Raw genomic sequence first — 62,452 nt, 5'->3', positions numbered from 1 at the left:
GTAGAAAGGAATAAGGTTTACATTTACAATTAGTTTTGTGCAGTTCTATGGGTCAGGTCTTGTAACCATGTAACATACTTACAGAGAAGTTAGGCACTTTGCTCAGTGTAACATTCTTTGTGGTTGTACCAGAATTCTAATCCATTATTACATGCTGACTTTCTGACTAACATTCTACTTACTCTGCTTGTCATTTGGGTCAGAGCTTTCTCTCCACAACTGAGTCAGTCTCTGTCACTCCTTGAAATTACTGAGCCTGAGGCACCCAGTCTCACCCAGTTACTTTTTAAAAGCTCTTCATACATTTTATTTCTTCTGCTCTTATGAGCAACTCCAGTACACTATTAAGAAGTGGAAAAAGCAGGTATCCTTATTTAATTCTTACATTTCCAATTTCCTATAGATTTTCAGTAGACTATATATAAAGTCGGGTTATAGATGTTTCTATTCCTGTCTGTTAAGCTTTATAAAATACAAATGAATTTTAATTTCACTTGTGTTTTCTGAACATCTGTTGAAATAACTACTTTATGTAATAATAAAGCAAACATGTTTCCTATTGTTAAATCACCCTTGCTTTTTGGAGATAAGTTTAGATTATGATGATTTGTTAATAATATCTTTTAAAATCTATTTTTACTACTAAGTTTAATAGATTGCCAATTCTTTTTATTTTCTAGATTGAATTTTAATGGTATATTTTCCCAAGGATTTATTTTATCTAATGCTTAAGTGTATTGACTCAAAGTTGTTCATAATATGTACATTTTAAAGGCTATATGAATAGATGTTTTATTGTTGAGCAACCTATATTTTGGTTCATTTGTTCTTTATTTCTATATCTGTTGTTCATTACCTGTGATGTTTTTCAAATTTATTCCTTGTCCTACTTTGTATTTTTCATGTTGAACATTTTATACATGAGTGCAAAGATTAATATAAATTAATTGCTATGAGCCTATGATACAGAAGTGTAAAAGATAACTTTTATTAATATGACTGGATTATTTGGCCTGAAGTTTAAGAAATATATTTACATGAGAAAGTTGTTAATTGAAAAGTAATAACCTATAGCTTAGCCAATGGAGAATATTGAACCCCATTGCTTCTTGAATAAACTCTTTTGTCAGCTTTAGAATTAGCTTTTTGTGATGTTGTCCTAAGCACCAAGAAACAAAATTAGTTAATTTCAGAAACTTTATTAGTAAATTCTACTAGAGGAACATTTTGTAAGAAAACATACAACTAAAATCAGTTTCTCTGAATGTGTAATTTAACTATAGTGGCAATATTGAGTACTTTTGGCCCTTCAAGTACATTCAGTCAGCCAACTATTCTATACCTTATATGCTGTTAATAATAAACTGTGACTAATTGAGAGGTTTTTATAGTGTAAGTTTCTCTAAATTACTCTTCTTTTTATCACTAAGCTGCCAGGTGAAAATGGCTTGTTTTTACTGCAGTTGGATATATTGTAAAGATATTCTTGTTGGTTTGAGACAGGGTCATACTTACTATGTAGTCCTAGCTGTTCTAGAATTGTAGACTGGCCTCGAATTTAGAGAGATCTACCTGGCTCTAAGGTACTCTTATTCGGAGGAACTAGCTCACTAGTTTTTGCTCATTTTCTTGCTATGGTTGAACCGTTGCAACATCGCCTATAGAGAGCACAGAAAGCAGAGACTAAGAGATCCTCTGTAAACCTTTTGTGACTTGTCTACAGAATTTTATCATCTCATAAATTGAATTTCGATTTAATGTTTGAGCTGAGCAGTTGTCATCAAGTAGCTTGTGAACCATGTTATGAAAAGGTATAAAAATGCCTGCTCACATAAATTTCCTTGTATGGAAGCACCGTAATTTCAATAGCTAGTCTGATTTCTATTTTGTTGTGGTTTTTGGTTTGTTTGTTTTATTTTGTTTTTTGAGACAGGGTTTCTCTGTGTAGCTTTGGAGCCTATCCAGGCACTCCTGGAGACCAGGCTGGCCTCCTGCCTCTGTCTCCCGAGTGCTGGGATTAAAGGCTTGCACCACCAACACCCAGCTTGATTTCTGTTTTGAGAGATTAAAAAGTATTAAGTGTTTGAGGGGCTGGAGAGATGGCTCAGCAATTCAGAGCAATTGCTGCTCTTCCAGACGTCCCAAATTCAATTCCCAGCACCCACATGGCAGCTCACAAAAGTCTCTTAACTGTCATCAAATGCCTTCTTCTAATATAATAAAATTTTAAAAAGAAAAAATCTGTTTGAGGAGTGTGGGAGAGAGAGAAGCAGGGGAGGATAGAGAAAAAGGAAAGGAGGAGTTTCTTTAATACTAGTATAATGTGGACCCTGAATTAAAGACTGTAGACTGGAGAAATCACCAATTGAACAGTGACTTGTTAGCTGTAAGGTAAGTGTAGGGATGGTCATCAGTGAGCAATATATGACTCTCATAAGTTTCTCCTAAAAGCAGAAATTGTAGCAACATAGTACATAGAAAAATGAACTTTTACAGAATAGAATAGTTGGCAAGAATTTTACCATAATTACAAAAATCATTATTGGTGGAAGTTTTTAAGCTTTGGGGGAATGGAGAGGATTTTGGCCACTACTTTGTAATCCAGTAAATTACAAGAGAGTGATCTATTGAAAACTTTAAAAGGTATAACATAAAATAATATATTTCAAATTTATTTATTTTCTATTTGGGGTAACCTGGCAAATTGCAATTGTCACCGGTTGGCAGTGTGACTAAGAAAATATCCTTACTCAGTTTTTCTCTGAGGGCTTTCGGATTACTGCCACATTGTACTGCTGTACTTCCACAGAGAGGTAAGAAGCACATCTAATCTTAACTTGGGGTTGATTCTAGGCCACCAACAAAATGGAAATGAAAGAGAATGATAAGACATGGCAAACAAGCCCAGACAGTGAATCTTCATGGACTACTGATGCAGAAGCCAGTTCTCGGAGGAAATTCACCATTCCAAAGATCAGGAGGACAACTGAAAAAGGTAAAATGTATATACAAGATGAGGATTTTTATAAAACCCTGTTTCTCTGGTTCATTCATGTTCATTCTGACTAGACTAAGTCAAATATTTCGTTCCCTCAGATATGCATATGCCTCTGATTTCATACAAAATGGAGTAGTCACAGCTCCCAGTCTTTACACTTCCAGTAATTACACTAAAAACCTGGATTTTACTTGTAAACCAAATGTAAGATACCTACTAAGAAACCTGAGGCTAGGGAATAGTTAATGACATGTTTTCCAGACTTTGTGCTTGCTTAACCCAGACTGATGCCTACTATCCAAAAATACCACTTGGTACAAGCTTCTCCTATAAAAAAAATAAATAAAAAAAATCATTTTCTTATGCCATGGGACTGAAAGGTGGGGCAGCTTGTCAAGATGGGAGCTATTAAATACTATACTACTACTATGAAACACCAGGAATTTGGGCTAGGGGCATAGCCACTGCACCTTTGTTAATAAACATTAAGTAGAGGAAAGAAACAAGCAGGTACACCTTGCCATCAAATGTGGTACCAGAAGAAGCCCAAGTAGGAAGCCTAGACTACAACAAGGTTAGCATTCTCTTTCCTTTACCATGAGTGACCAAGTGGGGAGCCTGGACTTTCCATCTCTGCCATCAGAGATGGAAATTTACCATCAGTAAATTCCATACTACCAAAACCCTAGCTTTGTGGCAATGAGTTGTCCCTTCTTACTAGGGTAGAGATGCTTAAAGCAAAATACAGAGCTTGGTCTTCTACAACATCCAGGCATTCACCCTAGTAATGCCTAAGTAAGCAGGCCGAATGTACTTTTCCTGCCTGAAGTAGCATCAGGGCATATCCTCCAGAGTATTGGTGTATGCCCTAGAGAAAACAAGGACTTCAATCCTGCCTTGTGGGATTAGCTGTTCACTTAACTACCAGCAGTTTCCCCAAGCAGCATGGTTTTAGTAAAGACTTGCTAAAATACAAGGCTAGATATGATAGTACCCAAATGTCGAAGACATAATAACATCTTTTTATCTTATCACCATTCAAGAATTCCTCAACTTGAGTGAGAAAAGCTACTCCATAAACAATCAGTACCCTGAATACACCACTTGGGATTATTTGAAAATACTTTATTTTTTAAATATCTTCACATAGTATATTTTTATCATATTCTTTCCTTCCCCCAAATACTTTGGGATTTTCCAGCTATCTTCTTTGCTATTTCAAATGTTTAAATTTCATTGTGATATAAGAGCAGGCTTTGTCTGAGGCATATTTTCAGGCACAGGTGTGGTATGTGTGTTGTGTCTCATGCAGGCTTAAGATGAATGTGTACTATGCTATCGTTGGAATAGTGTATAGCTATATATTAAATCAAGATGACTGATGGTGGTGTTGACTTCCATTATAGTCTTTTAAAGCAAGACTTTAAGGCCCCTTGAACTAAATGGAAATGAAAACACAAAATTTGGGGGGGGGCACAGTAAAAGCAGTGCTTAGAGGGGAATGCACAGCATCCGATGCATATATTGGAAGAGAAAGATCAACAGCTTAGAATTGCTAAGAAGAGAAGTATCACTATAGATCTCATGGACATTATCTTCTTAATATATGACTATGTGCCCAGATATTTTATACACTAAATACAATGTACAATTACTCAAATACACAGTAAACCAAGTTTGCACATCCACTCCAGCATAAACGGTTGTTGGCCCTACATACTTTTTAAAATGGCCAAAATTTAGAACACTAATCACAACAAATGCCAGAGAGGGTATGGAGCCTAGGACCACATTTACTCCTGGTGGGCACACAAAATGCTGCTGCTGTTTTGAAACAGTTTAGCAGTTCAACCATATTCTTAACACACACCTTATCTTTACATACCAACCATCTTTAAATACCAAGAAGTACTAACAGAAGCTACCGGGTTTGTGTAATTATTAATTAGCGACATTGTGGAGTCACTGTGATTTAAGTTAAAAATTATTCATCTACATTCTAGGACTATATTATGTCTGTATATGTTAATCGTTGATAACTATAATAGTATGAGGAGAAAATGCTAATGTTTTAACATACATTAAGTATAGGACATCCACATTACTGTGGTACAACCTTAATTGTAAATTGTTGCCTTCATTTGTTAATGAAATTTCCAAATTGTCAGCTATACTATTGTCGTTGTACAGATAAGCAGTGTCTGTTAAAATACATATAACTGTTTCCCTCTTCTTTATCTTAGCTTACTTGTCTTCTTGTTACACCAATACTAGAGAGTATGGCTTCATACATAGCACTCTGAAGCAGTTCAGGCTTGATGTAAACTGTGACCTGCAGTTCACTTGGCAGTTTGGCGATACAAAGCTGGTTCGAAATGAGTATCTTGAAAAACAGTTTTCTGCTAAGAGGTAAGTGTGTGTGGCTGACGCATGTTTGAGATTGTTTTTTAATCATGGAGTCATGTTAATTTATTTCTGTCACTTGAAAGCTAGTAATTATTACTAAGAAAATAAACATAGATTATTTAATAAGAATTACTAAGGAAAGGCTAGAGAGATGGCTAAAGTAAAGGTAAAGTGTCTTGTAACACGATAAATAAAAGACTCAGAGACTGATATTGGAGTTCAAGCTGAAGATCAGAGAAGCAAATCAGTCAAGCCAGTAGATCTTACCTCTACCCAGCTGAAATAGTAATCTTGTCCCCACCAATCCTCAGAGGCAAAAGGCTTTCAGTTCCTATTTTCTCCTCCTCTTATTCCTTTCTTTGCCCAGCCATATCACTCCTGTCTCTACATCCCTAGTGCTGGGATTAAAGGCATGTGATCCCAAATGCTGAGATCACCTTTGTGTGAGTTGTTTCTTTTAGACCTGGATCAATTTCATGTAGTCAGTGTGGCCTTGAAATAACAGACTTCATCTCTACCTCTTAATCCTGAGTCCTGGGATTAAAGGTCTGTGCCTGGCTTCTATGACGGACTAGTATAGTTGTTTTGTTATTTTGATCTCTAGTAGCTTTAGTAAATCATAAGCAATATATCACCACAGTTCCTGCTTTGCAAGCATGAAGACCAGAATTTGAAGACCAGCACCTGGGTCACATTCAGGTACAGCAGAGATTATGTTTGTAACACAGCAGTCTTTACAATGAGCTGTCTTTCTGAGAGAGGAGTTGAAGGAGTTTGGAAAGACAGGTGGTGAGAGAGACTTAGACTCTTAGCCTGCTTTTGCTGGCCTTGAAAACGAAGGAAATGGATTATAAGTCAGGGAATGTATAGGTGATTGCTTGTGGCTGGAAAGGCCTTAAATATAGAGCAAGGAAACAAGGATGTCATTCCTACTAGTACTAGTGAATTCCACCAACAAGCAAGAGGGCGGGATCTTCCTCCAGAATCTCACAAACAGGCCAGATACTTGATTTTACCCTAATAAAACACATGCTGGGCTAAGTAGCTACATAACTGCTACTTTGTGGCAGTTTGTTACAGCAGTAACAGAAAACAAAAGCACTGCTTTATTTCAGAGGAGTTAGCAAGATAGTAGGATGTTAATACTCTACCATCTTTGGAAAGACATACAAGATTCTAATTTGTTTCTACTGGCCATAGTTACTCTATGCAAACTAGCTTCTTAGTGTTGACTTTTTCTAATGTAAGACTTTTATTATGTCTTACTAGTTAATAATATAGTAGTAAAAGGGAGAAAAAGAAGGCCACAGTGACAGGCTCTGCCATATTTGTTCCTCATTAAGATTGCTACATAAAGTCACAAGAAAAGTTTCCAGGAAGTTACTGACTCTAAATATCTTTAAATATTTTTTAATTTTGAGTGTGTTTGTCTGTGTTTTGTCTGCATTCATGTGTAGAAACTCGAGGATAACTTGAGGTATCTTTGTCTCTTGCTCTCCACCTTATTTTTTGAGACAGTCTCTGATTGAACTTTGCTGTTTCAACTAGAAAAGCAGCACAGAAAGTGCACATGTTGCGTGCACCACCTCCCTACCCTACCAGCATGACTTACAGACTTGGGATACCATGTCTGTCATTTATGTGAGTGCTGAGCATCTGGGCCAGGGTCCTCATACTTGCCTAGGAACACTTTACTCACTGAGCGGTCTCCCCAGTCTCTTAATTTTTAATAATCAAGATAAATATGACCTTTAGCATGGGATCTGGTGATAGAGTCCTTGGTGTGTGTTCATTCTTCATATACTTACCTGATTATACATTACTGTATACACAAAAGTCTATTTAGGTTCATCGTTTCTGTCATCTCTGAAGGAGACATACTGAGACTGATAAAGTAAGAGTGGCTATAGTGTGTCCAAAGATATAGCAAAAATTGCTCTGTGCATTTTAGAAATTCCAGACGGGAACAACTTGCCACACAAGTGCTGTATTAAGAACTAAAAACACCAAATGAAACATTCTTCACTGACCTTGAGTGATTGAAGAGAGCAAAGGCCAGAGTGTGTGACTCCTAGGAAACACAGTCATCCACACACAACTGACAATATACACTAGATATGAACAGATTCTAATCAAACAAAACAGGGTCAGTCCCAGCACAGAGAAGGGGAAGTGGACACAAAGTACCATCCCTAACAACAGAGCTGTTTGAAATTGAGTTTTCTCCAATGCAGTGTGATTGGGTGTATTGGCTACCCTCTTATCTTAGATGGAGAGAAAGAGGATGAAGTTGGAGGATTTGGGAGAGGGGAAAGAATATAATAAAAATATGTGAAACTAAATTTTAATTAGAAAAAAAAATTCAGAGTGGCCAGTATATCCCTGGATTTCCCAGCACAGTTGCAAAGTCCAGAGCTCCCCTGACTAGTGTCAGTGCTCAGCACCTGCCAAACATGCCCCTTTCTTGTCTTATTCTAAACACCTTTGGGTCACTTTTGGTGGAATGCTCTTTGTTCTCTAAGTTAACTCTTCTCTCCTGATTTGCATCTAAACTTTGTTTTCTTGGTTTACAACATTCACAGGTGTCTACTGTTTGACATTTTGGCATCCTAGTGTTTGAATAACTTTTGAAAAGCCAAACTCTCACACAGTTTATAGAGCCAGAAATAGTTATATTATTTTTCGTTAGCATTTTTAAAACCTTAAATTGTACTTAGGCCTAAAATGTTTTCAAATGTAATTCTGAAAGCATTTGATAAAAACTGAAACGTACCCCTATTACCACAATTGTGAAACTCCAGAGAAAGCTTTCTAAGGCTTTGATTAGCTATAGTTGTAAGCTTGAGACTTTTATTGTTACATAGTTTTAATCGTTAAAATGCTGTCAAGTATGACATTAGCCTATAATCCTAGTACTTGGGAGGTAGAGGCAGGCATCAGGAGTTCAAGGCCAGCCTGGGCCAAAGAAACTCTGACTCGGGAAAGCTAAACAGCAACAGCAATAATATTGTGATGTTTACAAACAAGATAATTGACTAAAATATTTTGGGTGGTGGTGGCTCACGCCTTTAATCCCACCACTCTGGAGGCAGAGGCAGGCAGATCACTTCGAGTTCGAGGCCAGCCTGGTCTACAGAACTAGCTCCAGGACAGGCTCCAAAGCAATAAAGAGAAACCCTGTCTCAAAAAAACAAAAAAAATAAAAAATAAAAAAAATATTTTGGGCCAACGTTGTCAGTAGTAGCACTGTCAGAAACTCTTTGTATACGGCCTGCATTCTGTCTTTATCACTTAACCATGCTGTAAATGTATGTGCTCTTGTCCAGGCTTCATTACTCATAGAGCAGTGGCAGAGTAAATTCACTGTAATTTTTAAGGACCCTAGGATTTTCAGACAGGTGATAAATGGTACTTGGCCTTAATTTAATGTCACTAGTCACATTAGCCCCTATAGAGAGGTTGTCCTTTGAAATAGATGTTAATCTCTACTAGCTCTGAGAGTTGAAGTTGATACATCTGTAGAAATAATCAGTAGAAAGCTGGTGAGTGTCTGCTATGTGTCCCCCTTCAACAGTCACCTCGGCTGATCTTCTGGATAACTGGCTGCAGCTGCTACAGCAGCACTGGGTGTGTCACTTGGCACTTAATACTATGAAGACTTCTTAAAGCTCATGAAGCAGCCTGTGCCAGCTCCCTCATCTCAGCCCCCACAGTGCTGTAATGTAACAACATGTTCGCAGCTGGGCATTGAGCTAAGCCAGTGTTGTAACTGTTGATATTCTATATAAACTACTAAGATTTCTCATCAGCAAAATGTATTTTACTTACATAGATGAATATTCACAGGATTATTAGTTTTAATGGTCTTTAAGACCAATTATTTTGTTTTCACAACTGACTGGTACAAGAAGCCTTTGTATTCATCTTCTTCCACCTTTCAGCATGTGTTCTTTGCTAAGGTTAGCATTTCAAGATTTTCATCTAAACAGAGGCAAGAGATTCTTCCCTTAAAGGCCATTATAAGGTTATGAGATGGCCTAGTTTAAGTAGTTTTTGTCTGAGGACTAGGAAGGCCTGAGAAAGAGATGGGAGAATGGCAAATCTACAGAATATTCAGAATGTGCACACATACACACACCACATATATATGCATTATACATGATACGTGTGTGTGTGTGTGTGTGTGTGTGTGTGTGTGTGTGTGTGTACATATATCAAGTACACCATCCTGTGTGGTATGCTTCATGACATCCCTGCGCCCCCCCTCCCATTTAAAAAATAATATTCTAGGTCACTAGACACAGATCATCATAGAAAATACAACTAAAGAATGTTTATAATATTGGCTGAATTAGTAAAATATGAGAAGAGATAAAACAAATGAATATATGCTTTTGAAGTAAAAAGAACGTGGATAGACTTGATTGAATAGACAATACTACACTGCCATAAACAGTGGAGGCCAGTAAAATGAGATATACTATATTATTCCAGCCCTGTCACTATTACTTTGGCTAAAGCATAAGGTAGCTCATTTTGAACGTTATTCTCTAAATATTTGTGACAAGAAAAATTTTCTAGATATTTGAGAAGAAAATGTGTAATAAAGCTTAAGATTTTGTATTGACTACATTAAAAGTGTTACCAGAATTGTTACTCATTCAAGCTATCCATAAATCCTGGACATGAATCTTGAACTTGGTCTCTAGATGGTTTTCAGTGCCAACTTAATCATCATAGTGTAAGTTTTAGTACCTCTGATTTTTGACAGTACTTTCTGCTTTCTTTGAGCAACTGAAATGGCTTATCTTTTTGAAAATTCTAGTTTAGCTGTGTATACCATTTGTTTTTACTTAGGTCAGAGATGCGTGAGAATGGAAGACATGGCAGAGACTTGGAAGAACATTTCTGTTTCTTAGCACTTTCTCAGAGTGATGTGGTAGAGATCTACCAGAATGGGCTAAGTACCAGAGCATCCACACTGAAGATACTTGGGAATCCTCTTCTTGGAGTTTATATGTTTAGACATGTTGATGTCGCCCTGAATTACGCTCATAGTCGAAGCACTACTGTAGAAGCAATTATGATTTTTAAGGTGGGTAGTAGCATAAAACAAATAATAAATATAGAAGTAATTTTAAGTCAGCATGAACATAGTTTAAGTTATCTTAAATAGAATTCCATAAAGTAACTACTTTGTCATCCTTTGGAATTTTCTCTTGTTCTTTACTCTTTACCAGACTTTGGCACAAAGTAAAACTTAGGTACAAAAAGGCAGCACTCATCATCATTGTCTTCATAATATATACTTTTTCTGGGTTCATTATTCTTTTTATTTTTTTATCATTCAATGTAGCACCATAGTAGTTTGTGTCTTCTGAACACTTAAAATATGATTGTAGCATAAGCTAGCTTAATTGAGCTATCTCAGTTTAATAGCATTATACTAATGTTTATTATTTTTAACGAATGTTCCATGCTTGTATAAAATGATAGTTTTAGCAGAGTAGAACAAGGCTTCATAACACAAATCTCTTGAGTGTGTGTGTGTTGTTTTAAAACATAATAGCCACCACTAAAGAACCATACCCACCTAGCATATGATAGAATTTTCATGTATCCTTTCTCTCAAATATGATATATCCATTATCATTAGAGGGTCAAACATTTTTTTTAACTTTCGTTTATCGTTATGTGTATGGCTGTTTTGCCTGCATAAGTAAGTGCACCACATGTGTGCCTGCCTACACAGGCCAGAAGAGAGCCTTGAACTGGAATAGAAACTGCCATGTGGATGCTAAGAACTGAACTTGGGTCTCTTTAAGAGTTAGTCTAGGTGGTTTTGGTTTTATTTGGTTGGTTGGTTTTGGTTTTTCAAGACAGGATTTCTTTGTGTAGCTTTGTACACCAGGCTGGCCTGAAACTCCGCCTGCCTCTGCCTCCGGAATGCTAGAATTAAAGGCATGTGCTACCTTTTTAACATTTGTGGTTTTTGTTTAATCTTTACTTTAGAATAATTTTCAATTTAGAGAAATAAAATTTCTTTTATACACAGGTCTAGTCTATAGTGTATGTGTATATGTTTGTAAATAGCTGTAAATGTGAGTACAGAATAGCATTTAGAAAAGACACTGAGAAAGGGTACCATTGGGTGATGAGGAAGGGCAGGATGCAGGTAAAAGGACATGTGAGGTGTGAAGATGATATAAAGCTAATTGTTTTCCTAAGTTTCAACTCTGTTGGTCGTTTGAGTGTGTGTGTGTGTGTGTGTGTGTGTGTGTGTGTGTGTGTGTGTGTGTGTGATGAATTCATAAAACTTTAAATGATTGAAAGTGTAAGCTATGTTCCATGGCTGCTCTAAGTTGACTGAGATGCATAGAACTTGCAACTGGCCTAGTGTGTATTTGACTAGCTACTTTAATATATCTGCGATATTTTTGAGTCATTAAAATAAAATGATCTTTTTTTAAAATAATGTAATTATAGTTTATATAAAATGTCTACTTTGGTGATATTTGTACTTCCAACTCACCTTTCACCACTCATTCATGATTTAGACCATTTAAAATTGTATACTTGTGTTATAGTATGCAGAAGCCTTAATCTGCCTGGTTTTGGTTCATCAGTTTTTGGTCACCATTCTTCAGAAAGACTTTTACTTTGTTTTTGTTTCTTGTATTTCTTCCATGATATTCTGTACTGTTTTCAATACTTGAATGTTTAACTTGTGTAATATTTAATTTTTTTCAGTTGTCCTCTTTGTTGATTTATCTGCCTCACTTTGTTCAAATGGTACTTTTAATTGCGCATGATATTTTCCACCTGATGACACATGCCTATTATCCTAGCATAAGCAAGGTGGGGATATGAAAGTCATCACAAGTTTGAGGCTAGCCTTGTCTACATAGCATGTTTCAGGCTAGTCAGAGCTTTACAGTTAGACCATCTCAAAAACCCAAAGCAGAAAAATAATCCTATAATGTTTTACTGTCTATAATTATGTCATCTGGTCTCTCCCACCATTCTGTTTCTAGGTCAAATATTTAGAATCTCGTGTATAAGCATACTTCTAGATTATTCTGAAATTTTTATTAGAGGTAACTCTAATCTCAGAACTTAATTTGGGAAATAAATAGTATAATTTCCATGTTAAAACATCCCATTTGGGCTAGAGAGATGGCTCAGAGGTAAAGAGCATTGCCTGTTCTTTGAGAGGTTCTGAGTTCAATTCCCAGCAGCCACATAGTGGCTCACAGCCATCTATAAGGAGATCTGGTGCCATCTTCTGGCCTGCAGAGATACATGCAAGCAGAATACTGTATACATAACAAATAAATCTAAAAAAACAAAACAAAAACATCCCGTATATCTAGGGCATGGACTAACAGTTTTATTAATATATCACTATTAAAAGCATGAGGCCTTAAAAGTATTTGGGCATTGTCTTTGCTTTTTAGGTTCTCTTTGGAAAAGTCAAGAAAATTCAGCCTTCTGTGGATAAAAGCAAGGTGTCTCTGGATCCTTCTCCTAACTTTGATTGCCATATGTCAAGAAATACGCCTTCTCTGAAAGATACCATTGAGCTACAAGCCTACAATTCAATGGTATGTTAATGCTACAGTTCCTTTGATGACTTGAAAGACACATGCTTAGTATAGAAACTATTTAGGTGCCATAGACATAATCCCTAAGTGAGCTGTCAGCTTCCCTTTTGAACAAGGCTTCACAGTGGCATAACTACAATAAAACATTTATATTTCAGAGTTGCTGAAAGTAAATTTCAAATATTTCACCATTAAAAATGGATGATGGTAGATAAGATTGTAGATACTTTAAGGTAACTTGATTAACTGAGTCCTGATATATATCAGAACATCACTGAGGCCTGGGGAAGATAGCTTAGTTTATAATATAAAGTGCTTGCCTTGCAAGTATGAAGACCTGAATTCAATCTCTAGAAACGGGGGTGGGGGGTGGGGGTGGGGCTGTGTGGCGCAGATGTAGTGGTGTGTACATGGAATCCTAGTGCTAGAGAGGCAGATAAAGAGGGCCCTAAGGCTCATTTGCCAGCCACTTGGTGAATTCTAAACTGTAAGACACCCTGTCTCACGAGGGACATTGAGGAGTGACATCCAAAGTTGACTTCTATCTTCTACATGTACATGTTCTTGCACACACACGCTTACAACAGAAGTCACACTAAACCCTATAAATATGACCAGTTATAATGCATCAATTAAGACAATTTTTAACAATAGTATTGATTGTTTATACTTTGGAAGAGGAACAAAGGAAAGCTTTATGAACTAACGATTAAGTATAGGAGCAGTTTTTTTAATTACACTTTGCTTAATTTGTAATAAAATATTAAGTTTTTTTATTTTGTAAGTGAAAATAAGTAGAAGTATATACATGTTTTATATGTAAGAAGTATTAATATTTATTATGTTGGACTTGAAATAGGTTTCAGAACATATACAATGCATTTTTATAGAAAATACTACTTATTTTAAAACAGTATTGTGCTTCTTCCAGTATTAGTAGATTCCAAGTAAAAATATGTGGTGGGAAGAGGAAAAGGAATTTTACATGTCCTTAACAAAGCTAGAGTTAAAGACGATCGAGGGATTCTTAGAGTTGTCTTCTCAAAGGAAATATTAAGAGACAGTTAAAGAAAAGCTTATTTATCAAAGCAAGGTAAGTACCCTAAAGAGAGAAAGGACTGGACTGTCCCAGAATGGGGCAGCAGCACATTGGGTTCTTTGTTGTGGGGTTTTTTGTTTTGTGACTATTGTGGCATATTCATGGGATACTACAACTCTTCATCAAAAACACAATTTGTAATGAAGCCATGGTCCCTAAAGCTGCAGACCCCTCTGTTTTTGTTCACATGTGGGACAGTGCCCTGGTACCTTCGGTTTTGACATAGTAGGAACAACCTCTATGTATCCTTGAGGTCATTTAACCACAAAGCAACATTCTATCAAGAGGCAGAGCTACCGAGATATAAGTAACAGGTTTTTTTTTTGGGGGGGGGGTTGTTTTGCTACCTTTTATCTAACTCCTTTTTGGGACTGCTCAAAGTTCATGTTTAATCTTTATTAAAATTTATTTTTATGTGCATTCATGTTTTGTCTGCATGTATATGAGGATGTCAGATTCTGGAGTTACAGACAGTTGTTAGCTGCTTTATAGGTACTGGGCGTTGAACCTAGGTCCTCTAGATCAAGTCAGTGCTCTTAACCACCGAGTCATCTCTCCAGCCCCCTCATACTTAATCTTATGGTTTAGATACTCCAGTACAAAGCTGGGCCCAGGGTTTTATAATAGTTTGATTTTTCTTATGTCTTTCAGGTATACTTCTATGAATATGATGTCTTTTCAAGACCAGTAGATAGACCTAGACAGTGTCTTCCATATGCAATAGTAACAGTTAAATTTAATGGTCAAAAGACAGGTAATGGACAACTTATGACATCACTGAGATTCCCCTCCACAGGATTTCCTAAGAGGCTTGGTAAGAAACATTCATTATTCAACTCTGCTGGTCTTAAATTCTGAGAATTCTGATACATTGTGCATCTCTAACCAAAACAGTTGTATTTTACCTGCATTTTCCATTTTATGTGTCTAGGGTCATATACACATATTTTTACCTCTTTGACTTATTATTTGTTCATGTAATTTTTCTGTGTTGATAGCTATCACAACAATTCATTCATTTTTATGGTTGATACTACTGCATTGGAAAAATCTGTGTACCCTTACAACTTCTTATTCCACATTGCTATTTATATAAGGGTCTTGGTGCTACTGTGCTAGTTTACTTGGAGTATGTATTAACACTAAGAATGTATAGCTTAAACTAGAGATGGTGTCATGGGAATTTCTAAAGTGTTGTGTAGGAACACGAGGTTCCATAATCTACATTATTGGTAATACATAATTTTTTAATGTTTTTTTTTTTTTTTTTTTTTGAGACAGGGTTTCTCCGTGGCTTTTGGAGGCTGTCCTGGAACTAGCTCTTGTAGACCATGCTGGTCTCGAACTCATAGAGATCCGCCTGCCTCTGCTTCCTGAGTGGTGGGATTAAAGGAGTACACCACCTGATTTACTTCTTTAGGATCAGTAGTAAAATAATTTGAATCTATTGATGAGTGCCCTTTTTCTCAAGTGTTTTGGTCTATTGTTATGTGTAAATGCTTTTGATCCTAAGCATTTGGATAAGGATGTTCAATCTGTGTAACTTCCAAGGATACTTACTATAAGTGTAGAGAAAGAGTTTATAGGACTTTTTCTCCTTGCTTTAAAATTTTTTATATTTTATTTACATTGTGTGTTGGCATGTGTGAATCAACACCTGGAAGTCAACTGGAGGACAACTTTTAATAGGTGGTTTCTTCCACAACTGTGTCCTGGGGATTTAACTCAGGGTATCATCAGACTTGATGGCAAAACACCATTCTCCCTGAGCCATCTCTTCTGCCTCTCCCCTACTTTTTTACTTCATTGTCATTTGCTGCTTTTTTTTCCCTTTCCATGGTAAAAGGAAAAGAAGCAAAGTGACAGCAAGTAGACACCATTTTGCCTCCTAATGCATAAATGCTGCAATTGAGTATTGAAAGTTAGTGTAAGGAATCTCGAATAAAAATGTATTTTTACAACAGGGTAATCGAGGCCAGCCTCCACTCAGTAGCCAAGGATAGGTGACCTTTAAGTTCTGATCTCCCTGCCTCAGTCTCCCAAACGCTAGTTTTATGCAGTGCTGCAAATTGAACTCAGAGCTTCCTGCATGTTACCTGGTAGCACATTTACCAACTGAGCTGTATCCCCAGACTTCAATTTTTTATTGCGTATTTATTTTTTGTGTGTTAATGTACTCACATGTGTATGAGGCACATATATGAAGATCATAGGATAGTGTGTAGGACTTAGTTTTTTTCTTTCATTATATGAGTCCCAGGGACCAAACTCAAGTTAACAATCTTGGTAGCAAAGCATTTAAGTTGCTTAAACCAGAGTTATACTTTGCGTTGTAACATTGTATTTCTTATTGGTTACTTATTTTCTTCTCTGTTTTCCTGGTAAGAACAGATGATCAGTATTGGGCTATTAAAAGAACTCAGTTAAAATTATTCATGTTGTATTTTTTTTATTTATGTTTCCACAGAAAAAGCATGTTCTCTGAGTAACTGTACAGTTGCAAAAAGAATTGGAAAAGGAAAAGATGCTACAGTCATCTTTGAGCACTTCAGGAAACCTGTTGATCTGTTTAGTCAGGAAAATTGTCCATGCAAAGCACTAACTTCAGAGACGGATTCTTCCAGTTTGGAATCTTCTAGTTCTCATAGAAGTGTGCAGAATGGAAACAGTTGTGTGTTTGATACATACAGCAGACATACAGATAATTTATCAGAAGTTGGGGATGCTTCTCAAGTGCACACACACAATTCAGCTCTTTCTTTGATGCCCACTGCTAACACAGCAAGTGGCAATGGTGACCTGTTCAGTGTGACATATCTCAGAAGTATTTTAAGTAGTATTTCTGCTGTTCTTCCCTCTCAGAGCAGTACTGGCTCAAGTACAGTTATCACTTCAAAACTTATTAAGGACCCAAGACTGATGAAGAGAGAACAAAGCATGAGGAAACAAAATAATGCTGCTGGTTTAAGTGATACTTTGCCATTTGATAAGAGTGTGGGTCATGGTAATTCAGAAATAAAGCTGACTTGTATGCCAGCTAGCTTGGTCTCTTCACCTGAAACTACCCCTGCTGATCATGCTCTTACTAATTGTTCAGATACCTCTTGCTTCAAATTCTCTTCTGAAAGATCACACTGTCAGACTCACAATATGGGCTCAAGGGAATATGACAGTACAACAGTAAGTAAGATTGCCATTACAGAGCAGTGTAAAGAGCAAAGCGGTATTTCGTTCCCTCGTTATTTACCAAATGCAATTTCAGATGTTGAAAAACAAAAATACAATGAAGAGGAGGAAGCCCAAAAAAGAAGCAACATCCCAGTTTTAACTGAACAAAGCAATGAGCCACAGAACTCCTTTAGATCAGAAAAAAATACTTATAGTAAAGACTATCAGAGTCACATCTCTACGGCATCATGGTCTTCTGATTTAAATAATGTATATAAAGTTGGTCACAAGATGTCTGCAGTCTTCCCAATCCAGAATAAAGGAAACCTAGATGAATATATGCAAAATACTGGAATGATGAGAACCTTCATCAGCCCAGAAGACGGTTCTAAATGTGTAAACCAAACTTGTTGGAAAGAAACTGTTAACTATTTTACTGATAAAACTAAAAGTAGCCCAATTGATAGTTGCATTACATTGGACCAGAAACACAAAGAATGTGGAAATCTTAATTCTTTAACGGGAAATGGTGACAAAATACCAGTTACTCATAAGTTACAAATGCCCAAACCTCCCATATCTACCACAGAAGATAAAAATGAACTAGATCGTGCAGTAGTGGAATTAGAGTGTAATCTTACTCCAGATACAGGGTATCTTTTACAAAAGCATCCTCAGTACTCTTTGGAGCACAAAGATAATATTGATACAAATTTTGCCATGGCTCAGGGGCTAACAGAATTGAAAGTAGTACAAAATAATCAGAACTTCATTAACATGACTGATGCTTTCCAGGAAGCAAAAGATATTCCCCTGGATAGAGAACACTTCATTGATAGAGTTGTTTCATCTTCTGCCAGTGATGTATCTCTTGACACTTCAGGTGGCAACATGATTGGAGAATATATGTGCATCCAGAGGGAAAATAAAAATGATGAAAAAGACTGCAAAGAAACTTCTCATATTAAAGGCAATGTGCAGGACCACTGCCTGTCTTATGATGCAGAGTTGAGCTCTGATTTAAACTTGAAAATTAATTCGCAAGAACAAAGACATGAAAACCCAAATGAGGCTAAAGATAAAGAGAGTGCTTCATCTCCTGAGTACAAAACAGATAATATAAATGAAAGTGAAAAGCAAGATTTTCATGCAAATGCAGTTGAAATGAGGGAAATTAAGAGTAACACCAAAGTAGAAATCCTGAATTCTGAAGAATGTTCCACATTTGACTCAATTTGTGGGAAGAAAGGTAGACCAGCAACATCTGCGTCATCAGAGAGTGAAGATAGTATGGATTCCATAAAACAAAGACATGCACCAAGTGATGGAAGAAGTGTGGAACACTTGGTGTCCACATTTCCAGAAATTGAAGTTTCTTCAGTGTGTATAGCTTCCAATGCTCCAAAACAAGTAGTTAATACTACCATTCTTACATTAAACACAAATTGTGAGGATCATCAAAAACACCAGCTAAAAGAAACTTGTGCTTCTGAGATTTCAGATTTAGGTTTAGTAAAACATGGCATTTTCAATTGTGAGATTGATCCTGATAAAGATAAGTTACAAGATTTTTATCAATTAGTAAATGAGAATTCAATTCTTCAAACTTACGAATTGGGAAGTGAAATTGAAGTAGAGCTTGAAGATTGTAATGATGCTTCTTTGTTTCCACAAAATATAGATAGCCAAGGAAATCATCTTTGTGAAGAATTTGAGTTATATGAGTCCCTGAAGTCTCGAATTGATTGGGAGGGCCTATTTGGAAACAGTAATAAAGAGATGGAAGCTATCAGTTTTGCCCGAAGGGAGGGTGCTGATCCACATTCTACAGATTGTAATTGTGTTTCTTTCTCGTCACAAAAAGACAGAAGAGAGCTTCACAACCCAATTTTTCTTCCAGATCTACAAGTTACAATTACAAACTTAATTAGTCTAAGAATCAGTCCCACTGATGATTCTTTAGAATCAAAAGATAATTTTTACAAATGTGTAACTGAATCCACAGAACCAGAAGCAAATGAAGGAAAACCTTTTGGATTTAGCATTTATTCCCAACATTCGGGTTTTTCATGTGAAAATAAATGTGGCGATTCAGTGCAAGAATTGGAATACGTGAGTAAATCTGGAACCTCCCATTCTTCAAACTCAAGTCATAGGACATGTGTAAGTCACATTTCTGGAAAACCAAACAGTAACTCTTTGTCTACTGAATCATGTAATGTCACAGTCATCAATGAGAAGAGTAAATGTCCCAGAAAATCAAAGCATGACTTTAATGACACTAGAAATAAAAAGGACATGGAATCAAGAAATGGCAAAAGAAATCTGCATGCATCTTCAAGGAGTCAGAACATATCCCATAAAGATTTAAGGCAGCATGAAACTCATGAGAAAAGGAGGAAGCCAGCGAGTTATGACTCATCTGAACGTTTTTCTTCCCTATCCCAAGGGCGAATTAAAACATTTTCACAGTCAGAGAGGCATATTAGGAATGTACTGGATATTCTAAATAATGAAGCATCTTTATGTAAAAGCAAACATCTGTCCAGAAAACTGGACAAAGCTGTTCTTCACTTAAAAAAAGCTCATAGAAGAGTTCATACGTCTTTGCAGCTTATATCTAAAGTGGGAAAGAAGAGAAAGGGCCCATTACCAAAAGCATATTCAGTAATATGTAATAATTTCTGGGAAAGTTGTGATCTTCAAGGGGACAGTTGGATGTCTGAAAGAAGATCTAGGCATTTTTTATCCAAAAGAAGGTATGACAAACAGGGAGAAAAAAGATTAAGATTTGATGTTGATGAATCATTGGCCCCAGTATCAAAGCACAGATCTTACAGAACAAACAGAGAGAGAATTTCAGAGTACCTTTCCAGAGGAATCATGTCTGGCCATGTCTCCAGTAGTCTTACCACTTTCCATGTGAGAGAATTTTGTGATGGACTTCACCAATCACAGTTACCCCTAGCCTATACATCCCAGACTATAAGTCAATTAGGATACACTAATAGCATTGTGAGAAATGCAAGCTCTTCTGAACTTGAACATTTTTCTGAAACAAGTGGGCACACACTTTACCCAGGTGAAACAGTAACTGAAAAGGAGTATCAGACTGGCATTGACTCTGCAAAGCTCGGAAACCATTCAACACATAATATTAAGGATATAACAAAAGAAAATAATTCTGAAGATGAAACAGTGGTATGTGAAAGTAATTCAGTGTCTTTAAGTTCCATGAAAGAAAATATAAGTCATAGTCAAGATAAATGTGATTTAACTTGTAAAGCTAACACTGACATAGTTGTTTCAGTTTTAGATTTAAACAAGAAACACTTTTTAAATGTTGGTATCTGTGAACAAGATAACCTTGTATCTGATGGTACTAGAAATGGGGGCACAATTCTTCCCGTAGAAAAGTGTACAGTTCTTAGGGAGATTGAACCAAGCATTCCTACAGGAAATATACCACCATTGTCACCAATTCTTTTGACAGCTGGTGAGGAAGAATCTTCTCTGGGGGAAAATAGACTCCATTTAAAAGAGAATGAAGTGAATATTACTAAGCATTCTAAATTGGATCTGATGTCAGTAAATAAAGAAAGTAAAAGTTGTAATAAAAATATAAAACCATCTTCCAATGGTGGTTCTCTGCTCTTAAAAGAGAATGTAAAGGTTCCTTCAAAAACATATATGGCAAAATACATTGAGGAAGAAAAAATGAAAAAAATTGAGCAAGTAGTTTACCAAGCAGTTGTTACTGGGTACAAACATCAAAATAAGATCCTAAAAGAAGGATCCTTCCACTCACACAAGAAAATAATTAAAAACGACTTGACTGATTCTTGTCTAGGCATTAAAAATTCTACCCTAGAGACAACTGCTTTGAAAAACATTCCTAGTCAGCTTAGCAAAAGACAGAAAGTGGGGCAAATGAAACAACAATCTGACTGTCCCTCCAAACCAGCCACTGCAGGAACCAATTGTAGGCCGGATCTACATGAGAACTCTGAAGTCCCTGCTGAAAAGAAGCCTCCAACACACATGCAAGGATTAAAAGAAGGGCATCGTGTAGCTAATTACACATCTCGTGTAACAGAATTGTCTCAGATTTTACAAAAAGCAGATACAGCAGTTTCTTTGAAGGTTTTAGAAGAAGAGACTAAAGTTTGTCAAAATCTTCTCCCTTTATTTGTTGAAGCTTTTGAAAGAAAGCAAGAATGTTCACTTGACCAAATCCTGATTTCAAGAAAGCTGATGGTAGAACAGAACTTGTGGGATAATTGTAGATTTAAATTGAAACCATCTGCTGTTGATACTTGGGTAGAACTTCAAATGGCAATGGAAACTATTCAGTTCATTGAAAACAAAAAAAGATTCTTAGAAGGTAAAGTAACATTCCGAAGCTTATTATGGTATGATGAGAGCTTGTACAGTGAGCTGCTTTCCAGGCCACGTGGATATCAGCTGCAGTCCAATTTCTATCCTGCTTTTCAAAGACGATTAAAATATAATGCATTCTGTGAGTTACAAAGTTATTATCATCAGCTAGTTGAAATCTTAGCAGAAACCAAAAAGGAAAATAATTCATATTACGCATTCTTAAAATACAAACGGCAAATTAAAGAATGTGAAGCCATAAAGAGACACTATTCTGATTGCTTTGACTTTTGTCTTTCTGTTCCATTTACCTGTGGCGTTAACTTTGGAGATAGTTTAGCAGACTTGGAAGCCTTAAGAAAAAGTGTTCTGAAGCTGATCAGTATGCATGCAGGCTCTCCTAAAGCCCATTGTTACCCAGGAAAGGAAGACCATTTGTGGATCATTTTAGAAGTGGTCTCCTCAAAGGTTAGTTTTATCAAGAGCAATGAAGAAATAAGTATCAAAATTTGTCTCTATGGTCTGGAACATATATATTTTGATGCTGCAAAAAGTCTTGTATGGAAAGAGAAAAGCCAATCTTTCCCCAAAAGACATTCTGAAAATAGAGAAATGGAGGCGATAAATGAATGTGCCTTTTCTAAGTGGGAGAAGATCTATGATGTCTTGTCTAAGGACTTAGACAATGAATCAACTCCCAGTATTGGGCTTAAAGAAGATGATATGATTGTGTCCAAACAGTCAGCTCTAGTTAGCCTACCAAACTGTAAGCTGAACAAAGCTTGGCTTTCATACCCAGATATTTGTTGTATTAGTGAGATACTGGATCAAGCTAAATCTGCAGACCTAGAAACATTACAGGACCTCACTCTGAAATGTACAGTTCACTTAGAAACTTTAAAAAAATACTTCCAGATGCTGCAAGAAGACAATATAAATAATATTTTTATCACTGAAGAAAATGTTCTGGATATACTAAACCACAACCATGGAGCTGTCATTTTAAAGCCGGAAGCTATTGAGATTTATATTGAAACTATCATGCTCTCAGAAACTGTTCATTTTCTTAAAAATTCAATAGCAGAGAAACTACACAATCAGAGATTTCGAGGTATGCTCTGGTTTGATTGGTCTCTTCTTCCTGAGCTTGTTGGCTGCCAAAAAGAAATGGCGTCCTTTTCAGTTGATGACAACCAAACAGATTGCCTTTGGAAAGTGATAGAGACGGCTATTTCTCACCTTAAGAAAGAGCTATGTATTCTCTATGACTATGGTGAAGCTGTTAATTGTTCCTATGCTCTACGCTTATTCTCCAGAGAACTTAAGGAACTTTTGGGAATTAAAAGGCTTCTAAAGATGTCTAAATATTCAGTTTCCACATATATTGACTTGGCACCACATATTGCATGTGTAAATTATGGAAACACTGTGGAAGAATTGGATCATAACTACAACCAGCTTTTTACATTACTCAAAAATATAATGTCTGTCCCTCAGAAAGATTTTGGGAAAATGGTCCATATAATGAAAGTTCTGAAGACAATTAAACATATGAAGATGATAAGGGCTAAAGGTACTAAATTGTCCACTCATCTCCTCTTTTTCCAAATGCTTCGTAACAGAAGGAACACTTTGCAATTCAGCAAAAAAGAAAAGAGAGAAATGCCCACTACAGAACCTGAAGAGAACAGCAGTCAACCTGATATTTCTGTGCAGACACCCTTAGCTGCAGGGTGCACAATAAAAAACATTGCAAGTTCCTCTAAAAAACGACCTGTGACTGCAGACAAGTGTGAAGTGTCTCAGGGAAAAGAAAATACTGATGCAGTTTCCAATTGTAAAAGACAAAAGGTACAAATGTTTTAAAATCAGGTTTGAAAAATACTCTTGAAAACAAACTTACTCTAAGCAGAAAAGTATACAGAATACAAAAGTTGAGGTTAAATGACTCATATTCTCTACAGAATTATATAATTGAGATAACCTTGCAGATGCATAATTTTCAAAGTATTTCATGAAAGAGTAAATTCTAATGTCTAATAGAGGGCAAGTTCATTATTGTAAATGTAAGTTTTACCAGTTACCAGTTATTTATTGAGTGGTTTCTTTAGCTAATGTCATGAACATTAAAAACACTACCTGCTTAACCTGTCAGAAGAATACAGGGCAGAAGTGTTTTTTGAAAGGGTTTCTCTGTGTAGCCCTGATTGTCCTGGCACTTGCTTTGTAGACCAAACTGGCCTCAAACTCAGAAATCTGCCTGCCTCTACCTCCCAAGTACAGACATTAAAGGTTTGTGCCACCACCACCGGCAGATATTTTTAATATGTGATTGTCAAAGAGAAAAGTCTCATGAATACATTTTATCATATTTATTTGATATATAAAATAATGAAAAATTCACAAAAACCATAGGATATATATGTCCTGTTGTTGACTTATTAAAAGATAAGGGTACCAGGTGTTTTTTCATTTTATAACATTGATGTTTGAACCCAAACTCTGTATATGCTAGGCAAGTACTATACCCATAGACTTGTGCTTTCAGCCCGTTTTAATTGGTGGCCAAGAAGAATGAGAGCAGGATTAAGGGAGGTTGTTACACATGTCTGTGCACGGGAGAAGTTGGGGGAGGTTGTTCCAGATCTTAAATATAGGCCTAAGGAATTAGAACTTAATCCTTACATATTAAAGTGTAATGTCATGTGAAATGTGTTCGTTGTTAGGGTTTTGTTTGCTTTTTTGTTGTTGACTTAAAAGGTAATGAAATACTGAATATAGTTAGAGATAGTAAATCAGCCAAGACTAGAAAATGGTGCTGTCTTATAGCATAAGAATGGAAAATGCAGGCTGGTTGATAACGCTAACCCAAAAGTGCTCCAGATTTTGGCATTTTCTAGATTTTGTCATATTTGCATATGTGTACTCAGATATCTTGCTAATAGAACCAAAGTCTAAGCATGAAATTCATTTTATGTTTCATGTACAACACCCAAAGGTGTCATAGTAATTTCTGAATGGAGTAAAAATTTCCTGGTGTTAACATTTACAGAGTATTGTGCCATAGAATTGACAGCTTTGCAGTTTGGAGATTAAGAGCACTCATCTTGTATTTGTCAGATACTCCTTAGAGAATTGATGGATAGTTGCACATATGTGATGTACAAAGGTCCATGTAGGGAAAACACCTGTTCACATAAAATTAGAAATTTTTTAAAATGAGAAGTTCTGTCTCGAAAAACAAAGAGGGAACAGTCATAAATAGACTGCACGATTAGTTTTAAACTTTCATGTATATGGGCACGAAGAATATTACAAATTTATTTTTGAAAGCAATTTCTGTAAACATGAACTATAAGCCACTGGTTTTTGAATAGGTGAATACATTGATGCTATAATGCAGTTTGTCATCACTAATGTAAAACATGATTTTATTTTTATAGGTTACCATGAAAGATGTAAGAAACAGACAAAAGACAATATCTAAGAATCCAAGGTATGAGTTCTATCAACCTTCTTTTCATAAAAACTAAAGGAAATGGGCAAATAAAAAAAACAGGAATAAAAACAATTCAAACATATTGAATAATACATTTAGCTTGGAGGACAAGAGTGACAGACATAGAAGTTTGTTTCAGATTAAATGAAGCCTAATGAGCTTGAACTTCACTCCTAAATATTGAAGGCAAATGCCATATACAATGCCTGTTTCCAGTGATGTAAAGAATAAGTAGATTCTGAGAAGAGATTACTAATGTTAGCTGGGCCTTAGAAATTTTTCAAGAAAGAAAAATTCATATTGACAGGCATTGCTTAAACTGTTTTCTAAAAGTACATGAAAGAATAGGACAAGTGATTAAGTTGTACATTTTACATAGGAACTAAATTTCAAAATTTAAGAGAAGTTGCCATCTTATGCCAATGGGACATTAATATAAATGGTATGTATTTTACAGATGTTCATAATACAAACATTATTTCATACAAGGATGTTCTAACAGTATAAAATAGAATATCTCAAAGGCAGTTTCTTCAAGCTGACTATAGAAAAATTCACATTTTTATCACTTTGTGCCAAATAGTGCCACTGAAGTTATTAGCTCTCATTTAGCTATGTAAAAATTGGCATTCCTTACTATCTCCAGTTTTTCCCATTTAATGAAAGACAATAACAAAATACAAAAATGAGGAACAGCTTCATTTATTTCTTGATTTTCCTCTTAAAATGATACATTTTTAAAATTCTTTTCATAGCATATGTGACCAAATTATTATAAAATGACATAAAACAGACTACTACATGGTAACATACTCCAGTGTAATTATCTTAGGCTTATTACCTAAGTATTTGCTACTTAAACAATTAAAACTGGCCGGGCGATGGTGGTGCACGCTTTTATTCCCAGCACTCGGCAGGCAGAGGCAGGCAGTTCTCTATTCAAGGCCTGCCTGGTCTATAGAGCAAGTTTCAGGACAGGCTCCAAAATAATGGAGAGAACCCCTGCCTTGAAAAACCAAAAAAAAAAAAAAAATCTGCTTCAAGATTGACACAGAGGGCTAACTGATAGAAATTAATATCCTCCAAAAGGACAAACCATCTAGGCAGCAGCTGTAATTCTACACAGAAGGTCATAACTGAAAATATAAAGACAAATTACCTACTCTGGAAACTTAGTTTATATAGCTTTTCAAGGTTATATGGCTAAAACACAAGCCTTTTGATTTTCTAGAAAGGAATAGAGACTCTAGGCCAAAGATGAATTCCTTTTAACTCTGGAGAAGTAGTACTGATTTTGGTTTCTCAACTTTGGTTCTTCATGGTGCTATAATCACCTAGTTAAGACTAAACTTAATAAGAATGTTATGAATATTGTCAAGAATTCTGCAGGTCTGCTTTTCTTATTCTCAGAAGATAAACAAACAAAAGGAATATTTGTTTTAATGAGAAAAGGGAGATGATTGGGTGGTAGGGACCAGTAACTATAATAGTTGGGCCAAAGAGATGGGAAAAGGGAAGAGAGCTATTGATGAGTAATGAAACTTGTCATTGGGTTAGAAGTATATGAACTAGAAACTATACCAAACAACTGAATAATGGTAGTTTCCTACTTTTAAAAGCTTTATTAAAAAAATTTCACGTCACTCAGGTGTCTAGCACAATATTAGGAATGTTTTGAAATGTGGAGTATATCATCTTCAACATTAGCCATATCTAAATTCAAACCAAGGGAGTAAAACTGAAAAGTATTTTACTTTTATACTCCCAGTGAAATAAGAAAATGTTAATCCTATGAATTATTGTACAATAAAAATGCAAATATTTGTTAGAATGTTATGACTGTATCTTTAAAGTTGCTTGAATTTATATTTTACTAATAGGACTACAGAATCTCATCCCATAGATGAAAACAAAATAGGATCAAATTTACCTGACAGTCTGAAGAGAGACTCTGCATCTCCAGAAATGGTCAAAAGACCAAGCTCAACACCTGGCCTGCTTTCACCTTCTGAGAACATAGAAGACACTTGCACACCAAAGCCAGAAAGCAAAATAGAGCTGACAGATAGCTCATCTGGTGTTTCAGAATATCTCGCTGAACAGCAGGAAAGCTTAAATGGCATAATGAAAGGAAATGTGAATTTTAATGCTGCCCAAACAAATAAGAAAGACCATCCTCTAGTATCTTGTGACCAAAAGGATATAGCTGCCACTTGCTCACCTGACAACACACCAGCACAGAAGTTGCATGGAAACCCTGCAGATCACACACAGATCTGTCCTTCAAACGTAAGACCAGGAAATGATGACTCTCTTATGCCTAGAGCATCAGTGCCTGCTTCCCATTCTGTGAGGGCCATCCATAGCAACCTTGAGATGAATGACACAGACTTTGAACATGAAGATAATAAGATACTAGATTTGTCTGTTAAAGATTGTACATGTACCAGCTCTCCAGAGCCTGTGTGTATCCAGGACAAAATTCCTGTCCTGCAAGTAAATAAAACACAGCCTATAAAAAATGCACCAAATCCCAGTATCTCACCTTTTGGCTCATATGGGAGCTTAGCCCTTGATGTGAATCAGAGAGCACAATGCACTGTCTCTGAACAGGGTGGAAAGAATCCTAAAGTCGTGACTCAGAAAGTTGGTACATCCTGGAATGCACCTCCACAGTCCACATATACCACAGTATATAATTCTTCTGAGCATTCATTTGGAGGGTCATATCCATACTATGCTTGGTGTTTTTATCAGTGCAGCAGCAGCAGTGGCACCGCTGTTACCCGTACGTACCAAGGGATGACAACGTACGAGACCCCTCCTCCCATGATGACTGCAGTTGCAAGTGCTGTCCAGAACACACATTTCAATCATTCATACTCTGAACATTTTAGCTATTTTGCTAGGCAGCAGCAAGCAAATGCCTTTATCCCAGGAAATGGCTATTCTCCATCTCCCATGCCTGTTTCTTACAGTTACCAACAACCAGTTTATTCGCAGTTTTCGTCTCATCAGCTGGTACCACAAGCTGCCTATCCTTATCCTCCTAACCCAGGTGTGCTTCCACAAGTTCCTTGGACTTACGGTGAGTTGAAAGTTTCAATCATTTTTGCCTTTGGCTTTACATTTATGTAAAGGAAGTCATAAGTGGTGGTACATACAGCAGTTTTCCTTGTTGATGTGTGGAATACTGAGCAGAGTTGAATTTTGTTGTAAGTTGTAAATCTGGTCAGAACACAGAAAAGGAAAATTGATGATGTCACTAATACATCCTTCAGTTAGCATCTTTAGGGAACACCTAAAACAATTATGAAATTCATAGTCATGAAACCATTAGTTAATACAAGTTTTTAATGACATGACAGTTTTTTTATTCATCTTTTTTTTAATTTTATATACCAACCACAGTTTTCCCTCCCTCCTCTCTTCCCATTCCCTCCCCATACCTCCTTTCTATCTCCCCCCATCTACTACTCCTCTGTCTGCATTCAGAAGGGGTAAGGCTTCCCATGGGAGTCCACAAAGCATGGCATATCAAGTTGAGGCAGGACCAAGCTCCTCATCTCTGCATCAAAGCTGAAAAGGCATCCCACCATAGGGAATAGCTTCCAAAGAGCTAGCTCATGTATTAGGTACAAGTCTAAAAAGACCAAGCTACAACTGGACATGACAGTTTTTTAAAACAAACTTCACATATGTGAATAATGAACAGAAATTCTGAAATATTCCAACATTTTAATTATTCACTCCCCAGAAGTAATAGTAGGCTATGTGGAGAGTCTTTTTCTACATAATCTAGATTTCATATTGTGAAGCTTCATTTTGATAAATGGAGGAAAATAGTAAAAGATGACAAAAGGAAAAACATCAATTATTTTAAGCAACCTTTTCCTTCTCTGTTTTGTAATACCTTCATATAAGTGAATGTCATTAATTGGAAGATATTAGTTTAACAAGAATGTAGTCTTTTGCCTCTTGAACTTAGATTGTCTTCTCTGTAAAGCACCTGTTTGTAAAATGTCAGATTAAATCGAGTTGGGATGAATACTCTAGTTTGTCTCAAAGTTCATAGAATGCAGTCCCTTAGAAAATGAAGGCCTTAGCTGGGCATTGGTGGCGCACGCCTTCAGTCCCAGCACTCGGGGGCAGGCAGGTGGATTTCTGTGAATTCAAGTCCAGCCTTGTCTAAAAAGCGAGTTCCAGGACAGCTTCCAAAGCTACACAGAGAAACCCCATCTTGAAAAACCAAAAGAGAAAAAAGAAACTGAAGGCCTGGCAGTAATGGCATGAGGCAAGCTGGGTCCCCCCATGTCTACAGGTAGGAAGCAGAGAGAGAAATGCTAGTGCTCCAGAATTTGGTTACATGTTTCAGATTAACCAGGATCAAAACAAATCTTCAAACTAATTACCTCTTTAAAGTAGGTAACAAATTGTTGTTTTAGTTTTCAGTAGTGTAAACAGTGCATGGAAGTGGCCTGTTAAAGTACGTGCACACTTAAAAGATGTAAAAATCCTTTTAAATCCTCTTGCTTAGAATGTTTATGTTTTATACCAGAAAATGGAACTAAAGGAAAACACTTCAAACTTGTATGCCAAACAGAGTATATCCTTTATTATATTTAGTTCTCACTAATACCCAAGATACAGACGAGAAACTATCACCCAGAAAACTATAAATTACTTCCTCAAGAACCTATGACTGACAAATGGCAGATAAACAATTTAACCTCAACCTCTTTAGCTTTAACTTAATCTCAGACTCTTTATACTATGTTACTATTTAGCATTGGTCTGTATCATTAATATACCTCAAATCTTTGTGTTTGTTTTTTCTTTTGTCTTTCAGCTCCATGGCAACAGAGCTCTTTTCCGCCAAGACGTTAAGAATAAGTCTCTTCATACCAAAATAAATACAGTTTTTAAGTTTTCACAAGTATTTTTGCCTATGTAATTTTTACACCTGCGTGTTTTCTTTAGTGTTTAATAATTTTAAGTGTATGTAATTTTGGAATGTGAGATAACTTTATAAAATGTGTAACTATAATAGTGTATCACATAAGATAATGGGAGATTAACTTTTAATATCTGAAATAAGCAAAATTACTTCTGTGAAGTTATAAAGGTGCTTGTTTCAACATTATCAACATTAAGCAGCAATGGCAAAAATCTTTAAAACCAGGGTTTGCTTCTTTTTTTATGTTTTTTGTTTTTTTGGCCTTTTTCAAGACAGGGTTTCACTGTGGCTTTGGAGCATATCCTGGCACTCACTCTGTAGACCAGGCTGGCCTTGAACTCACAGAGATCTGCCTGTCTCTGCCCCCGAGTGCTGGGATTAAAGGCATGCTCCACCAACACCTGGCTTTGCTTCTGTTTTCAATATACTGTTAATGATGTTTTATCATTTTATTGGGCTTAAAAAGAGGACTTTTTTTCTTGCATTAGTCACTATTTGATAATTCTTGCTGCTCTATTCATATAATTTATAATCTTACATTAAGGTAAGCTCCTTCAGTTTCATTATCTATATTATTTTTACTCAATGTCTATAACAAAAAAAATAGCTCTTGTTTTCAGTGTTTAAGTTGAGGTTAGCATTGAGAGACATTTTCTGCTAGAGGCCCTCTCTTCAAAATTATTTCTTAACTGTTTGAATGGTTCTTTTAATTTTTTAACACTTCATATGTTTACACTTAATTTAGCCCGTGTTGAAGTGGTTCAAATAATTCTGCAGAAATCCAGTTTTAATGTTCTAGTTATTTTTGTCTTCAACATTCTACACAAGTTAAGTTTTTCTTGGTATTAATCATTACTAGAAAATGGGATACAGAATCTAGTAGCCTTTACCAAAGCTAAGCAACCATTTCTGTGTTGGTCTCCAGTCAGGAAAAGCCTTCAACACTGAATGAACCTTTCTCAACTTACAGTTTGCCCCGCTGTACAAGAGACTTTCTGAGCCAATGCAAATAGCAGTCCCAAGAAGTCCCAGTGCTTCTTCAGACTTTGTTTAAAAAAAAAAAAAAAAAAAACTCCAAAGACGGTCATTTCTACCTTGTTTAATATAGACTAACTCAATTTTCAAGTTTTCAATTAAGAAAAACTTCTGAGATCTTCCCCAGAATAAGCCCCTAGAATGATGTTAAGCCAGTGGAATGGAAGTCAGAATATTTAAGTTGTGTCAACATGCAGACTTAAAAACATGCTGTCAGGAGGGCTGAAGAGATGACTCTGAGGTTAAAGAGCATTGACTGCTCTTCCAAAGGACCCCTTGATTCAATTCCCAGCACCCTCTTCTGGCAGAACACTGTGTACTAAATAAATCTTTTTTTAAAAAAAAAAAAATGCTGTCAGGACAGAACCATCCCTGAAAGAATTGGGAACTCTGAAAGGATGGTAAGTAAAGCCATGGTAAAGTACATCTTCATAGCTGTTTTATTTCAAAACAGTATCAAAACCAGAACTCCTAGACCATATATTAAAATATATTAAGGCCATAATATTAGCTGTCAATCAAGAAGTAACTTTTCGGGCTGGAGGGATGGAATGACAAGACTGACTGCTCTTCCAAAGGACCCAGGTTCAATTCCCAGCATCCATATGGCAGCTCACAACTGTCTATAACTCCAGTTCCAGGGGATCTTGCACTCTCACACAGGCAGACAAACACCAATGATCATAAAACTAAATCTTGAGGAAGAGGGAAAAGATGAGAGAGGAAAAGGAAGGCCAAGCTGCCCTGCCAAAGTAACTTTACAAGTTAAACAAGAATGGGATAGATGAGGAAGTTAAAGCTAGGTGGAGATATGGGACATGAAACTTAACAAGTCTGATTTGTTGGTGCATATTTGGACTCTATAAAGGTCCTTCCCTGCCATTCAGTGGTGGGTGGTTCTGTTCCTTCTCTAGGTGTTTGAGTCTTCAGATTATCAGTCCACAGACATTGCTTTTCAGCTTTCCTCAAATTATATTTTTTGTTATTTTTGGTTAACTGATTTTTATTTTGTAATTCTAACTGTATGTGTATGGGTAGTTTGCCTACACGTATATATGTGAGCCACAGGCATGGCTGATACTCTTCGGTGACTAGAAGAGGGTATCAGATTTCCTGGAACTGGAATTACAGATGGTTGATCACTACCACATTCGTGTGATCAAACAAAGGCCCTCTGCAAAATTAACAAGTGCTCTTAACTGCTGAGTCATGTCTCCATCTCCATATACAACATAATTAGATCATATTCATCCACGCTGCCTCCTTCCATTTCCCCTTATCACCCCTGCCTCATAGTGCTCCCATTTTCATGTCTTCTTTTTTCTTCCCCATTAGTTTATAATGACTGCAAATGTCATTAGTTCTATCCATATGCTCAATATGGGGCTATCCACTGTCAATAGACCACTTAACATAAACCATATTTCCAAGAGAGTAACCCTCTGCTAAGGGTGGAGCCTTAGGGGCCCCACCCCAACCATATGGAATTTTGATTGGCTCTATCTTGTGCAAAGTCTTCCACAAATAACCACCGCTACTATGAGTTGATGTGTATGGCAGCCACATTATATCTGCAAGTCAGCATATTAAGCTCTTCTCCCAATCTGCCAGCTTTTACATCCCTTTGCAGTTGCTCTTCTGTGATGTTTCCCGAGACTTTGATGGGCTTGAGGCTGATACAGATTTGTCCACAACTGAGTGCTCACAGTTAACTTACACGTAGAATTTTGATGAGTTATGAGTCTCAGCATTACTACTAGCCACTGCAAAAAGAAGCTTCTCAGGCTGGAGAGATGCTCAGAGGTTAAGAGCACTCTTGCTCTTCCAGAGGTCCTGAGTTCAATTCCCAGCAACCATGTGATAGCTCACAACCATCTATAATGAGTTCTGGTGTTCAAGCCTATATGCAGCATACATAATAAATATATAAATCTTTAAAAAAAAAGCTGATGAAAGTTGAGAGCAACACAAATTTATGACTTTTAAGTGTTTAAAAAGCAGTTTGGTGGCGCACGCCTTTAATCCCAGCATTCGGGAGGCAGAGGCAGGCAGATCTCTGTGAGTTCGAGACCAGCCTGGTCTACAAGAGCTAGTTCCAGGACAGCCTCCAAAGCCACAGAGAAACCCTGTCTCAAAAAACCAAAACAAAAAATAAATAAAAAGCAGTTTGGTGACATGACCATTTAGCAAAATAATAGGTTCCCCTCTAAGGTGCATGATCTCCCCAGTCATTAGCTTTTGATAAGATTTACACTGTCCTATCACAAAGGAGTTGTTTACATATCTAACTACCAGGCCACTATTGCACCACTGGGCACACCTTGCCAAGAAAATTGGTATTGTAGAATGTATGATCCAATGATGGATGAGACCATTAATGTATTTTCTCCCCCCCGATAACTTGTATTGCACTTTTCAGCACTACAGAAACTAGCCAACTGAGAAAGTTTTCTGGTCAGTTGAGATTGATTGATTTCTCTATGTCCTGTGTCCAAAGCGAGTGGTATCTTCACCAATAGAGTCTTACCTCTAGTTATATGGTGGACAACTGTTCCAGTTTCATTCTGTTGAAATGATAAAACACTCTGACTAAAAGCAAAGAATTTATTTGGCTTACACTTCCAGGTTACATTATTGAGGGAAGTCAGGACAGGAACGCGAGCAAGAACTGGCAGCAAACACCATGAAGTAACGTTTGCGGACTCACTCCCAAACCCATGCTTTGCTAACCTTATATACCCTAGGACCACCTGCTATACACAGCTGACCCTCCTACATCAATTAATAAGGCAATCTTCCATACCTGGGTTGGTTTATTTGTGTCCCCTATTTTATTCCATTGTTCTGCATGCCTGTCTCTGTGCAGGACCATGCTGTCTTTGTTAGTACAGCTCTGTAATATAATTTGAAGTCCAGTACTATGATATTTTCAGCAGGGTTCTCTCTATGGTCTTGTGTTTGCATATGAGCTTTTGGGCTTTTTTCCAGTTCTATAAATTTCACAAATTTTGCCGGGCGGTGGTGATGCACGCCTTTAATCACAGCACTCGGGAGGCAGAGGCAGGCGGATCTCTGTGAGTTCGAGACCAGCCTGGTCTACAAGAGCTAGTTCCAGGACAGCCTCCAAACCACAGGGAAACCCTGTCTCGAAAAACCAAAAAAAGAAAAATTCACAATTTTGATGGTTATTATGTTGGCTCTGTAGATCCCTTTGGTAATATAGCTGCTACACAACATGGATTCTGTCAATCCAAGAGCATGGAAAGTCTTTCCTTTGTCTGATATCGTCTGTAATTTCTTTGTTCATTGTATGGAAGTTTGCATTGTAGAGGTTTCACTTCCTTGGTTAGGTTTTTGCCCTGTATTCTTTTTCAAGCTATTGTGAATAGGATTTTGTTTCTATTTTTTTCCCTCAGAAAATTTGTTATTGGCCTATATTGTGGACCATTATCTTTTTCTGGTATGTTGGTTTTGTATCCTAAAACTAATGAAAATGTTTACTTAAAGAGTTTTCTAATGGAGTCTGTAGAGTCTTTGAAGTGTAAAATCATGCCATCTGCAAATGGAGATAATTGGACTTCATCTTTTCCTGTGTTTGTGTCCTTTATATCTTTTTCTGTCTTGCTGTTCTGACAAATAAGAGTGGAAAGAATAGTTACTCTTGTCATGTTCTGGATTTTAGAGGAAATGCTCTCATTTTCCTTCATTTAGTATAATGTTAACCATAGGTCTGTTGTATACAGTTATTATTCTGAGGTGTAGTCTAACTAGTCCTAATTTTTTTAGATCTTTTATCATAAAAGGGTTGTGTTAGGTTCTCTCTTGCTATTGATAAAAGCACCATGACCAAAATCAACTTGGGAAGTAAATGGCCTATCTCAGTTTACTAATTGTAGTCTATTATCAAGGGAAATCAGGGCAGGAGCTGATGCAGAGGCTATGGAGGAGTGCTGCTTACTGGCTTGCTCCCATGACTTGCTCTTCTTACTTTTTATGGTTCCCAGCACCACCCGCCCAGTGGGTGTGTGTCTCTCTGTCTTACACACACACGCTGCCACAGTGAACCAGGCCCTACTACATTAATCATCAAGAAAGTGCACCACAGGCAAATCTGATGGCAGCATTTTCTCAACCAAAGTTTCCATATGGCATACAAAATGTATTGATTTTAGGGGCTGGAGAGATGGCTCAGAGGTTGAGAGCACTGACTGCTCTTCCAGAGGTCCTGAGTTCAATTCCCAGCAACCACATGATGGCTCACAACCATCTGTAATGAGATCTGGTGCCCTCTTCTGGAGTGCAGATATACATGGAAGCAGAATGTTGTATACATAAATAAATAAAATGTATTGATTTTAGTGTGATAAACCAACCTGGTTGTGATTTATGATCTTAATATGTTCTATAAGTTTATTGGCAAGTATTTTGTTGAGAGTTTTTATTGAAAAAAAATTCATACAAAATATTCTGACCATGCTTTTTTCCGTCCCCGCCCTCCCAGATCCTCTCTGTTCATGAGGGAAATTGGTCAGTAGTTTTTGTTGTTCTTTATCTGGTTTTGGTTAATAAGGTAATACTTCCTTCATAGAACCAATTTGGCAGTCCACCTCTCCTTTCTATTGTATAGGATAGTTTGAGAAGTGGTAGTGGTAAAAGTTTGGGAGCAGCAGACTCCTGATGGCATGTGAACATGCCACCTGGAGAGGTCAGAGGGCTCCAGCTCCTCTTGCACCCACGGCACCCCTACTCATGCCAACTCCAACTAAAGAAGTGAGAGGACTTGGAACTCACGGCTCCCAGCACTTGTAACATCTCTCATAACCCTACCCACTCTTAACTAGTGAAGTTAGAAGACTTAAGACCCCCACACTTAATACTTCCACTGCCCAGCACATACCCAGGCAGGTCAAACTACAAGAGCAAAATCTCTTGACCCTGGCTCAAACTTCTGCCTATTCAACAAATGGTGCTGGCAAAACTGGGTTTCTACCAGAAGTAAATGAAATTAGATTCATATCTTTTGCTTTGTACAGAAATCAATTCAAAATGGGTCAAAGACCTAAATTTGAAGCACAAAACATTAAAACATAGGGAACATTCTTCAAGATGTTGGGGTAGGCAAGAACTCTGAACAGAAAACCAGTAGCACAGGAACTAGCCCCGAGTATGAACAGATGAGACGATATGGGAATTAGAATGTTGCTGCAAAGTGAGGAGCCTCCCAGTTGAGCACACAACACACTGGATGGAAGAAAAATGTGTACAGCTTTACTTCAGACAAGGATATAACATACAGGACTCAGAACTGTAGAAATTAAATACTGAGGAAATAAAGCTGCCAAATGAATTAGTGAATTGAATAGACAGTTTTCAAAAGTAGAAACACAAACAGCCAATAACTATTTTTAAGAAGTGTTCATTGTCCTTAGCCAGCAGAGAAATACAAATTAAAACTTGGAAACACCACCTCCATTCATAAATTCTACCACCAATAAATCTGGCAATAGAGGTTGGAAAGATGGTATAGGCACCGAGTGTACTCTTCTTGCAGAGTATCATGAGTTCAATTCCCATGTCAGGCAGATCATAGTTACCTGTAGTCCAGGTCCAGCAGATCAGCACATTCTGGCCCCTCAGCATCTGTACTTATATACACATACCCGCCCACAGATACATAGATCACATGTATCACAAGGCAGAGGCAAGTGGGTCTTTGGAGAGTTCAAGGCCAGCCTGGTCTACAGAGCTAGATCCAGGACAGCCAGTGCTACACAGAAAACTCTTGTCTTGAAAATTAAAAAAAAAAAAAAAGATAGAGCTACTGGCTGGCTGCTTTGCTTATCTGATCTTCAGGCAAGCTTATTAAGTCATAAACAATATATCATCACATCTGGGCTTTTACCTTTCTCTGTATCTATATTTTCCCTTATTCTGTGGTTGGCTGGCCCCTGGAGTCGTCCTCTCCATTTTTCGTTTCATCTCTCCTCCTAGAATTCTCCTATTTATTCTGTCTGCCTGGCAGCCGTGCCTATCCTTTCTCCTGCCTTGCTATTTGCCATTCAGCTCTTTATTAGATCAGGTGTTTCAGACAGGCAAAGTAACACAGCTTCACGGAGTTAAACACATGCAACAAAACAATGCAATACATCTTTGCATCATTAAACAAATGTTCCACAGCATAAACGAATGTTAATATTCTACAAGAAGTCAAGATACTTTGAGCATAATGTTTTTTTGCAAGCTCTTTACAATAAAGTTTTAATAAGAAAATAATACAGCATGTGAAATACTAGAAACATTTCAAAGCAATTTATAATTCTAAGAAAGTGAAAAAACATTGTGTTATAATTTATTGGCTATTTGCACTCATTTTGATTAATGTCCTATCCATATCATTTGCCCATTTATTTGGGCTTTTTTTTTAGTTCATTATTTATTCTAGTTATCAATCCCTTGTCAGATATGTCAGTGGGCTGTGTGAGGTGTGGGAAACCGAACACAGTGCTCCTGCCACTAGGCTAACACCATACCACATCCCATGCTTGTACACCAGTTTGTGAATCTTCCCTCATCTGTGAGATGGAGGATAATATTTACTTCATGGGGTTATTGAAGAATAACATGTAGCATGTAGAAAGTGCTCTAAAAAGCTCTTTGCTTGCTAGATGTAATAATGTGCAGCGTGGTCCAAACACTCCTTGAGGCAAGAGGGGCACTTCAGCAGCCTGGACAGCATAGAAGGGCATCTGTGAGGTGAAAAGAGACTGAAAAGAGCCGCATGAAGATTAGCATCTGAAAGAGGCCAGTTGGCAAAGACTGGAAGCCCTTTCCCATCTAACCCACTGAGCAAGTGTGAGAAAAGCCTGCCATATTGGCACAAAAGTGGGAACAGAGGGTGCTATGCTAATGGCTTGTAAGAGCTCATCAACCCTGGGGCCCAGTGCCTTTGGAGCTTTCCCCACAACTTGGGAATGTTTGCCCTTTCTTAACAGACTATCTTCTTCCCTGAGCATCTGGACTTTATTTTTCTCAGAAGCCCCCTCTACTCCTACTACCTTGCAGCTAGCTCCAATGCAGATCGTGCCTCCTTTTTTTTTTTTTTTTTTTAACGTGCCTACTTTCTTGAGCATGAGGCTTCTTCCTCTTCTCCATCTCCCTCCTGCTCAAAATTGCCAAGATCTGCTTTTCATGCGCCCAGTTGTTTTCTCTCAAATTCTGATAAACAGGTTCCCAAGATTCCTTCGGGTTTCAAAATCTTATTAAGACAAAGAACCCATTAAAAGGAGCCCTGAATTCCCTAGTAGTACCAACACTTAACAAGTGGGACTTAACCGTAAAACACAAAGCTGAGGCAGGAGGATCATAAGTTCTAATACAGCTTGTGGCACACAGAACTGTCTCAGGGTGGGAAGTGAGGGGGAACAGCATTACTTTCTCCTCTACAGCACTAAGTAAAACATTTCAGAAGAAATATCTTCACAGAAATATCTCCTACTCACCTCCAACGTCCACTCACATCAATTCCAAACACTTGTTTTCAAGGACCGCCTTCCCTCACAGCCTCCACCTGTGTTTTCCCATTTCTCCTCAGGCTACATTTTCTGATCTCCAGAGATTCAGGAACTAATTCTCACTTCACTCTGAGCTTTTCAGGCTTAGGAAAAGCCTTCATCCTTTAAACCTGTGTGGTCTAAGCTCCTAAGAGACTGCAATCATTGTTAACAGAGACCTCTCTCTCTCTCTCCCTCCCTCTCTCTCTCTCTCTCTCTCTCTCTCTCTCTCTCTCTCTCTCTCTCTCTCTCTCTCTCTCCCTTCCTCCCTTCCTCCCTCCCTCTCTCTCTCTCTCCATTTCTTCAGGCAACTTCAAAGGGTTTTTCCTGGAGAGAAAGTTTAGGATTCAGTTCAGATGACATCCTTTTGATGAATTCTGCAATCATTCTCTAAAATAAGGAAATTAATATATTGCTGAACTACTGAACAGACACTTTTTACATTTCAGCTTTGAGCCAGGTGTAGTAGGAGGTGGAGACAGGAGCATTAGTTCAAGGTCAGGTCATCCCCAATCACAGAGCAAATAGCTAGCCTGGAATACAAGAAACCTTGTCTAAAAAAAAAAAAAAAAGAAAGAAAAAGAAAAAAAAAAAAAGTCAGAGTGCTTGCGTACAAGCCTTGCAACCTGAGTGTGATGCCCAGACCCCACCTAAAGCTGGAGAGAACCCACTCCACAAAGTTTTTCTCTGACTTGCAGACTTGTGCCCTGGCACAAAGGACCCCCTCATGATATTAAATATTCTATTTACACAACTGACAAAGATTGTGTTTATTTCAAGTGATGACAAATCTGCCACTTGAGGTAGTTTGGGGGTTACCCCATGCTGAGAAAGTGGCAAAACCTACTCAGGAACACGCCTTGTGATAAAGGGTGCTGTTTGCCACTTGAGTTCAGCAGAGGCTGAACACAGTTCAGACAGAGGAAGTATGGTCATTTAGCACAGTTTTACAAGGTCTCAGTGGCTAGCCCCTGCTATATAAAGAAATCACTAATTACAACCAAAGTATCAGTTACAGCAAAGAATGTCAAGCTGGAATGGCCACAGATAACTTTAGAAATCACTTTATGGGTTGGAGAGATTAGCTAGCTAAGGGGTTAAGCCTAGCCATATATATATATATATATATATATATATATATAATATATATATATATATATATATCTTTAAATGCCAGCACTAAGGAAGCAGAGGCAGGAGCATCTCTGAGACCGAGGCCAGCCTGGTCAACAGAGCGAGTTCCAGGACAGCCACAGCTATACACAGAAACTCTATATGGAAACATACAAAAAAACCAAAAAAGTTTAAAAGGTTTACTCTTGCAGAGGCTCCAAGATCCACTTCGGATCTCCCTAAGCACCCGCACACACGCGACATAGACATAAATAAATCCTTTTATAAAACATTATTTTATCTCCGGGCGGTGGTGGTGCACACCTTTAGGTAGAGGCAGGTGAATCCCTGTGAGTTCGAGGCCAGCCTGGTCTTCAGAGTTAGTTCCAGGACAGGCTCCAAAGTGATACAGAGAAACCCTGTCTCGAAAAACAAACAAGAAAGGGTCCGAGATTTGGGGCCTCGCAACTAATTAGTGCTAAGAGTAGAAACTAACTCGATACAGATCTAGTGCCTGTTCTAGGACTGTGAAATGTTGAGAGGAAAGCCCAAGCTTCCCAGCTCCCCGGCGCAGACGGGGGTCCAAGGCTAGAACCGGATTCCCAGAGGGAGGAATGGGAAGGACGCTGGCCCGGGGCCCCCGAGGACCGTTTCTCCGCCGAGCCGCGCGAGGGCGCTGCTCGTCTCCTCGTGAGCCGAGCCCGGCGGCCCCGCCCACTCGCCTTTTCCCGGCGGAAATGCCGGGGCGATGACGGAAACCCGGAGGGAGGGAAGAGAAAGAGCGAGAGAACCCGGGCCAGAGCGCGGAGAGGCCTGCGGGCGGCGGCGGCGGAGGCAGCGGGCGGACGCGGTCGGGCCGGAGCGTCCCCCGAGCCGCGCCGCGCTGCGCGCTCCGAGCCGTGTGCCCTTGGCGCCCCGGGGCGCGTGGCCGGGCCGGGCGGGGCGGGGCGGGAGCTCCCGGAGGCCGCGGCCCGCAGCTGCCCGCTGGGCTTGGGCGGGGCGCGGGCTGCGCGCTCCGCGGCTCGGTGGTCCCGCCGGGGGCCGGCGGCGGCGGCGGGGGAGGCGGCGGGGACGCGCGGCTCGCCGCCATGGACGACAAGGCGTTCACCAAGGAGCTGGACCAGTGGGTGGAGCAGCTGAACGAGTGTAAGCAGCTGAACGAGAACCAAGTGCGGACGCTGTGCGAGAAGGTAGGCGGCCCGCCGCGGAGGCGCGCGCGGGGGAAACGGGCCCTGGCCCCGCCTGGAGTGCGGAGTGGGGTGCGGGGACCTCTCCCCCCCCCCGAAGATCAGGCAGCTGCAGCCTCCTAAAGACACGGACGACTCTCCTCAAAGTCGTTAACACTGAGACTTGGTTAGCGTGGGATTGTTCGCGGGTGACGGGGGCGGGGAGGGGGGCTCCGAAAACCACGGAGTGCATGAAGCTTTTGTTTGCACACTAGTGGGCGTGATGGCAGGCGGCCCTTCAGCCGGGCTCACTTCGGTGGAGGCTGGTGGTGGCTGTGGTCTTGGTGGTGAGTGGCTCTTGGGACGGATGGTTTCTTTTTCAGGAAGAAGGCAGCAGGTGTTGAGTTTGGAATCCGTGTTTACTGGCAAAGAGAACTGGGATGTGTGCTATTTATAAGCTCCAACATTACAGAAAGTTACTTCCATTTTTACCGCGAGTAGCCCACACACACACACACACACACATCCTTAGACCTTGCAGGTGATGGATTGGGGGGGAAAAGACCTTCTTGATCGTGTTTCCGTAGCTTTCAGAAATCTGTATCCACTGATTTATTAATTGCTGGAATTTTTAAAGTCTACTTTTTCATTCCTCTTTTATATTTGGACTAAATCTCGTCCCTGTATTTTCCTGTTAAAGAGTCCCACAAAAGAGTAAAGGAGTTAATTATTTCACGCGTGAATCTATACATTTTTCTTAGAAGTCGGGATACTACTAAAGAATTTTGTCCATCTTATTTATAAACACTCTTTACTAGGGGTGGGGGGGCAATAACCCATGGAGTGTTTTTCAAGAGTTCGGTGTTGTCCAAGTCCTTTTTGTATTCAATACTTAGCCCAGGAGAGTGTCTTCAAGTAGAACTGTGGAGAAAATGGTGTTCCCCCCACCATGAAAGTGTTTGCTTCTAGCCTCAGCTAACTTTTATTTTTCTTGTGTGATAACCTATAGTTTCATAATTCTCAAAATTAACCCTTTAGATGATCTCTCTCAAGCTAGTGTCACCGAGCTGTCCAGTTTGGAAATTGGCTGAGTCAGTCAGCCTTATTGTAATTGTGACATCCAAAACTGAAGGTACAGAGCAAGAGGTGGCTGAATCAGTTCAGGGTTCCCCTTTGACTTTGTAGTAATTTTAGGATCCGTCCTTGCAGAAGGTTGTTCCACTGCTGTGAAGTGTCACGTTTGAGTCTTAAACTCTTAGGAAGCTTTCTGAATCTGCTTTTTTAAAAAAATCGTTTTTCTTTTAACCTTGGCTTCTAAAAATCTGGATTACCAGTTCGTAGCACCATGTAGTGAATTTAAGCTGACATCTTAGGCTGTGAGTGAGTTTTCTTTGCAGATGAACACTAATTCACAGAGTATCACCCATTCCTTCCTCCTCTAATGCATAGGATGGAGTTGCTTGTAGGAGAGGCTTCTTAATGCCCCTTTTCACCATCTGTGGTGTGGGGGGAGATGGGTGTGTTTTCTTTAGTCCCTAGTCCCTTTTTGTAATAGGTTTAAAGGTTTATTAATTTTTAATTATGTGTCTGCGTGCTTGGTGCTCATGTCTGAGGAATTCAGAGGCGTCAGATCTCCTGGAACTGGCTGGTGGTGAGCCACGTGATGGTGGGATCCTGGGAACTAACCGAACTCTGGTCCTCTGTAAGAGAGTACAGGTCTTACCTGCTGAGCCATCCTGTCTCAGTCAGCCTGTTGGAATTCAGTACACCCGATGCCTATCTAAGGCAGGGATGATACTTAGCTTCTTTCAGGTGGAAGATCTCAAGAGGCTCCTCATGCAGCCCCACAGTAAGTGAGCACTCAGGGAACACTAGCGAATGAGAAAGGCTATGTGCTTTTTCAGCTCGTTTCAGTTGTCACTCCACTTGGGAAAGAAATGTAAAATGGATGTGTTGAGACTTCTGGTGATTGGACTTGAAAGGAGATTTTGTGGCCCTAACCAAAACTTCGTGTTTCCTGTTACCTTCAGCACACAAACTACTGGGGTTTATAGCAATGTTATAAAATAAACAACTTTACTTCCCAGTTGGTCTTGTGGATACTCTACCTTTCCAGAGCAAGAATGTCTTGTAGGAAGGATGTAGGAGAAAGTCAGACGTGCACATCACCTACCTTTAATTCCTTTTGGCTAGTCTTTTAGTTTTTTCATGTGTGTATGTATATAATGTGTTTGTAGTGCACATGGCAGGCGGATGAGGGGTCAGAGGCCTACTGTGAGGAGAAGGTCCTCTCCTTCCACCTTATGTGAGCCCTGGGGATCGAACTGAAGTCTTCAGGTTTGGGCCTCGAGTACCTTTACCTTCTGAGCCATTTCTCGGGCTAAAAGAGTTATTAACTTTTTATGAAGAGCAGGTCTCAGGATGTAGTCCTAGCTGCCCTGGAACATTTATGTAGACCAGGCTGACCTCAAACTCTGCCTGCCTCTGCCTTCTGGGTGCTGGGATTAAAGGGGAGCACCACCACGCTTAGCCCACCAAATTTTTTTAATGATATGCTTTTTTTTATATTTTGTTTGCTGTAGCACTCTGTAGAAAGAAAGGTTTTTCCCCTAGAAATTAAATTCCTATCATAATTGAGCTTGTCTGAAATGGAAGTAACTGAAGTGGTCCTGTTAAGGCCCTGTATGGGGTAATGGCGGTCAAGCTCTTCCCACTGTCGGAGGGTAAATAGCTTCCATAGGGCCAGCACAGAAAGGTGTCTGCCTTCTGAAGTGAATGGCTGTCGCTCATCTAAATTAGCAGCCCAGAGTCTGAAGTTAATTGTGAGTCTGACTCTTCTGTGGGCAGAAATACAGCTTCTGGAACTCCTTCCTGCGATGACAGTGTGCACAGCAGCTTTTAAAGATGGTGTGCTGGAGGAGCCAGGCTGGCCCAGCCAGAACGTTCTGTGACTACAACTATATTTAACTCTCATCTTGGGAAGAGTAAAAAAAATTTTTTTGACCTGTTAAGCTTTATTTTATAACTGAAGAATGTTTGTACGATAATCCAGGGGCAAGAGGGGGGAGCTGCTTCCTGTTTTGGCAGGTACCTGTTTTAATCTTTAATCAGAAAACCTGAGGCTAGTATAGAAGTAATGTGTAAATTCTAGGGCTAGAGAGATAGCTCCCAGTTAAAGGCTAGGCTCACAACCAAAAGTGTAAGAAATACATGTGAACTCTATGTTGGATTGATGGTGTGTTTCATAGCTTGGCTTCAAAGCCTCCTAATCGGACACTGAAAATTTAAGTTCATACTGTGAAAGAGCACACACCTCTAAAGTGGAAGAGCAGATCATTGTAGAAAGAGCATGTCAGTTGAGATACTCCATTACTCTCTGTGCTAGATACAACTTTAAACAAAAATAAATGTGCTTTTAACGGGGTGTGGTGGCACACACCTTTAGTTCCAGCACTGTAGAGGTAGAGGCAAATGGATTTCTGTGAGAAGAGGCCAGCTTGGTCTCTGTAATGAGTTCCAAGACAGCCAGGCTACATGGAACAGACCTTATCTCCCAAAGCAAAAAAACAAGGTGGTTGTAAGTGCTAAAAACCCTAAGTGGCTATATAGCAAGTTTCAGGACAGCCAAGGCTTCGTAGTGAAAGCTTGCCTCAAGAAACAAAAACAAAAAAGACAAACAAAAAGGCATAACTGCTATGTTCATTTTACTTCATTTTTTACTGGGGTCAGGGTCTTACTACATAGCTCTGGCTAGCCTGAAACTCACCAGGATTGACTCAGACTCTGGGGGCTCCACCTGCTTCTGCCTCCCTGAGCACTAGGATGATAGGTGTGAGACACTGTGGTGGTAAACATTTTAGAGTTTTATGTGAACAGGGTTAATGCCGGCCTTGGTGTCCATTGATAAAGTCTGAAATACAGGGATGTAGAACCTGTTTCTGGCTATACCAAAGAATGGCATGGCTACAGTAGGATGAGCTTATATGCTGACTGAGCAGATGAGTTTTCCAGCCCATCTAAGCCACTCCCTGCTTAGACTGACAGGTGAAGAAATTAAACAACATGAGACTAACTAGCATAAACTAGTGACTAGAAAGTGGACTTTGGGGGGCTGGAGAGATGGCTCAGCGGTTAAGAGCACTGCCTGCTCTTCCAAAGTTCCTGAGTTCAATTCCCAGCAATCACATGGCGGCTCACAACAGTCTGAAATGAGATTTGGTGCCGAACACTGTACACATAATAAATAAATCTTTAAAAAAGTGGACTTTGTAAAATCAGTGATGTGTAAAATATGACTAGGTAGATAAAGATATTAACATTATAAAGTTTATTTTCATTGAATAGTTTTATATGCATCGTATAACTTTTGTTCAAATTTTCCCTTAGGTTTTTTTTTTTTTTTTTTCCTTGCAGTTTGTTTTGCGTAGTATTGCTGTGGGTTGGTTATGTAGTGCCAGGGACAAAACAGACTAGGTAGCTCATTACGAAGCCAGTTTGATGGGCTTGGTAAATGAAGCCAAATGCCTGAATCACAAGTATTAGAATCACAAGAAATTCGAATCCATGTTAAGGAGGGGTTTTGAATTGACTTTCTTTTACTTCCTTAAGTAAATAATGAAATACAAACCTAGTCTAGGTTATTGAAAATAACTTAGCTAAGGGCTGGAAAGATGGCTCAGCAGTTGAGAGCAATTGTAGAGGACAAGGGTTTATTCCCAAAACCCCCGTGTCAGCTCACAACTGTCTGTAACTCTGGTCCCAGGAGATCCATTGCCCTCTTTGGGGCACCAGGCACACATGTGGTACACAGACAATGCAAGCAAAACAATGTAAACATGAAATGATAAATCTAAAAAAAAAAAAATTAACTTGTGAAATTCTTTTTTTTTTTTTTTTTTTTTTGGTATTACTATTGGTGATCAAATGTTACCTTTTCCTGAACATTACTTTTCAAGTCTATTGTTGGTCATACTAACCTTAGAAAGGAGGTCTGTATAGTATAGATTGTTACCTTTCTAAGAAGAGAGAGCTCAGGGTTGGACTTGGTTTGTATCTTTTGTCTTCTGTAATAATCTAGCATCCTTGTTTTTTCTAAAAAATTTATTTGGAAGTAGGGGCACAATATATATATATATATATAATATATAATATATATATATATTTATATATATGCATGTTGTAGCTATGAGAAGTCAGGACAACTTCCAGGAGTCACCTCACATCACCATGGGGTCCCTGGGATCAACTCAGGTTGCCTAGTGGCAAGGACCTCTGCCCACATCTTTAAAATCTTTAATATGATTGACTTTGTGACTATATAAACATGCAGATGGTGCAGGCCTGTAGCCCTAGTTCTTGAGTGTCGAAGGCCAGCCTAAACTAATGAGAACCCTGTCTCAGAAAAGCCAAAATGCATCAATTATTAAAATCAGGGTTTGTTTTTTGTTTTAATGAAAGGATTTTTTAGAGGACAGAGGTAAGATAAAACGTAGGCTTGGTTTTTGAACATCACTGTCCTAAAATTTACTTACTTGTGCTAGAGGGCACAAGTCCCAGAATTACATTTCTCTGACTCCAACTTCAAGAGTTTAGAAAAATTGAGGGCTGGAGAGGTAGCTCGTGGGTTAAGAGCTTGTATTGCCCCTGCAGAGGGCCCAGGTTTGGTTCCCAGCAACCACATGGTGGCTAGGAGCCGCTGTAACTTCAGTTCCAAAGTAAGGCTCCAACTCCTTCTTGGGCCTCCCAGGCACCTACATTCACATGCACATACCCACACATAGACAAAAATAAAAGCTTTTTTTAAGTAACAATAACTTAAGACACTCCACATTTGATACTCTCTGTAACATTCAGTAAGGTACAGGAAGGACTCTTAAGAACTCCCTAGAAGTTGTTAAAGTTACAATTATAATTTTTTACTATAATTGGAAAATAATACAAATTAGGACCAATCAAGGTAGAAGAGAGATGTAGGGCAGAGTGGATGTTGATGATGGATATATTTGCGTGAAGCACTTCAGTGCTGTGGGCTGTGTGGTGAGCATGGCCATACTTGGAAAACACAATTGTGGTTTGTGAACTTGGTAACAGTTGTGCATGGACCATTCACAGGCTTCAAATGAAATGACATCATTTGTCTTTAATTATGATTTAAAAAGAAGAAGAAGAAGAAGCAAAGAAACAGTAGTTGTTCAAATGATTTATAGACTAGCAGTAAAAAATTGTTTTTTAATTTGCTCACAAAATACTGATGGAGCTGGGAGTTGGGTCAGTGAGCAAAGTACTTGTCATGAGGGTCTGAGTTTAGACTCTAATACCTATGTAAAAGCCAGACATGGGGGTGCTGAAGATAGAATCCTAGGAGTTTGCCTGGCCAGCCCATCTAGCCTGATATGTGGGCTCCAGGTTCAGTGAGAAACCTTGTCTGAAAAACTGAGAACAATAGAGGACGCCTGGTGTCAATCTCTGGCCTCCACACTCACCTGTGTTCACACAAGAATACTGCAGTACTGTGTTTACACACACACACACACACATACACTGTGTGTGTGTGTGCTCACGTGCATGTGCACAAATATGTATATAGTGTGTATGCATTTGAATGTGTGTCACTAAGTGGGAGTCAGTGCTCTCTTACCATATGAGTCTTAGGAGTAGAACTCAGGTCATCAAATTGACGGCAAGCACTTTTTCTTATCTGTTACCCACTGGTCCTGGTAACTGACATTCAAACCATGTTGTTGAAGGCCTAATTGGTAACCATGGATATGGCAATACATGTATTAGAATTGTGACAGATGAATGGGACATGTGGTTCACACCTTTAGTCCCAGAACTCGGGAGGCAGAGGTAGGCAGATTTCTTGTTTGAGGCCAGCCTGGTCTACAGAGCAGAGTTCCTGGACACAGAAACCCTGTCTCAAACAAAACAAAAAAGAATTATGCCAAATGAGAAAGAACTGCTTCTATTTGAGAAAGATAATTGAATAGAATTGAGATTTGCTAGTTTTCTGACCTTTCCCGTTGCAGCCGTGTTTCACATTGAGTTTCAGAAGTTTTTCCTCAATTTTTAAATATTGAAATGTAATCTTCATTCTTTAAAAATTACTTCTTCCGCCGGGTGGTGGTGGTGCATGCCGTTAACCCCAGCACTAGGGAGGCAGAGGCAGGCGGATCTCTGTGAGTTCGAGACCAGTCTGGTCTACAAGAGCTAGTTCCAGGACAGGCTCCAAAGCCACAGAGAAACCCTGTCTCCAAAAACAAAACAAAACAAACAAAAAAAGTTCTTCCAAATGTACAATTCAGTAGTTCGAGGTTTATCTTTATAGCATGTATCAGTATGTCATTCCTTTTAATGGCAGGATAAAAATCCATTGTGTGGGTATAGGAGGGTGGTTGCTTATGTAGTTACTACTTTTTGAAATTTGTTTTGTAATTTTAAATGTTACATTTTTAGCCACACATGGTAGTACACACCTGTACCCCTGCATCCAGAAGGCTGAAATAGGATTGTAAGTTTAAGGTCAATATGGGGCACATGATGAAACCATGTCTCAACAGAAACAGAAAAGGTAGTACTTTCAGATTTTTTTTTAGATTTATTTATTTATTATATATATAGTGTTCTGTCTGAATGTATCCCTGCCAGAAGGCCAGAAGATGGCACCAGATCTCATTACAGATGGTTGTGAGCCATCATGTGGTTGCTGGGAATTGAACTCAGGACCTCTGGAAGAGCAGCCAGTGCTCTTAACCTCTGAGCCATCTCTCCAGCCCCAGATTTCTTTTTTTTAATGTAGTTCCTAACTTGCTTTTAAAAATGTCAACCATGGGCAGAGACTATTCTTCTACTAGAAGACCTAGGTTCAAGTCTCAACACCTACCAGGCAGCTCAACTATCTATAGCTCCAGTTCCAGGGGATCCTATGCCCTCCTTGTATCCTCAAGCACCAGGCACACACAGACATACATGCAGCAAAACAAATCTGCACATTACAGTCTGGTAGCTTTAAACTCCTCCCTTTTTTATAAATCAAGCTTGGTAGGTATGTGAGAAAGACAACATGCTTTTTGCTTTTTCTCTAACCTTTGTTAATTTACCTTGTTTGTTTGTGGATTGTTTTGTTTCTGAGTTAAGATCTCACAAGGCCTAAAACTCACTATGCAAGCTAGTCTGGTCTTGAGCTCATTCTCCTGCCAGTCTCATGAGTGCTGGGAATGTGGGCATGTACAACCGTGCCTTGCTATGAACATATCTGTATGTAATAGTTTAAGCCTTGGTTTCTTTCTATGTGGAATGGAAGGTTGTTTGTGCTGTTTTGTTTACATTAAAGCAGGACCAGACGCTTAACATCCTAAAACAGTTTTCATTTATCTAGTCTGTGTACATATCCATAACTTGCTTCTTAAGAGTATATGATTTTATTCTTAGTATACCTTCAAAGCTTAATGTTGCTTGGCATATAGATACTTGATGTTGTTAAACTCAAAGGGTTAATTTCCCTGGGTTTTTTGGGGGGCAGGTAGGACAGGGCTTAATTGTTGGCGTGTTTACCCAGCATGCACTTCATGTTGGAGGAGAAGGATCAGAAGTTTAAAGTTACTCTCAGTCATACAGTGAGTTGGAAGCTAGCCTGTCTTTTAATAAAACCAAATCCCAAAAAGAAGAAACAATAAGTCATTTATGGGAAAGCCTGCCAACAGTGAAGAAAGAGAGGCGCCATGCTTTCATTAACTACAAAGTTTTGGGTTGGGCTGAACTGGTCTTGCTATGTAGCCCAGGATGGTCAGAACTCCAGGTTCTGCTTCTTCGGCCTCCAGAGTGGGGTATAGCAGCCATGTGCTGCCATGCTTGGCAGCCTTGTAGAATTTTTTAAATTGATTTTTTTTATGTATATTAGTGTTGTGCCTATTTGTATGTCTGGGTACTACATGTGTGTCTGGTTCCTATCGAGGTCAGCAAAGGCCATTGGCTTCCCCTAGAACTGGAGTAAGTGGTTGTGAACCACCATGTAGGTGCTGGGAACTGAGCCATCTCTTTAGCCCAGCTGTAGACTGTCAGAACATCATGTAAGACTGTTTCAGAAATTGCCTGTTCTGTTTTACTTTCTGTGAATTTGCCTGGAGAGTAAGAGATGAGCACTGTGGAAGCTCATTCATGTGTAGAGGGGAAGACTGTGTGTGACCAAAGGCAAGCATTGTAGCCTTCGGGGAATACATTATGGCAGTAGGGGAGTGACAGACTTGAGTACACCCTTAGACCCAAGAATATTTCTTAAATGGATGTAAAAGGCTATAATTCTCCAGTGTTTTTACTAGATTGAATAACTGCATCAGTCTAGGACTGCCAGCCTGGCTTGTGTGTGAACACATACACAAGTAATTTCAGTAATATGGTAGTGAGAATATGTTTGTCACATAACTAAGAATCAGCCCTCAGAGAAATAGTTGGGGAAGAAGAAACAACAAAAACAAACAAAAAAAGCTGTTTATTCATGGGAAAGATAGGACTGGATGCTTTAGAGACATAGGCCCCTAGATACCTGGTCTAAAAGGGTATAAAGGTCACACAGTTACATTAGCACTGTGAAGAGAGCCTTTGCTTCTTTTCGTTCTAACTAATCATAGGGCAGTAGAGGAAAAGTACCGGCTCCACTGTCCACAGCTCTCGGGGAGTCTAAGGCCTGATCTCAGCAGCTTGAGTTGGAAGATTTGAATGACGAGAATTTTGCAGAAATAAGAGGTTAGCTCTCCAGGCAGAATCAGCTGAAAACATTTAGTGCACTCACTGTACATAGGTCCCCACTGTTGGGATAGAATTGTCGCTGCCTAGAGCTACTTTAGAATAAAAGGATGGGGGTAGGGATGTGCCTCAGTAGGGAAGCACTTGTCTAGAATAGTAACCAGCGAGGAGGCGGCAGCTGGGTGTAACCAATTGGTTTAGGTCAGACTGAGGGTACAGTAACTTGGCTATTTTACAGTGTTTTGTTTTTGTTGTTGTTGTTAAATTTCCATTTATTTGTTGGAAGGTGCATGCCACAGCATTAATGTAAAGGTGTGAGGAGAGCTTTCTCCTGCTGCTTAAGTCCAGAGCATCAAGTCATCTTCAGGCTTGTGGAGGCAAGTGCTTGGACAAGCCTTACTGCAATTTTGGCTTTGAGACAGTATCCTAAGGCAGTACTCTGGATTACTACAGTAGAACATAGAGTTTCTAGAAAGCAAATGTGGAGTTAATGGTCTTTATAGAAAATTGAACCATGTAAGCCAGACAGCCCTTTAGAATTGGAGGCAGGGGACTCAGAAGGGAGTTTAAGGTGAGTTTAGTGTAGCTGGCATTGTTTTTACTCATCATTTACTAGTCCATCATTTACTAGTCTGTCTGGTTGACAGTTGTGTCCCAGGAGTGACTAAGCTCTTGAAAGGCCTCTTTCCCAGTCTTACTCAGTCTTACTGCACTGTGCTAGGCTCTCTTGCTTCCTGTGCTTAGCATCCCTGCACTAATGCTTGGGCTTGTCTCGCCTGACATAGCTTTAAGTACTTCTTTCTGTGCTGGGCAGCAGTGATTTGGTGACAGCAAGATGATTTTTCAGGCTATAGAAAGTACTATAGTTACCATCAGATCTGATGGCTTCTTGCATTGTACTCAATAACGGTTTTGCTTCATTTTGTTTTTAAGCTTTTTTTTTTTTTTTCTTTTAATTAAACAGATCCCATGGTTTTGTGACTTGACTTTTTCACTCTGGATGTAAGGATAAGTGAAGTCATAATACCACATGATCATTTGTTTCTGGCTTCTTTGACTTAAAAGCATAGTATTTTCAAAATAACAGCACATAGCAGTGCATTATTTTTCTTTTAATGGTTGGTTATCACTCTCAATCTGGTTGGGTATCCTATGCTATGTCAACTCATGACTTAGTGGGCATTACTTTGTACTTTTTTGACTACTAACGGTTGCTGCACCTCCAGAGGAACTGGGTTCATTTCCAGTGCTTGTGTCAGATGTCTCACAACCACCTGTAACTCCAGCTCCAAGGGATCTGATGCTCCCCTCTGCTTTCCAGACACAAAAAGTAAAAATACATCTTTTAAGTAAAAGAGTAATGTTGCCATGAATAATTGAATTATTATTACCTTACCTAAGGATTTCAAGTTGTCTGCATCTTTGTAGACGTGTCATTGCCAGTCTTTGCTATTATAGCCATAAGTCGGGGTGTCTCTTTGTGTGCTTTGGGGGGGGGGGTTCGTTTGGTTTTCCAAGGCAGGGTTTCTCTTTGTAACTCTGGCTGTACTGGAACTCGCTCTTGAGTTACAGAGATCTACCTGCTTCTGCGTCCTGAGTGCTGAGAGTAAAGGTGTGCACTGCCAGGTCGGGTTATTTTATTTTTACAAGGCATACTTCCAAGTGGTTTTCCCCCTGGATTTTCTTTCAGTAAGTAAGAAATGCTGTTAAATGTGTAACTGAATCTTTTTAATTGTTGATTTTCCTTTTCCAACAGGCTAAGGAAATTTTAACAAAAGAATCAAATGTACAAGAGGTTCGCTGTCCTGTTACTGTTTGTGGAGATGTGCATGGCCAATTCCATGACCTTATGGAACTCTTCAGAATTGGTGGAAAATCACCAGATACCAACTATCTATTCATGGGTGACTACGTAGACAGAGGTTATTATTCTGTGGAGACTGTGACTCTTCTTGTAGCATTAAAGGTATGATTAGTGAAAATGGGTAAGGGGTAAGCTTCACATTAGGCCAAAAGCAAGAATGGTAGTGCTGCATGTATCTCAGCTTAAATAACCATTGGCTTTACATCTTTTTTTTAAGATTTATTTATTATGTATACAGTGTTCTGCCTGCAAGCATACATGCACACCAGAAGAGGCACCAGATCTCATTAGAGATGGCTTGTGAGCCACCCTGAGGTTGCTGGGAATTGAACTCAGGACCTCTGGAAGAACAGCCAGTGCTCTTAACCTCTGAGCCATCTCTCCAGCCTGGCTTTACATCTTTTAAAGGGAGATAAAAATTAGCTGGGTGGTGGTAGTTCACACCTTTAATCCCAGCACTCGGGGGCAGAGGCAAGTAGATCTCTGTGAATTCGAGGCCAGTCTGGTCTACAGAACGAGTTCCAGGACAGCTAGGGCTGTTACACAGAGAAACCCTGTCTCAAAAAACAGAGAGAGAGAGAGAGAGAGAGAGAGAGAGAGAGAGAGAGAGAGAGAGGTTAATGCATTAAACTTGTATCTACTTCTGATAAATGTGTAACATTTGCATTGTTCATAACTGAACTCTGAATTATATTTAATTACTTACTACTCGTCATATGGAACCATTAAGCAATTCTGTAATTTATGCCATGAAAGGTCCATTGTTCTTGCCTTCCTATTTTTACTGCCCTACACTCACCACTTCACACTGCCAGATGAGAGATCTCCTCGTTTAGCTTCTGTGTGTTCTGTCTTCTTTAATTCCTTACAGTCAGTAGAGCTGAACTCTTGCTCTCCTTTTAGTCTGGTCTGAATTGACCTACTTGCAGTTCATAGCAAAAACTTCCCACCTCAAAGAATATTTTTATTCTTTGCTCTAGGCCATCTAGTTCTTTCTTGATCCAGTTTCCCCACAAGATTACTCTAGCTACTTCCTATTTGTGCCTCCTGCCCCAGCTCAACAAATGCTTGGGATTTTTGGATCTTGGGAAATTGACATAATTCATAATGAGATGAGGGGACCCATCTAAGCATAAAATCCACTTGTCTCATATATAGTTTACATACCTGTCCTTAATGCTAACAGTTAATTTACAAATGGACAAAAGAACTACTTAAAGAAATGACTTTGATGTTAAAACTAACACAATACTGGTGAGATACGATTATACCACGTTTCTTTTCCTTTTCTTTCAGGTGCGCTATCCAGAGCGTATTACAATATTGAGAGGAAATCATGAAAGCCGGCAGATCACCCAAGTCTATGGCTTTTATGATGAATGTCTACGAAAGTATGGAAATGCCAACGTATGGAAATACTTTACAGATCTCTTTGATTATCTTCCACTTACAGCTTTAGTAGATGGACAGGTGTGTAAGTGTGTGTAACTATGTCTTACAGAAGGTGGTTAAACATGGGAAAATACTTTCTATCAGGAACTCAGGATCTGTATTTACAAGATACAAGTTTCTGGCTTTGTTTAATACAATGCTGGGGATTAAACCTGGGGGCTTGGTGTCTGGTGCATGCTAGCAAGTGCCCTGCCATTGAGCCACAGACCCATGGTTTGGTTAGTCTGTTGATGTTGGTTTTTTAGGGGGGGTTGTATATGTGTGTTTTGGAGACAATCCACTAAGCTACCCAGGCTTAGACTCAGTGTACCCAACACAGCTTGATACTGTAATTTTCTTAACTTAGGCTCCCAAGTTGTAGGGACACCGGGCCCTGCTTTCCCTGGCCCATAAGCCTTCTGTCCAAAGAAGATATGTGCCAGTGTGAGGATAGTGTAAATAAATGCCTAAGTCTATGGGTGTATATTTTTTATCAAGGGATACTGTTTCTACCATATGTATTGATGCATACATAAGACATTATACAGGCTTTCTATTTCCATTTTAGAGGCTTCATGGTAAGCTTATTTAAATCCATATGTAAAACATACAATAAGACTGCAGTGTTTAAATGAAAAAGGCCCAGTGTCCTTAAAGGTGTAACGGATACTCTTTGGCTTGCTGGTTTGAGTATAATTTGATTATAACAGTCCACATTTTCCCAGCCATAATTTTGGATACTGCAATAATTAAAATGACAATACTTTGCATATACTTGATAAATTGAATGAAAACCTGAATTTATTAGGTGTTATATTTTAATCAAAATTTAAAGTTTTTCACCAGGCGTTGGTGGTGCATGCCTTTAATCCCAGCACTCGGGAGGCAGAGGCAGGCAGATCTCTATGAGTTCCAGGCCAGCCTGGTCTCCAGAGTAAGTGCCAGGATAGGCTCCAAAGCTACACAGAGAAACCCTGTCTCAGAAAAAAAAATGAAAAAAATTTAAGTTTTTCGAGCAATGGTCTTTATTGGCCTTAAAGTAATGAACAAACTATTTTGGAAAGATAGTACTAATAGTAGTGATAGTATATGATTTTGAAACTTGATAATACATTGGTAGAACTCTTACATAATTCTCACAACAAACTCCCAAAAGTTGTCCCCTCACCTCTATTAAATGTGCCCCTACAAACATTATATGCACATAAAAAAGTAATTGAATTGACAATGATAAACTGTATGGAGAAAATAACCTGCAAATGTGGTAATGTGCTCAGGAGCTCTCAGGAAAACAAAAAACCTACTGGAATCAGTAACAGGAATCAGTAGGAAGATAGTGTTTGAAAGAAACAGTTTTAATCCCAGCACTGAGGAAGCAGAGGTAGGCAGATCTCAGGGAGTTTGAGGCCAGCCTGGTCAGTAGCCTGGTTCTAGGACAATCAGGACTGTTATACAGAGAGAGAAACACTGTCTCTTACCCAGCTCTTAACCATCAAGAGTATGAGACAGAAACTAGTGACAGATGGTGAGAGTGAGGATCCTATTTATAAGCAGTACTGAATAAAACTCAGTGGTAGAACCTGCAGAAGGCCCTCAGACCCTCAGTACCACAAGGGGAGAAAAGAAGAGCCTCTGCGCTCTGGTACTGTAGAGGCTGCTGCTGCTGGTTTGATTGTGCTTTGCACTGTAGTTGACAGGTTTTTCAGTTAATACTGGTTTCTGGGCGGCAGAGGCTGGTGTGGAGGAGCTGTCAGGGCTAACATTTACAACCACTACTTACTCTTCATCTAACAACTGTAAGAACAAAATATTTTCTTCTCATTTTATAAACAGATATTCTGCCTCCATGGTGGCCTCTCTCCATCCATAGATACACTGGATCATATAAGAGCCCTGGATCGTTTACAAGAAGTTCCACATGAGGTAAAATTGGCGGTTGTTTTGTTTGGTTTTAACAAAAAAATAGTCATGTGTGGTAAGGTTAATTCACAATGCATCTCTGTTCTTGACCAGGGCCCAATGTGTGATCTCTTATGGTCAGATCCAGATGACCGTGGCGGATGGGGCATTTCACCACGTGGTGCTGGCTACACCTTTGGACAAGATATTTCTGAAACATTTAACCATGCCAACGGTCTCACACTGGTGTCTCGAGCTCACCAGCTTGTGATGGAAGTAGGTACTTTTCCTGAAGAATTACCTTTATCTCGTGGTATATGCATCTGTAATGGACTTCATGACTTAGGATTCAAGAAACATCCTCATTAAGGAAGAATCTTAATTTACTTTTGGAAATAAGAGAGCTACTAGCTTCCCAGAGCAAAATTACCATTCTCTTTTTAAATTAAGACATAAAACCTGTGAAAATAATAGTATATATATATATATATATTTTTTTTCTTTGCTCAGATTCCTAAGCATATATATTTGTTTTCTCATTCTTTCTCCCCACTTTACTTTCTTCTGGTGTTTGAATAAGCCCTGACAAATGCTCCTTATCCCCAAATATCCATGTGTATTTTCCTAAACTGTTGTGACGCATGTTCCAGTCAGAATGTTTCCATTGGTATACTCCTACCTAAATACCCAAGTCAGATTATTGTAACATCCAGGTTTACAAGTAATTCTTCAGATTTTCTTGATGTAATCTTGATGGTTTGAAATGACCAGAGTTTTATTAAGAAATAGCTTTCTAAATCTGGGCATGGTCGGTGCTTGTAGTCCCAATATTTAGAAGGCAAGGGGGGTCATGAGTTTCAGTCCAGTCTAGGATATATAAGGAGACATTGTTAAATAAAGTTCCCTTGAGAGGGGCTGGAGAGATGGTTCAGCAGTTAAGAGAGCATACTGCTCTCCCAGAGACTCCTCGGTAGAGACTTGACTAATGTTCCTTACGATTATGGAGTTATTATATGCATGTTTGAGTTGCATGCTCTCAAGTGATGTGTCTTTGGTGCATTGTATCAAGGAGATTTGAAATCTGTGCCCTGCCAGTTTTATAAACTGGTCACTTAGTTGAGGTGGTAGCTGCAGCAGCTCCTATTGTTAGTATTGTTAATATTGGTGGAACAAAAGAGAACGAAATCCCTCTAAACTAGCAAGGAATGACTTTAAGGAGGTGGGAACAAACTTCACCAGCCCAGAACAGTCAAGGAGCAGTGTAGGAGCATGATTATGAACACAGCATTGTAGTGCCATTAAACCTCATTATAATTATATAATCATAAATGTCAATGATGACTGGATACATTTTAAATATAATGACAAAGACTTACTTTCCTAAAAGTCAGAGACTTTGAAATTAGAAGATTATCAAATTTCAGTTATTATGAGATAAAACTAAAACATACTTAAAATATCACAAATTAAAGAATGGAAATGGTATGTTGTGAATCAAGTAGATAATTACCAAACATAGCCCTTGACGTGAGTGAGGAGTCTGGTGCGGGTGACCATTAGATTATCCAGGCCATTACTGATGAGCATTGGCTCAGCTCTCCCATGAAAGCTTACCCAAGTTGCTGTTTGCCCAATACTAGCTTCAAGATTTCTGTAGCAAACTTTGGAAGGCAGGCACTTTCTATCATGTCTCGGCACTTGGGACCCTAGGGCAATTATAAATTTGAGAATACTGTGACCAAATGGCAAAATTCTTTCTCAAAAGAAAAGAACAACAACAACAAAAAAAAGGCACGCATACACGGTAAGTAAGCAAATAAATAAAGTGCTTGGCAGAGTTTATGAGGAAAAATGAGATTACCATCTTTGTCTGAAAAGTTCAGTGTATACCTTAAGCTAAGATCTCAGTGGTTACTGAGATCTATAGACTCTTGTACCTAATAATTGTCCAGTATTCTGAGCAGGTACAGAAACTGTTGATCACAGGAGATAACATGATTCCGTAGCCACAGAAGTACTTAGGATTTGAGTTCTGTGTCAAGATTGAATTTAATGATGAAACAATGACCTTTTCTTACTGTTGCAGGGATATAATTGGTGCCATGATCGGAATGTGGTTACCATTTTTAGTGCACCCAATTACTGCTACCGCTGTGGGAACCAGGCTGCTATCATGGAATTAGATGACACTTTAAAATATTCTTTGTAAGTAACTGTACATTTTAATTTATGTAATCACTTTAGAGGGAAAAGGTAACTGGTAAAAAACAGTTAGGGGCTGGAAAGATGGCTCAGCAGCTCTGAGCCCTTACTACAGTCATGAGAACTGAAGTTCAGATCCCACAAAGACCTGTAACTCCAGCTCCAAGGGATCCAACACCCTCTTCTGGCCTCTAAAGATACATGTACATGTGTGCACAGAGTCATATACACACGTGCACGCATGAATAAAATTAATCTTCTTGGAATGAAAACCGTGAAAGAGTTCTGTTCATCGTAAAAATTGTTTTCTTTTGATATGCTGGGCATGCAACCATGGCCTCATTCATACATGCCAGTTCATTGCTATGCCACTGAGCTATACAGCCCAGAAAAGGGTTTTAATTATTTACAGTTCATTGAAATTTTCCCAAGAGCTTATAGGTAATGGAAAAACATTTAACCTTAAGAGAACCATAAGCCAGGTGCAGTAGTACACATACTTAATCCCAGCACTCAGGAGGCAGAGGTTGAGACCAGTCTGGTCTAAGCAGTGAGTTCCAGGACAGCCAGGGAGTACATACAGATACCTTGTCTCAGAAAAACAAACTAACAAGACAGAGAAACCTGTCCATTATAACTACTAGAGGCTTGCATCCCTTACTCACACATTATTCTAACAAAAACAACTATAGTGGAGCTGGAGAGATTGTTCAGTGGTTAAGAACACTAGCTGAGTTCAATTCCCAGCAACCACATGGTGGCTCACAGCCATCTGTAATGAGATCTGGTGCCCTCTTCTGGTATGCAGACAGAACACAGTATACATAATAAATAAATCTTTTTGGGGGGAAGAAAAAAAGAGACTACTTAGGGTACAGGAGTGATGCAAGTTAAATTCCCAGCACCTACATGGCTGTTCACAACCATCTGTAATTCCAAGGGTTCCATCTTCTGACATCTATTTAGTTAGTTAGTTAGTTATTTAGTTAGTTATTGGTTTTTCGAGACAGGGTTTCTCTGTGGCTTTGGAGGCTGCCCTGGAATTAGCTCTTGTAGACCAGGCTGGTCTCGAACTCACAGAGATCCGCCTGCCTCTGCCTCCCAAGTGCTGGGATTAAAGGGGTGCGCCACCACCGCCTGGCTCTTCTGACATCTTTGATCACTGGCAATCATAGCACAAAATTTTAGAAGAAGCTTAAAGTAATAAAACATGTACTACTGGGGGATGTGGCTCCACTGGCCCCTGCTTACCTAGCATACCCCACAAAATGAACCCCCCCCCAAAAAAAAAAAAGAAACAGATAACAGACAAAAAAGGCACTTGATAAAATTCAGTGTGCTTTAAATAAAATCAGTAAGCTACACAGAAGGAAACTTGCTGTGCCTGTAGACAAATACTCACCCTGATTTAGCCAGGTGGTGGTGAGAGACAGCACTGACCCAAAGGCCCTTAAATTGATAATAGTGTCACAAGTATTTTCTGCCAGGCACTAACAACCATGTTACCTAACTTTTCACCATAACTCTGTGAAGTAATATAATTTATCACAGGTAGTGACATGCTCAGAGTTATTCCAGCCACATGGAATGTAGTAGCAGAAGAATACAGAAAGGATGGCTTTGTCTAGTGAGTGTCTTAGTGGCTTAGCTGCTGATTCAATTTCTTTGTCATTTATAGTCTTCAGTTTGACCCAGCACCTCGTCGTGGAGAGCCTCATGTGACCCGGCGTACCCCAGACTACTTCCTGTAAATTCTTCCCCAGGACCTTTCTTTGTATGTGGAAGTATACCTGGCTTTTTAATATATATATATATATATATGTGTGTGTTATATATATATATATATTTAAAAACAAGTCATCTGTGTGTTTCTGTAACAAATTGTGATATGTCTTGACATTAAACTACATCATGGACCAAACGTGCCATACTAATGATGAGCGTTTAGCACAATTTGAGACTGAACTTACTACACTGTGTTCTAGATCAGTCTGCCTGCTGTGTTGTAGGAACCATTCTTCTTGGCTGGTTAAGCAAAAAGGGGTCACTGACTGCTTCATCTCCTTTGCACTTGGAAATTTAGTTACAGTGTTTAACTGGCATGGATTAATAGAGTCGGAGTTTTATTTTTAAGATTTCACAACCTGACTTCCACTTAATTCATTACCCTGTATTTTATTGAAATGTGTAACTAACTGAAGAAGAGATTCTTGGGAGTATGTTGTCATAACATTAAAGAGATTTCCTTTCATTTAAACTAAATTACTGTTTGATGTTGATCTGCATTATTTCTGTATATTTGTCATGACAGTGCTTGCATCCTATTTGGTGTACTGAACAAATAAACTTTCCAATTTAAACAAAAATATTTTAGCTGTGATATGCATTAAGTGGAAGCATCACCATTTTAAAACTTGATACAAATACTTAAGACTGTGGTTATTTGTTTTCCATTTACTTTGGATTTTAAGATGGTCATGTATAGTCCCAAATGACCTTAAACTCCTGGGTTCCCCTGGCTCTACCTCCCAAGTGCTAGGATTACAGGTGTAGGACACCTTGCTGAACCACAATTATCTGATGTGTAATAAAAATAAGCAGCTGTACTGACAGGATTTACATGGTAAGCTTAGGGGCTGGGGATTAACTCTGGTAAGGTGCTCATTTATATTCATTTCCAAGTTACATGCACACATGCAAGTGCACACACACACAAGTAATGCTTGTTTATAGTTTACATTTAGAAGCAGAACAAAGTCAAGTATTTGCTGATAACTTTAGGCCATTAAAAAATCCATTTTCACATTCCTAAACATTTCATTGGGTGGTCTGTATTAACTTATTCTTTTGGGTAGGAGTGGGGAGGGTTGAGACAGCGTTTGTCTATAGCCTTGGCTGTCCTGGAACTTGCTCTGTAGATCAGGCTGGCCTCAAATTCACAGAGACCCACCTGCCTCTGCCTCCCAAGTACTGGGAGAGAGAGTTCCAGGACAGCCAGGGCTGTTACACAGAGAAATCCTATCTCCAAAAACAAAAAAAGATAAAGATATCTTAAGACAGACTCTAAGGGTATCAGTACATACAAAAAAACAACAGCTCACACCCCAAATGTACTTGCTTACTGTAGTTTCAATATGCTCCCCAAAGATCATGTTTCAAAAACTTTGTTCCCAGATTTAAGTCAAAAGTACATAGGATTAGTCCACTCTGAAATTTCTTTAAAGTCTTTTAACTTTTTAGAAATACAGTGGTATCAACATTCCTACTTAAAGATTTTGAGTTGTAAAATACTGTGGTAAGGTGGATTCAAGAAGCAGAAATCACAGTTCTTATATAAGGTGAGAATTGGTTTGTTTTAAGATGGTCTGACTCAAAAATTCCAGGAAGCATGTTTCACCAAGCCTGGCTGAGACCTGATATCAGGTGTCTGTCTTACTACATCTTTTTTACCTTGTTCTCACTTTGGTACAATGTAAGATGACATAGTCCTCTTCCATTGTATGTAGGTGTGCTCCTATGAACAAGAAGAGTTCAAGGTACAGCATGGCTTTAATGTGAACACTGCCCTGTGAGGTCACATGTACTGACTTTAAGGACAACAGGTAGTTCTGACTTTACTGGCCACTCTGTTCTTTCTCTTCCACGTTAAGTACCGTATCCACAGTTATTCCTATGTCCTCCAGTGACAAGCCTCCCTCTGTCTCCAGAGGCCTCCTGGGAAAGGAAGTGGAAAGACTATATATGGATTTGTGGTACCCAATCTTCATCATCCAGTCAAGTAAGACCTAGAAGATAAAAAAGGCTTTAGTATCAGACTAAAGGTTCTCCAGAGTCTCTTACTGTGACACTGTACAGCTGTGTCATTCTGAAATTGTGTCCCAAGGAATGAAAAGTGATTTCCACATCTTTCAAAGAAATTTTCTAGACTTTAAAGGAGAGTGGTAAGTCATGAATTTGGTGATATGAATAACCTTTAATGCCTTTCTTCCAGAGAAAGTATAGGCCTACTAGCATAGTAGTAACAAAGTCTCATCCATAAGTAGGGTATGGAAAATATTCAATGAAATGTGGAGAACAAAAAACATTTGGAAACAGATATTTGGATCAAAATCTAAGCCAGCAGAACACATCAAAATCATGAAGGAGCTTTGTCAAAATAGACATATTTGGGCCCCGAGACAAAGCTCAACTTACTGTGAACCATTCCTATAACTGTCCATAAAGATTACCATATATATAATGGGTTCGAAGTCCAGCACCACAAAAAAAGAAAAAAAAAGTCATGATAAAGTTTTCAAATCCATTTGAAAACACATTTGCCTCAAAACATGAAATGTTATAGC

The 62,452-nt window shown here is 38.8% G+C and overlaps 3 protein-coding genes across 5 annotated transcripts in view; 2 read left to right on the top strand and 1 right to left on the bottom strand.

Moving 5' to 3' along the window:
* The first annotated feature begins 2,865 nt into the window (after positions 1–2,865).
* On the top strand, positions 2,866–30,038 carry Tex15 (testis expressed 15, meiosis and synapsis associated). The gene is made up of 10 exons (XM_035453005.1): positions 2,866–2,995; positions 5,242–5,407; positions 10,262–10,499; positions 12,862–13,008; positions 14,759–14,921; positions 16,575–17,417; positions 17,475–23,503; positions 25,096–25,148; positions 27,032–28,239; positions 30,001–30,038. Exons 1-10 carry the CDS (start codon positions 2,866–2,868, stop codon positions 30,036–30,038), a joined length of 9,015 nt encoding a protein of 3,004 aa, XP_035308896.1.
* A 10,797-nt stretch (positions 30,039–40,835) lies between these two features.
* Ppp2cb (protein phosphatase 2 catalytic subunit beta) lies at positions 40,836–60,371 on the top strand. Its single transcript, XM_027391283.2, has 7 exons — positions 40,836–40,996; positions 52,470–52,679; positions 53,874–54,047; positions 55,842–55,931; positions 56,022–56,183; positions 57,994–58,112; positions 59,788–60,371. The coding sequence occupies exons 1-7, from the start codon at positions 40,895–40,897 to the stop codon at positions 59,858–59,860; spliced, it is 930 nt and encodes a 309-aa protein (XP_027247084.1). The 5' UTR covers positions 40,836–40,894; the 3' UTR covers positions 59,861–60,371.
* Ubxn8 (UBX domain protein 8) overlaps positions 60,265–62,452 on the bottom strand; it is an 18,861-nt gene continuing 16,673 nt past the window's right edge. For all 3 annotated transcript variants that reach the window (XM_027391280.2, XM_027391282.2, XM_027391281.2), the window contains one exon: positions 60,265–61,894. In XM_027391280.2, coding sequence (XP_027247081.1) covers positions 61,724–61,894 — 171 coding nt within the window. In that variant the 3' untranslated portion in view covers positions 60,265–61,723. The remainder of the gene's footprint in view (positions 61,895–62,452) is intronic.

This window comes from Cricetulus griseus, assembly GCF_003668045.3.
Source record: "Cricetulus griseus strain 17A/GY chromosome 1 unlocalized genomic scaffold, alternate assembly CriGri-PICRH-1.0 chr1_1, whole genome shotgun sequence".
NCBI lineage: Eukaryota > Metazoa > Chordata > Mammalia > Rodentia > Cricetidae > Cricetulus > Cricetulus griseus.
The sequence above is the reverse complement of the archived record's forward strand: the minus strand, read 5'-3'. Positions and strand labels throughout refer to the sequence as shown.

Excerpts from the sequence above, each read along its gene's own strand:
- Tex15 (XM_035453005.1), top strand. The coding sequence starts at position 2,866 with ATGGAAATGAAAGAGAATGATAAGACATGGCAAACAAGCCCAGACAGT. Across the intron at positions 2,996-5,241 it reads CAGGAGGACAACTGAAAAAG|CTTACTTGTCTTCTTGTTAC; the intron begins GTAAAATGTATA and ends TCTTTATCTTAG. Across the intron at positions 25,149-27,031 it reads ACAATATCTAAGAATCCAAG|GACTACAGAATCTCATCCCA; the intron begins GTATGAGTTCTA and ends TTTTACTAATAG.
- Ppp2cb (XM_027391283.2), top strand. The coding sequence starts at position 40,895 with ATGGACGACAAGGCGTTCACCAAGGAGCTGGACCAGTGGGTGGAGCAG. Across the intron at positions 40,997-52,469 it reads TGCGGACGCTGTGCGAGAAG|GCTAAGGAAATTTTAACAAA; the intron begins GTAGGCGGCCCG and ends CTTTTCCAACAG. Across the intron at positions 54,048-55,841 it reads CAGCTTTAGTAGATGGACAG|ATATTCTGCCTCCATGGTGG; the intron begins GTGTGTAAGTGT and ends TTTTATAAACAG.